Below are 60,948 nucleotides of genomic sequence, written 5' to 3' on the forward strand. Positions count from 1 at the left end.
ATGAAGCGTTATAGAGACAGTCTTTTCTGATTATAAGTGAATACAGAGGATCCAGATTGTATTCTTGTTGCGCTTTGTCATATGTCAACTGTTGATCATCAGTCATAAGCAGAAGTTTTTTTTGATAGCTGTATGTGATCTCTGAAGCAGCTAGGAGCCAATCCTGATCCTTATTTGCTGCAATTTCTGCCAAGAGCTCATCAAATACCTGAAAGAGAAGAAACACAAACATGGATAAAACTTGTAACATTTAATTTAGTGAAAAATCTTTAATATTCAGGGTGTAACGGTTCTGAAACTAAGACCGAATCTTCAACGTAAACGTCCATATTCCCATGTTGCGGTTCAATCCTTTCGTGTCGCAGACTTGAAATCCAGGACTAAGAACAGCAGTGAAGTGCTATGTCTTTGAACGTTCCATTCTGCTCTGAAGACATTTAGCTTTATTTTTGTGACTTCAAAGTGCCTTTTAGCATACTGTCTGACGTCAAGACGAAATTACATCGGCTGCCAGGTGAGTCTGGACGTGTGGAGCTCTAACTGGGCGTATAAAGAACATATACTATGTGTGTGTATATAAAGAACACGATACTATGTGTGTATAAAGGACACAATACTATGTGTGTGTATATAATGAATACGATACTATGTGTATAAAGAGCACTATACTATGTGTGTATAAAGAACACTAAACTATGTGTATAACGAACACTATACTATACTTAAGGGCGGTATATGTCTACACTTACGTCCTCCATTCCAAAGACACACACTGTAAAATCTGGACAATCTTTTAATCCATTGAGTATCCTTGGATGAATCTCCGAGAGGTCTCTGATTCTGAAGCACGGTGTAAATCTGGCAGTGTTCCCCCTAAAGAAAGATGTTCGTTACCATGGTGATGTTGTTGTAACACTGAACACACAAGGGTGGAAGAGGGGTTAAATGTAGTAGCAACATTAAGCTTAAATAGTAGCCATCTTCTGCAGCAGGCTGAAAAAATAATAATATATATTTGCAGATTTGATAAAATGTATGCACTCAAATGATTTTTGCATTTTCTGGGATATTCATTGTTAAATGCACTTGTACTTTAAGTCGCTTCAGACAAAAACTAAATAAATGTAATGTCATGTAAGATGGGAATATTAAGCTGGCAACATTAAGATAGGAGCCTTAAACTAGGAACACTAAACTGTGTAGATTAAACTAGGAACAATACAACCCAGTAGGCAAGGCAAGGCAACTTTACTTATATAGCACTTTTCATACACAAGGCAGACTCAAAGTGCTTCACATATAAACATTGTCATACAATAAAATAAAATAAAATAATAGAAAAGAAAACATGTGCAAAAAATGAGTAAAATAGATAAAAATAAAAGCAAAGTTAAAAAAGCATTTTAGAAAGTGCAATGTGTTTAAGATCAGATCAACAGTCTCTCTGGTACCCATGTCGGGACTCCAACCTGACCAAAAGGAACTTGGTCCTTTTTCTGGGACTCCAACCCGGATTCTAGGACTCTATCCGAGACAGAACTCGGGTCTCAAACCCTTCAAAGTTATCCACATCAGGACTCCAACCCGACCTAAAGGAACTTGGTAATTTCTCTGGGACTCCAACCCAACCTAAAGGAACTTGGTCCTTTCTCTGGGCCTTACTTTGGGACTCCAACCCAGATTCTGGGACTCCAACCTGGATTCTAGGACTCTAACCCAGACAGAACTCGGGTTTCAAACCCTTATCCTTTCTCTCTGGTATCAGATCATGTATCTCTCTGGTAAAAATAGAAAATAAAGGCAAAGGTAAAAAGGCAGGTATCACACGATTTCGTGCTCATGCGCATAAATGTTAATCTATTGAATCGTGTCCCAGAGCACGATTGTCCGACTTTTTTCGTGCTACACAGAACGAAATGTAAACCAAAGCATTCTGAATGGGAGAGTTTCTCCAATTTTTCCGTGCTACACAGAACGAAATGTAATCCCATGCATTTTGAATGGGAGTGTTTCTCAGACGAGAGAGGAAGAGAAAGAGAGAGAGAGAGAGAGAGAGAGAGAGAGAGAGAGAGAGCAGTACAGTGCACCCTCTAGTTATATATAGTTATAATCTGCCCTTTCCTGGTTCACATCCTACCTGACGAATCACACTTATCAGGTAACGTGGAATGGCTCCTTGTCCAACCCTTGCACACTTGAAACTGGTGTCCCTCAAGGCTCGGTACTGGGGCCTCTTCTGTTCTCCCTCTATACCAGATCCCTGGGCTCTTTAATTACATCACACGGCTTTTCCTATCACTGCTATGCTGACGACGCTCAGCTTTTTCTTTCTTTCCCCTCATCTGAAAAAGCCCTGATAGCAACACGCATATCTGAAGGGACCTCAGTGGTGGAACGAGCTCCCTGCCGATGTCAGGATCGCAGAGTCGCTCACCAGCTTCCTCAAAAGACTCAAAACTCACCAGTTCTGAGTTCACCTCGACTCTGCATAGCTACGCAGCCACTTCCGGCCACCATTGTATGTTGTACGTCCTGGCACTTAATGTGAGCACTTATTGTACGCACTTAATCTACATTGCACTTATTCATAGTACTTAATTGTGTAACATCTGCAGAAGCTGCTAGCATTGCTGTACACGGGGAATGGGTTAGCCTAGCGATAGTTAGTACTTACTCTTGGCTCTATGAACATCTTTACTGTACTGAAAGCGATATATTGTTTCACTTCTTATGACAAATGTACTTATTGTAAGTCGCTTTGGATAAAAGCGTCTCCTAAATGCCCTAAATGTAAATGTAAAAAATATCAATGTCAATGTCAATCATGTCAACATTTCAGATTTTTTAAGCAGACCTCCTCAAAAACTGAAACAAATGTGCTCCAAAGATTGAAATGTAAACCAATGCAATTTGAATGGGAGCGTTTCTCAGACAATTATCGTGCTCCACAAAACGAAACGAGAGAGAGAGAGAAAGAGAGAGAGAGAGAGAGACAGAGACAGAGAGCAGTACAGTGCACCATCTAGTTATAGATATGTCAATATTTCTAATTTTTTAAGCAGACCTCCTCAAAAACTGAAACAAACGTGCTCCACAGAACGAAATGTAAACCAATGCATTTTGAATGGGAGCGTTTATCAGGCAATTTTCGTACTCCACAGAACGAAACGAATGAGAGCGAGAGAAAGAGAGAGAGGGAGGGAGAGAGAGAGAGAGCGAGAGAGGCTTCAGAAGGGGTGTGCGCAGACAGCACAGTACTCCCTCTAGTTATATATATATATATATATATATATGTCAATATATCCGATTTTGCAGAGAACCTCCTCAAAAACTGAAACGATTTTTTCGTGCTCCACAGGACGAAACATAAACCAATGCATTTTGGATGCGAGCATTTCTCAGAATATACACAGGTGTATATATATATATATATAATATACGTAGAGGCCCTCTTAAGCCCATCAGTTACTTGGCTCCACAGTGCATCAGTGTCTGAGCGTTTCTCAGACAATTTCTGTGCTCCACATAACGAAACAAGAGCGAGAGAGAGAAAGAGACGGAGGGAGGTAGATAGCGAGAGAGAAGCTTCAGAAGGGGTTTGCACAGAGAGTACAGTGCATCCTCTAGTTATGTGTCAAAACAACATATGCATCAAAGTGTAAATGTAGTGTACTAGGGATACCCTGATTTCCCTGTTTTTTACAGCAGACCTGAAAAACATTTTGTGCGTTTCTCAGAATATTCACAGGTGTATGCATTTCAATATATATATATACAATGGACGGATACAGATCTTGTTATAACGATAGTTGAATAAAAGCTACATGTTGTACTTATAATATTAAAACGAAATAATTTTATATTTAGATATATATATTATATATGTTTTAATATTTAATTAATTCAATATTTAACCAATGCATTTCAAACTGGAGATTATTTTCGACTTCAGAAGGGAGGGCGGGCTGCGTAGTGCGCGCTCTAGTACAACTACGTTGGTCCACCGCGGAAAATGCATTACAATAATGGCTCTAATCATGTGACATGCCCTATTCCTTTCAATGGGCCTGCGTCCACGTCACGACTGTCATGGTTGCTATGGTGGTTGCCATTGGCCGCCCCCCATATCTTACTATTTTCCACAGTTCAGACTCTTAATTAATACGTTTTTTATAATAAGAAGAACTTTTGTAATCAACGTGATTTTTTTTTTTTTATGACTGTCTGGTGGCTAGCTAGTCACTCTGATAGATGCACACAGACACATTTAACTAGGCAGGGTTATTTTAAATAATTCAATAAGTTATCATGTGTGAGAGGTCATTTCTCCTCATGAGTGTGTACTGAGTGTGTATTGAATATTTATATTTCTGATTGAAATGCTCATTGCAAGCTTTCTATGTATGTCTAGTGTACCCCTAGTGTCCACAAGCATGGCCTGAAGCTCTTCCCAGACCTAGACCCTAGCCATCCAACATGCAGATTTGAGAAACAGGCCTCTCTTTAATAATGACAAAAAGTTATGAGAGAAATGCACGTTAACTTTTTATTATCTCGTGGTGCCGGCTCCTTTTGACCTTATGACCCCAGACTTCAAAAAATTGTCCACAGGCCAGCTTAACACCTTAAGACATAAATGTACACCTCCATCTCACAAAAAATGGGGACTAGAAATGAATCCCTGTCTTATGCACATTTACTCTACTGTTGGAGGGCACACCCATTTTCCAGCCTTTTCGTGATCACTAGAGATGCCAAAATATATATGCACGTTTCCCAGGTTTCCAAAAAGATATATCCGAGGAGTTCTTGGATATACAGAAAAAAAGTTTTCCCAAATAGACTGATTTTTTGACAAAGCCTCTCAGAAGTGTTGCCTGCAAGACCTAGTGGATCAGATTGTGATGGAAACACAGTTTTTGAGATAGAAAGGTCCTACCACCCTGAAACTTGAATACCTTATTCAGGGCCGCTGCTGGCCGTTTCGGTGCCCTACGCGAGCGGGGGGGAGCCTCTTTTTATATATTAGGTAAAAACATATAATTGCCGAAATTGAGTGAGGCCTGGGGTTAGGGTTAGGGTTAGGGTCGGCTTTTTTCCAGAGACCCACAATTTTCACAGAGTTATCCCAAGATGCACCCTGGTTGAAGGTCTAATGGACATGTTTCTATCACTTGTCAACTAATTTAGATTAATTTCTAGCAACGGCTTGTTGCCAATGCATTTCAATGGAGCATTTGATGATGATGTATGAGCCTTTCCTGTAGGGCTGGAGCACTCAAGTTGATAATCGTATGTATTCTTTGAGACCCCCTTTGATATAAAAGAGACCCCAGGTCTATAGCTTACTTGTTAATGTCCTCGACTCGTCACCTATTGCATCACTTCCTATAGGGCTTTAGCCTCCTAATTGATCAGTGTAGTATATTCGAATGCCCTCTTTCATATACATGACACCAACACCACTGGGACGTGGCAACAATTCTCCATATACATATGGGGAGGGGGGGTGCTTGTAGGCAGTAGGGGTACACTAGACATCAATTACATGAACACTCAGGAGGAGGAATGACCTCTCACACATGAAACTTAATTAATTGTTCAAATTAAGCCTGCCTCGTTATGTCAGGATTCTCGTATGGACTGTTGTTTTTGTCTCCCCCTACCTGTTGGAGTGTGATAATTCTGGACTTTGTCTATGTTTGTAGCCATGTGTTGGTCGTGTGCCCGGAGTAACACCCATGTCCTTATTTGGGCAACTTCCTGCCTTTGTTTGTTTCCCTCCATTTTCTCTGTTCACCTGTCTCTCATTGGGTATTGATTGATTTTGATTGATTTTTAAACACTGCCCTTTCTGTTCACTTTGTCAGATCGTCACGGAATGTACTGTTTGCTACCTGACTGCCACGTGAGTGAGACTAGCGTGAAGCTCTTTGAAGAGAAGCTATAGTTTACTGTTCTTCCCGGTTTTGTACCCTGCCTGTTTTGGACTAAGTCTTCTGCCTATCGGTTTTGGATCTCTTGCCCGTACCTGTCCGTCTGTATATGTCTGCCTGCCTGCCTGTTTACGAACCGTGCCTGTACCTGGAATCTGATTTGCCTGCTGGACTGTTTGGGAATAAATCCTTTTTGATCTGCAATTGATTCCCGCTCTGAGTCGTGACACGTTAAATCAATGAGCTTGGTGTTTTGCTCTCAAAAATAGGTTTATAGGCTGTGTCACTATAAAATCTGTCCATGCGCATCTCTTAGAGACGTAACAAGCCACCTAAAAAAAGTTCATTACAAAAGTAACTTAATAAGTCTAAACTGCGGAAAATAGAAACCTATTCCAAGGTGCCATTTTGAAGGAACATTGGAATATCTGTCAATTTCCTAGCCAGCGGACCCTAGTTTACGACAAAAGAAACACAATTGCCGGCAGCTCAGATGCCGCCCTCGTTAACGTGGTTTGGAGCAGAGGGGGCGGTCGATGGCAACCACCATAGCAACCATGACAGGTCACGTGACCTGGACGCAAGCCCATTGAAAAGAAAAAGCCAAAAGAAACGTAGGTATGTCACATGTTTAGAGCCGTTATTGTAAAACTACTTTGTAAGACTGGGTTTAAGGGACGTGAGTTAAAAAATCGGATTCATCAGATTGTTGTTTTGACAAATCCATAACTAAAGGGTGCACTGCGCAGCCCATCCCCAAACTTTTCGAAAAATAATCACTTGGTTTAATATTTAATTAATTTAATAAAAAATATATATTTTATATATATAAATTTAAAATTATTTAGTTTGAATATTATCAGTAGAACATAGCTTTTATTCCATTGTCGTTATAACAAGATCTGTATCTGACCATTGAAAATCCACTTCCACATTGGTCCACACTTAACTATTAAATATTAAAATATTTCTAACAGAAAAACTATACGTACAGCATATCATACATTTGACATGTACATAGAGTTAGACTTGATGTATGTATAAGGTTATAGCCCAAATTCGGTTAAAATTCAGCCTCTGCTGGCCCACAACATCGTCTCGTTGTCTCGTTACACGCTTTATAAGTTAATTATTTTTAAATTATAACCATGGAGCCTTTATTTTCTTGCCGTTATCATTACATCCTTTCTCGTTATATGTATATAAATACACAGTTGAAAGGAGAGAGAGGGAGCCATAGAGAGAGACACTGATGCACTGCAGAGCCAAGTAACTGATTGGCTTAAGAGGGCCTCTCCGTATACTATATATAAATATTAGTGCTGTCAAGCGATTAAAATATTTAAATGCGATTAATCGAATTAATGTCATAGTTAACTCGCGATTAATTGCGATTAATCACACTTTTTTGTCTATTCTAAATATCCCTTGATTTCGTGCTGCTAGCCTTTTAGCGAGATCAGAGTGTTGAGAAGATGGATATAAGAGAGAGCCGCAGTGAATTCAACCCGGTCCACTTGACATCGGGTAGGTGCATGACAGTGATAGACCTACCGTAAAACTTCAATAGCCCAGGCTTTTATTTGTTTCAATCACTGAACTTTCGAACAAAAGTCTTGCTCAGCAAAGATGGGAAATACTATAACATTTATTATTTAAACCAGAATGAATATTCCTACCGTACGTAGGCGTACACTATCGAATAACTCCTACACACACACACACACACACAAACACACACGGTGGCGGACTGATAATCGGGAGAGTCGGGAGAATTCCCGGTGGGCCGTTAACCTTTCGGGGCTGTCGGGCTGATTACTGCAGGATAACAATATTGCGTTTATAAAAGTTCCTTGCAGCGCCGTCCGGCAGCCTGAGCAGTGCGCTCGCAACCTCACTCACTGAACAGACTCAACACTCACAAATTGTCAACGTCGCAACCAAGTCGATTTTGTCTAGACGGGAGTAACTGAGTGGCCCCTCCCGAAATGGTACAGCCCAGGTGGGCCTTGAACTGCGATTGGTCAGAAAGACGTAACAGCTAATGACAACATTGAACTCTCGTGCAGGCTCGGACACACAAACAACCACACACTTTTAAGGAGTTTTTCACCCGCTCCGTATCCTTGCTTGCCCCAGCAAGTTCGTGCGGCGTGCTTGTTGTTTTGTTTCCGGTGTAGCTAGATCCGGTATGGTGGTAGTTTTTCTAACATGACTAGTTGTTGCTAGACAGCAGCTAAAAAAACTACAACGTTTGCCAAGCCAAAAGAGCATTAATCACGATAAAAAAATTAACGCTGTTAAAATTGGTTTGCGTTAAACGCCGCTTATAACACGCTAAGCTGACAGCACTAATATCTATAAAATTATTATATATATATGTATACCAGCTTATATTCTGAGAAACGCTCCTATCCAAACTGCATGGGTTTACATTTCGTTCTGTGCAGTACGAATAAAGTCGGACAATCGTGCTCTTGGACACGATTAAATAGACTTTTATGATTACTTTTCTTAAGCATGAGAACTAAATGTTTTTGAGGTGGTATGCTGTAAAAAAAAACGGGGAAATCAGAGTATCCCTAGTACACTACATTTACACTTTGATGCATTTGTTGTTTTGACACATACATAACTAGGGGGTGCGCCTATCTGCGCAAACCCCTTCTGAAGCCTCTCCCTCTCTCCCTCCCTCTCTCTCTTTCTCTCTCTCTCTCTCTCATTTTGTTCTGTGCAGCACGAAAAATTTGTTACAGTTTTTGAGGAGGTCTTCCCCAAAAATCTGAAATATTGACATATATATATAACTAGAGGGTGCACTGTACTATCTGTGCACACCCCTTCTGAAGCCTCTCTCTCTCTCTCTCCCTCTCTTTCTCTCTCGTTTCGTTCCGTGGAGCACGATAATTGTCTGAGAAACGCTCTCATTCAAAATGCATTGGTTTACATTTCGTTCTGTGGAGCATGTACGTTTCAGTTTTTGAGGGAAGTCTGACAATCGTGCTCTGGGACACGGTTCAATAGATATACGTTTGTGCGCATGAGCACGAAATCGCGTGATACCGGGTTGAACATTAAGGTTGGAACATGATGCTAGGAACATTTGGTTAGCAACATTAAGCGATAAACATGAAGCTAGGAAAATTGATCAGGGAACATTTTATAAGAAACATTAGCTAAGAACATTAAGCTAGGAAAACTAAAATAGGAAACATTAGCTATGAAATTTTAGATAGGAACATTAAACTAGTAAAATGTATCCAGGAACATTAAGTTAGGAACCTGAAGACAGGAACATTAAGCCAACATTTCATTATTATTGATTAAATCTAAGTGAGTATGCAGCTTAAACTCGAATGTAGAGCTTTTCAGAGGTTTAGGATAGTGGAAGTAAACAAGAAAATACACTTCCTGCAGAAAATGCGGGGAGTGCTGTAGTGCTAAATGAGGTTGAACATATGTTTTAGTAAAGCCAAATAGTTTAAGACGTAAAGAAATGTTAAATGGCTTAAATCAAGTGAAGGGATTTGAATGGTTTAAATCAACTGAAAACATATGCACATATAAATTGTTTTCAAATGGTTGTAAACAAAGGGCAGAATGGCCATTGGGAAGATCAGGAGGTTTCCCGTTGGGTCGGTCCACATGAAATGTAATTTGGGCCGCAGTAGTAATTTGGGCCGCGGGCATCCCCTAGTGATAGGAGCCCCACATTGTGCCCAGTGGCCACTTGCCGCTGTATTTAGGTCAGGCGAATGAACTATCGCAAAATAAATATTGATGTTGTTAGGCTCTGCAATATCTGAAATGCTTAGTTTTTGTGACAGCCACCTTGGGCTAGAGCGTGTGGAGTCATCCCGCTCCAAGCAGTGCTCAAAGTAAGTCAATGAGACCCACTGAAAATATACAAATATATTTGAAGATCTAATTATGTTGATTTATTTAATGACTTAACAAAGAATTTAAAATTTAGGAAAAAATTGACTCATTTGCGAAGTCTGAAGTAGTTGAATTCTCAGAGAAGACGTCCGACTATATTGAACGGACTTCCATATTAACATACCGTCTTCCATACGAACAGACCTCCATTATAAAGGTACGATAATGTTTTAAATTAGAAAAGGTATTTAAGTCGTTTTAGTATTTGAATTTTAGTAGTAGCAATCTTTTCAAAGCTAATATGAACATTTTTAAAGAGGAATGGAGTCTTTAGGTCAAACATTGTAGAAGTAGTAGGATCCCAAAGTTTTTAGAGAATAAGAAAGAAAGAAAGAATAAAGCCTAAGAACAAAAGTAGAACGCTGCATGCAGATATGATGATTACTAATTGTTGCAGAATATAGCAAATTGGCAGGCCTCCCCATTGTCTATTAGAGAGGGAGACAGGCCTACCTATAGTCTAGTAGAGAGGGAGACAGGCCTTCCTATAGTCTAGTAGAAAGGGAGACAGGCCTACCTTTAGTCTAGTAGAGAGGGAGACAGGTCTACCTATAGATAGGGAGACAGGCCTACCTATAGCCTAGTAGAGAGGGAGACAGGCTTCCCTTTAGTCTAGTAGAGAGTTTGACAGGTCAACCAATAAAGAGGGAGACAGGCCTACCTGTAGAGAGGGAGACATGCCTACCTATTGAGTGGGGGACAGGTCTACCTGTAGAGAGGGAGACAGGCCTACCTATAGTCTAGTAGAGAGGGAGACAGGTCTAGCTCTAGAGAGGGAGACAGGCCTACCTGTAGAGAGGGAGACAGGCCTACCTATAGAGTGGGAGACAGGTCTACTTGTAGAGAGGGAGAAAGACCTACCTATAGTCTAGTAGTGAGGGAGACAGGTGTAGCTCTAGAGAGGGAGACAGACCTCCCTGTAGAGAGGGAGACATGCCTACCTGTCGAGAGGTAGGACTCCTCGTCCGACCGGTATGATGGGCTCCACTCCGCCCCTGGTTGTAAACAAACGCACAATGGTCAACAATCATATTTCCCATCAATGAATAATTTTAGCGCCAGTAAAACATGAATTACCGTAACCGTTCAAGCTTGATATTGTGTTTCTAGGTTAAATAGAGAGGGAGACAGGCCTACCTGTAGAGAGGGAGACAGGCCTACCTATAGAGTGGGAGACAGGTCTACTTGTAGAGAGGGAGACAGGCCTACCTATAGTCTAGTAGAGAGGAAGACAGGTCTAACTATAGAGAGGGAGACAGGCCTACGTATAGTCTAGTAGAGAGGGAGACAGGCCTACCTATAGTCTAGTAGAGAGGGAGACAGTTCTACCTTTAGATAGGGAGACAGGTCTACCTATAGCCTAGTAGAGAGGGAGACAGGCTTAACTTTAGTCTAGTAGAGAGGGAGACAGGTCGACCTATAAAGAGGGAGACAGGCCTACCTGTCGAAAGGTAGGACTCCTCGTCCGACCGGTATGATGGGCTCCACTCCGCCCCTGGTTGTAAACAAATGCACAATGGTCAACAATCATATTTCCAATCAATGAATAATTATAGCGCCAGTAAAACATGAATTACCGTAACCGTTCAAACTTGATATTGTGTTTCTAGGTTAAATAGAGAGGGAGACAGGCCTACCTGTGGAGAGGGAGACAGGCCTACCTATAGAGTGGGAGACAGGTCTACTTGTAGAGAGGGAGACAGGCCTACCTATAGTCTAGTAGAGAGGGGGACAGGCCTACCTGTAGAGAGGGAGACAGGCCTACCAATAGTGTGGGAGACAGGTCTACTTGTAGAGAGGGTGATAGGCCTACCTATAGTCTAGTAGAGAGGGGGACAGGCCTACCTGTAGAGAGGAAGACAGGTCTAACTATAGAGACGGAGACAGGCCTACGTATAGTCTAGTAGAGAGGGAGACAGGCCTACCTATAGTCTATTAGAGAGAGAAACAGTTCTACCTTTAGATAGGGAGACAGGTCTACCTATAGCCTAGTAGAGAGGGAGACAGGCTTAACTTTAGTCTAGTAGAGAGGGAGACAGGTTGACCTATAAAGAGGGAGACAGGCCTACCTGTCGAGAGGTAGGACTCCTCGTCCGACTGGTATGATGGGCTCCACTCCGCCCCTGGTTGTAAACAAACGCACAATGGACAACAATCATATTTCCAATCAATGAATAATTTTAGCGCCAGTAAAACATGAATTACTGTATCTGTTTGAGCTTGATATTGTGTTTCTAGGTTCAATATTAATGATGTTAGGCTCCGCAATATCTGAAATGCTTAGTTTTTGTGACAGCCACCTTGGGCTAGAGCGTGTGGAGTCATCCCGCTCCAAGCAGTGCTCAAAGTAAGTCAATGAGACCCACTGAAAATATACAAATATATTTGAAGATCAAATTATGTTGATTTGTTTAATGATTTAACAAAGAATTTAAAATTGAGGAAAAAATTGACTCATTTGCGAAGTCTGAAGTAGTCGAATTCTTAGAGAAGACGTCTGACTATATTGAACAGACTTCCATATTAACATACCGTCTTCCATACGAACAGACCTCCATTATAAAGGTACGATAATGTTTTAAATTAGAAAAGGTATTTAAGTCGTTTTTTGTCATTTTATTATATGAATTTCAGTAGTAGCGATCGTTTCAAAGCTAATATGAACATTTTTAAAGTGGAATGGAATCTTTAGGTCAAACATTGTAGAAGTAGTAGGGTCCCAACGTTTGTAGAGAATAAGAAATAAAGAAAGAATAAAGCCTAAGAACAAAAGTAGAGCGCTGCATGCAGATACCTAATGATTACTAATTGTTGCAGAATATAGCAAACTGGCAGGCCTCCCCATTGTCTATTAGAGAGGGAGATAGGCCTAACTATAGTCTAGTAGAGAGGGAGACAGGCCTTCCTATAGTCTAGTAGAAAGGGAGACAGGCCTACCTTTAGTCTAGTAGAGAGGGAGACAGGTCTACCTATAGATAGGGAGACAGGCCTACCTATAGCCTAGCAGAGAGGGAGACAGGCTTCCCTTTAGTCTAGTAGAGAGGGAGACAGGTCAACCAATAAAGAGGGAGACAGGCCTACCTGTTGAGAGGGAGACAGGCCTACCTATAGAGTGGGAGACAGGTCTACTTGTAGAGAGGGAGACAGACCTACCTATAGTCTAGTAGTGAGGGAGACAGGTGTAGCTCTAGAGAGGGAGACAGGCCTCCCTGTAGAGAGGGAGACATGCCTACCTGTCAAGAGGTAGGACTCCTCGTCCGACCGGTATGATGGGCTCCACTCCGCCCCTGGTTGTAAACAAACGCACAATGGTCAACAATCATATTTCCAATCAATGAATAATTTTAGCGCCAGTAAAACATGAATTACCGTAACCGTTCAAGCTTGATATTGTGTTTCTAGGTTAAATAGAGAGGGAGACAGGCCTACCTGTAGAGAGGGAGGCAGGCCTACCTATAGAGTAGGAGACAGGTCTACTTGTAGAGAGGGAGACAGGCCTACCTATAGTCTAGTAGAGAGGGGGACAGGCCTACCTGTAGAGAGGAAGACAGGTCTAACTATAGAGAGGGAGACAGGCCTACGTAGTCTAGTAGAGAGGGAGACAGGCCTACCAACAGAGTGGGAGACAGGTCTACTTGTAGAGAGGGAGATAGGCCTACCTATAGTCTAGTAGAGAGGGGGACAGGCCTACCTGTAGAGAGGAAGACAGGTCTAACTATAGAGACGGAGACAGGCCTACGTATAGTCTAGTAGAGAGGGAGACAGGCCTATCTATAGTCTAGTAGAGAGGGAGACAGTTCTACCTTTAGATAGGGAGACAGGTCTACCTACAGCCTAGTAGAGAGGGAGACAGGCTTAACTTTAGTCTAGTAGAGAGGGAGACAGGCCTACCTGTCGAGAGGTAGGACTCCTCGTCCGACCGGTATGATGGGCTCCACTCCGCCCCTGGTTGTAAACAAACGCACAATGGACAACAATCATATTTCCAATCAATGAATAATTTTAGCGCTAGTAAAACATGAATTACTGTAACTGTTTAAGCTTGATATTGTGTTTCTAGGTTAAATATTAATGACGTTAGGCTCCGCAATATCTGAAATGCTTAGTTTTTGTGACAGCCACCTTGGGCTAGAGCGTGTGGAGTCATCCCGCTCCAAGCAGTGCTCAAATTAAGTCAATGAGACCCACTGAAAATATACAAATGTATTTGAAGATCAAATTATGTTGATTTGTTTAATGATTTAACAAAGAATTTAAAATTGAGGAAAAAATTGACTCATTTGCGAAGTCTGAAGTAGTCAAATTCTCAGAGAAGACGTCCGTCTATATTGAACGGACTTCCATATTAACATACCGTCTTCCATACGAAAAGACCTCCATTATAAAGGTACGATAATGTTTTAAATTAGAAAAGGTATTTAAGTCATTTTTTGTCGTTTTATTATATGAATTTCAGTAGTAGCGATCGTTTCAAAGCTAATATGAACATTTTTAAAGTGGAATGGAGTCTTTAGGTCAAACATTGTAGAAGTAGTAGGATCACAACGTTTGTAGAGAATAAGAAAGAAAGAAAGAAAGAACAAAGCCTAAGAACAAAAGTAGAGCGCTGCATGCAGATACCTAATGATTACTAATAGTTGCAGAATATAGCAAACTGGCAGGCCTCCCCATTGTCTAGTAGAGAGGGAGACAGGCCTTCCTATAGTCTAGTAGAAAGGGAGACAGGCCTACCTTTAGTCTAGTAGAGAGGGAGACAGGTCTACCTATAGATAAGGAGACAGGCCTACCTATAGCCTAGTAGAGAGGGAGACAGGCTTACCTTTAGTCTAGTAGATAGGGAGATAGGTCGACCAATAAAGAGGGAGACAGGCCTACCTGTAGAGAGGGAGACAGTCCTACCTATAGAGTGGGAGACAGGTCTACCTGTAGAGAGGGAGACAGGCCTACATATAGTCTAGTAGAGAGGGAGACAGGCCTACCTGTAGAGAGGGAGACAGGCCTACCTATAGTCTAGTGGAGAGGGCGACAGGTCTAGCTCTAGAGAGGGAGACAGGCCTACCTGTAGAGAGGGAGACAGGTCTACCTGTAGAGAGGGAGACAGGCGTACCTATAATCTAGTAGTGAGGGGGACAGGTCTAGCTCTAGAGAGGGAGACAGGCCAACCTGTAGAGAGGGAGACAGGCCTACCTGTAGGGAGGTCGGACTCCTTGTCCGACCAGTAGGAAGGGCTCCACTCCGCCCCTGGTTGTAAACAAACGCACGATGGACAACAATCATATTTCCAATCAATGAATAATTTTAGCACCAGTAAAACATGAATTACTGTAACTGTTTAAGCTTGATATTGTGTTTCTAGGTTAAATATTAATGATGTTAGGCTCTGCAACATCTGAAATGCTTAGTTTTTGTGACAGCCACCTTGGGCTAGAGCGTGTGGAGTCATCCCGCTCCAAGCGGTGCTCAAAGTAAGTCAATGAGACCCACTGAAAATATACAAATGTATTTGAAGATCAAATTATGTTGATTTGTTTAATGATTTAACAAAGAATTTAAAATTGAGGAAAAAATTGACTCATTTGCGAAGTCTGAAGTAGTTGAATTCTCAGAGAAGACGTCCGAGTATATTGAACGGACTTCCATATTAACGTACCGTCTTCCATACGAACAGACCTCCATTATAAAGGTTCGATAATGTTTTAAATTAGAAAAGGTATTTAAGTCATTTTTTGTCGTTTTATTATATGAATTTCAGTAGTAGCGATCGTTTCAAAGCTAATATGAACATTTTTAAAGTGGAATGGAGTCTTTAGGTCAAACATTGTAGAAGTAGTAGGATCACAACGTTTGTAGAGAATAAGAAAGAAAGAAAGAACAAAGCCTAAGAACAAAAGTAGAGCGCTGCATGCAGATACCTAATGATTACTAACTGTTGCAGAATATAGCAAACTGGCAGGCCTCCCCATTGTCTATTAGAGAGGGAGACAGGCCTACCTATAGTCTAGTAGAGAGGGAGACAGGCCTTCCTATAGTCTAGTAGAGAGGGGGACAGGCCTACCTGGAGAGAGGGAGACTGGCCTACCTATAGAGGAGACAGGCCTACCTATAGTCTAGTAGAGAGGGGGACAGGCCTACCTGTAGAGAGGGAGACGGGCCTACCTATAGAGAGGGAGACAGGCCTTCCTATAGTCTAGTAGAAAGGGAGACAGGCCTACCTTTAGTCTAGTAGAGAGGGAGACAGGTCTACCTATAGATAGGGAGACAGGCCTACCTATAGCCTAGTAGAGAGGGAGACAGGCTTCCCTTTAGTCTAGTAGAGAGGGAGACAGGTCAACCAATAAAGAGGGAGAGAGGCCTACCTGTAGAGAGGGAGACAGGCCTACCTATAGAGTGGGGGACAGGTCTACCTGTAGAGAGGGAGACAGGCCTACCGATAGTCTAGTAGAGAGGGGGACAGGCCTACCTGTAGAGAGGAAGACAGGTCTAACTATAGAGAGGGAGACAGGCCTACCTATAGTCTAGTAGATAGGGAGACAGGTCTAGCTCTAGAGAGGGAGACAGGCCTACCTGTAGAGAGGGAGACAGGCCTACCTATAGTCTAGTAGTGAGGGAGACAGGTGTAGCTCTAGAGAGGGAGACAGGCCTCCCTGTAGAGAGGGAGACAGGCCTACCTGTCGAGAGGTAGGACTCCTCGTTCGACTGGTATGATGGGCTCCACTCCGCCCCTGGTAGTAAACAAACGCACAATGGACAACAATCATATTTCCAATCAATGAATAATTTTAGCGCCAGTAAAACATGAATACTGTAACTGTTTAAGCTTGATATTGTGTTTCTAGGTTAAATATTAATGATGTTAGGCTCGGCAATATCTGAAATGCTTAGTTTTTGTGACAGCCACCTTGGGCTAGAGCGTGTGGAGTCATCCCGCTCCAAGCAGTGCTCAAAGTAAGTCAATGAGACCCACTGAAAATATACAAATATATTTGAAGATCAAATTATGTTGATTTGTTTAATGATATAACAAAGAATTTAAAATTGAGGGGAAAATTGACTCATTTGCGAAGTAGTTTTTTTTCGTTTTAGTATTTTAATTTTAGTAGTAGCCATCGTTTCAAAGCTAATTTGAAAATTATAAAAGTGGAGTGGAGTCTTTAAGTCAAACATTGTGGAAGTAGTAGGGTCCCAACGTTTGTAGAGAATAAGAAAGAAAGAACGAATAAAGCCTAAGAACAAAAGTAGAGCGCTGCATGCAGATACCTAATGATTACTAATTGTTGCAGAATATAGAAAACTGGCAGGCCTCCCCATTGTCTATTAGAGAGGGAGACAGGCCTACCTATAGCCTAGTAGAGAGGGAGACAGGCCTACCTGTAGAGAGGGAGACAGGTCTACCTATAGAGAGGCAGACAGGTCTAGCTATAGAGAGGGAGACAGGCCTACATATAGGCTATTAGAGAGGGAGACAGGCCTACCTATAGTCTAGTAGAGAGGGACACAGGCCTACTTGTAGAGAGGGAGACAGGCCTACCTATAGAGAGGGAGACAGGCCTACGTATAGTCTAGTAGAGAGGGAGACAGGCCTACCTGTAGAGAGGAAGACAGGTCTACCTATAGAGAGGGAGACAGGCCTATGTATAGTCTAGTAGAGAGGGAGACAGGCCTACCTGTAGAGAGGGAGACAGGCCTACCTATAGAGAGGGAGACAGGCCTACGTATATTCTAGTAGAGAGGGAGACAGGCCTACCTGTAGAGAGGGAGACACACCTACCTATAGAGAGGGAGACAGGTCTACCTATAGAGAGGGAGACAGGCCTACCTATAGTCTAGTAGAAAGGGAGACAGGCCTACCTTTAGTCTAGTAGAGAGGGAGACAGGTCTACTAGTAGAGAGGGAGACAGGTCTACCTATAGAGTGGGAGACAGGTCTACCTGTAGAGAGGTAGAAAGGCCTACCTATAGTTTAGTAGTGAGGGAGACAGGTCTACCTATAGTCTAGTAGAGAGGGAGACAGGTCTACCTATAGAGAGGGAGACCGGCCTATCTCTAGAGAGAGAGACAAGCCTACTTGTAGCGAGGAAGACAGGCCTACCTAGGGCTCTGGAAGGCTGGTAGCAGGCTGCGATGGGTCATGTGGTCTGGTAGTCCCCTCAGGTTAAGCAAAGCAGTGATGTCATGGCTCAGATCTTTCCACTCTTCTTCTGCAATCTCTGCAAAGTCTATAAACCATTAGTATTTCATTATGTGTTATCATACTATGGCTTTATATATTTATTTATATATATATATATCTGTTATTTTTATATATACTGTACATACATATATATACATATATATATAAATACATATATATATATATATATATATATATATATATATATATATATATATTTATATATATATGTATACTTTCTTACCACCCTGCTGAGTCAGACTGAGTAGGAGGAGGAGCGACAGAGTTCCCAGCGTCTGGCTCCGCCCACCCTGTTTATGGCTCCGCCCACCCATTCCACCTGGAATTAGTCGCCAAGGAAGAAAAAATAGGATCAGAATAAGAACTAGAAAATGCATTTCGTGCATAAAATGCGGTAAGTGCTGTAGTGCAAAGTGAGGTTGGAAATATTTTTTAGTAAAGCCACATAGTTTAAGACGTAAAGAAATGTTAAATGGCTAAAATCAAGTGAAGGGATTTGAACAGAGTAAACAATGTAAACATGCACACCATTTTAAATTTTTTAAATGGTTGGAAACAAATAAAGTGAGTTTGAGTGTGTGTGTGTGTGTGTGTGTGTGTGTGTGTGTGTGTGTGTGTGTGTGTGTGTGCAACCCGGTATCACCGATTTTGTGCTCATGCACACAAACGTTAATCTATTGAATCGTGTCCCAGAGCACGATTGTCCGACTTTTTTCGTGCTACACAGAACGAAACGTAAACCAATGCATTCTGATTGGGAGCGTTTCTTCGACTTCAGACAGTAAAGTGCACCCTAGTTATATATATGTCAATATTTCCGATTTTTGAAGCAGACCTCCTCAAAAACTGAAACAAACGTGTTCCACCGAATGAAATGTAAAACAATTAATCCAATCCCTCCCTTTTTTAATGGGAGCGTTTCTCAAGCATATTTCATTCTCCACAAAACGAAACGAGAGAGAGAAAGAGAGAGAGAGAGAGAGAGAGAGAGAGAGAGAGAGAGAGAGAGAGAGAGAGAGGCTTCAGAAGGGGTGTGCACTGATAGTACAGTGCTCCCTCTATGTAGCCCTTTTACCCCTATAATAAAGAGGGCAGGGCCCTAGGTTCTTCAATCAATCTTAAATTATTAGTTTTGATTTCCTATATTATGCTAACCATATAACACAAGCACCCTTATTAAATATTAACCAATAAACACACACAATATCCACACTTCACGTATTTAGTAAGCCAACCAACAAAAGGGTAAGTAGTTAAAACGTTTACTTATTTGAGAACAATATAAGTGCATGTCACAGATCTCATATCGGACATCTTATTACCATACAGGCTACAAGTAATTAACATTACTAACTAAGCCGGCACATAAAATAAACAAAATAAAACAATCCTTTACAAAAGAAAACCCCGTTGCAGGCCTGTTGATGAATAGTCCTCTTCGCTCCTACAAACCAAGAGAACTCGGTCGTCTACTCGTCTACACGTCCAGGTAAAACGCGATGGGCGTTCTTGAAGGTCCGTGGAAGTCCGTGAGAGTACTGGGAAAGTCCGTGGAAGTCCGTGAAAGTCCTGAGGAAGTCCGTGAAAGTCCGTAGAGAAACACAGCAGAAAGTCTCCACATTCACCCGCAAACACCTCATTGCGCTCCCTTCTGGTTTCATTTCACCTCATTCCGCCCGCTACAAAGTTTGCAACCATTACACAAACGTCAACAAAACATTATGAAAAATAATAAACTCTTATATAATATCGTTTGTTATTTTAAATAACCAGAACCCGAATTTCAACTGGGTTACATCTAGTTATATATATATAATAAATTTTGATAATTTACCGTTGCTAAGCATATAATGACCGCTGTCAATGAAAGTGTTTTTTTTGCCGTCTTTCGTAGCACTCCGCAAGTAGTCTGGTAACGTATCAACCCCATACGTACTCGGTTGCTGCCATCAATCATTTATTAGTGAGTTATATATAATAATAAAATGGAATAAAATGGAGCATCAAACACTCAATATTGGTAAACCCTGTAGGCAAAACATATCATGCAGTCACCATCAAAGCTAACCCAAAGCTAGAGTAGGCCTAAAAAGGTGACGTAAACAATGTGCTTTAATACAGAGGGTTTTAATACAGAGGGATACCCTACCATTTTAATTAAAATAAGACCAGTTGATACTAAATAGTGATAATTAATAACATTGATTAATTACAAATAATAGCAAAATAATTCCAATATTTTGCAATGTGCTTCGAATCGTACATGTTTGCAGACATTGATATAAGTATTATTTGATCATATCAAGATTATCAGAAAGATTATCGCAACAACTGTACCTTATCTTTACCTTGCTGAAAAATGTATTTTCTGGTCCAAAATGCTATGAAGTATCCAAAAAACGAATCCAAATAATAAGCTCATCAAATCAAATCACAAATAAAAGTCTTTAGTTTTAGATTCCAGTCAGAAACAGGTACGTCATAGTGAACTTCCAACTGAAAGCCACAGATCGAATAAGCAAATGGACTTTGCATAGATTCTGTTTTTCTTATAAAAAGTTTGGAGGTTAGGTACACAACAGGAATATCAGGTGACAACCGTTCAGAAATCACTGGAATAAACTAAGCTCAAGTTACCTCATAGGGTTAGGGTATTTTAAAGTTCTTTGTTTTTTCCTCCCGTTACCACTTCAGAATACATAGCCTACAAAAATGATACTAAGACACAAGGACTGAAAATATACTGATTGTTTAATAGACAGTAAATTAATAATTACAATAGTGAATTGACAATTTAAGAGGACATTGAAAAAATAAAAATATATTTATTTTCATTGGCTCATTTTCATGTTATTTCAGATGATTCTACTTAGGTAAAGCACACGCACGGACCATGTATTGCATTTCAAACATGTGGAACATATTAATGGACTATTAATATATTGGATTCATTGCACAACAAATTAATTTGTTTCATAGCATAGCGTACACTGCAAATCTCACAACATATACATCACAGACAACACACATAGTAAATGTGTCAGAATTGAATATTGAGACATATGTTAGCACTGATACAGAACCACTGGAAAATAAGCCACGTTCGACCCTATGTTATGGAATTATCCTGGCCCTTGTGCAATTGTGAGTGAAAACATCCATAGCCAAAACGTGTGTATGTGAGTGGGTGTGTGTGACTGTACTGTCAGTGGTAGCCAGAGTAAGGTCAATTTTTATTTACACCTAAAGGTGGGTGTAGCAGCAGCGTTTCTCTGAGCAAAATAAATTAAAAACATAAATAAAGTGATGGCCTCAGATGGTTCTTCATTCTGCTCGAATGCCGCACAACAGTTACTAAGGGACCAGACTCAGTGGGGACAACGGACAATGGCGTAAGGCAAGGGTGGTCAGATGAAGATGGGGCATTTCTAAAGGTGAAGACGACAAGAGATTGAATAAAGCAGGGACACAGCAACATGTCAGCAGATGTGCGAGCGAGAAGTATCAATTACAAGAGAGTAAATGTGCTCTTTTTCATTTGCAATTCTTTTCTTATTATTTATTGTGTAATAAATCCACCATCCCATTCTGGTCTGTTGTGTAAAGCTATCCGTGATGTTTGTTTTCCAAGCATAATGATCAGAAGACAGCCATAGAGGTGGTTTTGTGAACAGTTCAAATGCAGCGTCCCGGGCAATATAGTTACTTAAGGCTTTCACCAACACTAGAGATGGCTGTGGATGAGTAAAAGTCAGTGTTCATCATTTACGGCTAGGATAGCAAAATCAAGGTTCTCTGCCCCGCTTGGGAGAAACATCACTAACAAGGAAGGCAAAAATCAGTCCATCGAGTAAAGGAACTACAAAGAAGACCGAGGTCAATATAGATAGAGATAAACTCGAGGGATAATAGATTTGTGTGTTACAGTTTGTGTATAAGAAGGGGGAATTAACATCCACAAGGCAAGGATGTGAATGCTGGTGAGGAAGCATCCTTTCTGGTGAAAGACTGAAGAACATCCAGACCGTGATCACCGCCTTCAAACACGTCTCCAGCCATGCAGAAATAAGGCAACCGTAGGCTGTTTTGACAGCCCATCAGAGACGCCAGCAAATGAAACGGTGAAAGGAGTTATGGCTATGTTGCAAATGGAAAGTTCTGGTGATTAGATTCTGGTGATTTGATTAGAACGTAAAGGCAAACTAAAAGCCACTCTCATGACATGAACACTTGAGAAATCAAAGGTTTATGTTGCTGCACATCTTCACTGTATCTTCATCATTGTATTCATTGTGCTATGCATTAGGGATCTTTGCCCTAGCCATAACCGTTTTACTAGTAACCTCAGACAATGCTCACTCTTGAGGGCGGCAGTCAGTATATAGCTGAAAGGCAAAGGTCTGTATTACGGTCTGTATTTAAAACCATGTGGATCTTGTGAAACTATAGCATTAACGTCTAAGGGGTCTCTCAAATGGGGGTTCAGCCCCTGGCCGGTGACCAGGCTAACTTCACCCTAAACCGGCTAAAAGATCATCTCTCAGATATCGGACCTCTGTTGACTTCTTGTTTGCATAGAAGCTAGATATCCAAAAGAACGCAGTTTAGTATAGTTGTTGTAGGACAACTATACAACTATGAACATAAAGTTTATGAGAAGGGGACAGGGTAAGGTTTGGTTGCTTGCCATGACAGGGAGCTATGGTAGCTCAGGCCCATCCAAGGTGCCAGCAAGACACCTTGAAGAGCAACGTTTCAGATGTGGTTTAAAACATCTACAGTTGACCAATGGTGCTCAAATGTGTACACGTTGATTGTACCATGGCCATGTTGCGCCTATATCCCCACACATCATCAAGAGAACTGGTGGGAGGCTATTTTATCTAATGATGGCTTTGGAGGAAAGTGATCAGTTTCCAGGAACTAAATGAGTGTTCTGCACATTATGTTCCAATATATTTGAAAATGAGTTCTTAAACCTGCACTTTGTAAATTTGTCTTGTATAAATAAATAAATGTATATTCGAATATCTGAACTAGAAAGTTTCTCAAGAGTAAATCAGCCGCCCATCCACAAGTAAATCCATCAAGATCATCATCCTCTAAATTCTTTCATTCTGGTCGACCCTTTGCCCGCCCAGGCATGGCTCTCTCTCTCTCTCTCTCTCTCTCTCTCTCTCTCTCTCTCTCTCTCTCTCTCTAATAGCTCTGCTAGAACTGATCAAAAATAACTGAATCATTTGGTAACGTTATCCCTGAACACATAGCTCAATCTTAGGTAAAATAATGAATGTCCTGAAGCGATTTTTCTTTTAACAAGGTCCCATTCACCGAGTGAACAAAAGCACACGCATATTTATACACTTCCCGGAAATAATTGTGTCACCTGAAAAAGGAACAAGCAACCGAAAAAACTGCTTCATGACTACTGCAGAATACTCAGCTGTGGTAACAAATCTTCCTGTGGAGTCGTCTGTGTTTCTGTCTTTCCTCTTAGAGTACATGAGTATAATGTGATTGTGTCACTAGAACCTCTTTTTTGTCACAACTTGGCACACACGATGATGATAGCACAGAGTAGGGGCATGCGTCGTCACTTGTTTTCTATGAGCGCCTGGACTTTGTACACCAAGTCGCGAGCCAGCGACAGGACCTTGGGCACGCTGTGGTGCTCAGCCATCTCTGAGGAGGCGAAAGACGGAAAATAATTCAACATTATGTAAAATACATGAAAACGAGTTCATGCATTAATTCCCATTTTGCTCGGTTAGGGTGGATACATGGTTTCATCATAACCACATATTAGAATCTTGTTTGATTTGCTTTGTCCGTAGACAGCTTTAATCTTCCAACACGGTGGGTGTGATGGTCAGCCTTACCGTTGAAGAACTTGATGATGTCGGTGAAGTCCATGTTGTTCTCTAGGATGATGTCTCTGTACATCTCGACGAGCGCCAGGGCGATGAAGAGAACGAAGTGGTCAGAAGAGGTGTACTTTGCTGCCCAGATGGTTTCCCAAACCGAAAACACATCATCGTAAACCATTTCTGCAAAAGAAAACCACAATGCACTCCAATAAGAATATTTATATTTGACAAATAAAAAAATAAAAACGCTAGTAATTAGTAAAAATATATATTTTGTATTGAAGTATTTGTATGAATATAACCTCTTAAATCTGCACTATGTAACTTTTCAAGAATTTGTTTCTCAAGAATAATCCATGCCCATACACAAGTCAATCCTTCCAGGGAACTTAGCCTATAAATCGTTATTCCGGCTTACCTTTCCTTATAAAACAGCACTTCAACAAAATTATTAAAATGTCTTATTTTGCCGTTGCCAGCACCCGGTCTTTGTGCTTGGTGGGCGATGCTATGCATGATACTGTGTGTTCACCTCTCTTGAAGTCCAGTAGGAACCACCGGTAACAGAAGTAGAAGTGGGTGTAGTCTCCATTCTGCTGCATCAGTTCAAACAGCTCAGAATCCAGGATCTAAACCACAACAGAGGTCATAGAGAGGTCATCAAGGTGTGTGTGTGTGTGTGCGTGTGTGTGTGTGGGTGTGTGTTTGTGAGTAAGAGCTGCGTGATTATGACGAAAAGGTGAATCAAAAAATGTTACCCCATTTTGTGATTGTGATTATTCATTGCGTTTGACAGATTATTAATTCAATTCGCAAATCTTGCCATCCCGTCACATTATTTGTGTCATATGTTTAGCGGTGGTCATTACTCAGACCCCGCTTGGCAACCAAGATTTTAGCAGCCTTCACCACAATACCTGGGAATCATTTGCTTATATCTGAGTTGTAACAGTTTGTCATTTTATTTGAATGTAACATGCAAACAAAATCAGATTGTTCTGATTTTGTTTTGTTTTTCTGATTTTTTTGTTCTGATTTACACCTAAAGGTGTGTGTAGCAGCAGTGTTTCTCTGAGCAAAATAAATTAAAAACATAAATAAAGAGATGGCCTCAGATGGTTCTTCATTCTGCTCGAATGCCACACAACAGTTACTAAGGGACCAGACTCAGTGGGGACAACGGACAATGGCGTAAGGCAAGGGTGGTCAGATGAAGATGGGGCATTTCTAAAGGTGAAGACGACTCCAAGACAAGAGATTGAATAAAGCAGGGACACAGCAACATGTCAGTAGATGTGCGAGCAAGAAGTATCAATTACAAGAGAGTAAATGTGCTCTTTTTCATTTGCAATTTTTTTCTTCTTATTGATTGATTATTGATTGTGTAATAGGTGTAAATCTATGAAAACATTGTTTTCATACATCTATGAAAACATTGTTTTCATAGATTTTATCTAATGACTATTTTCATTCAACCTTTCACGATAAGCTAATTGCAAAGGCCAAAATGAAATGGATTAATATGCATTTAATTGCACAGCCCTAGATTGAGTATGTGTGTGTGTTTGAGTGTGAGTGTGTGTGTGTGTGTGTGTGTGTGTGTGTGTGTGTGAGTGTGTTGGTTCAACTTTAAACCATCTGTCAGACCTGGATGAGGGAGCGCATGTTGGCAAAGTGAGAGTCCATCGCTCCCCCGTGAGGGAAGTTCTGGTTCATCCTTTTCATGAGCTCCGTGAAGCAGCTGAACGTCAGCACCTCTGTGGAACGGCACAACACACACGTTAAGCTGTGTGAGTGAGTGAGTGAGTGAGTGAGTGAGTGAGTGAGAGAGAGAGTGTGTCTGTCTACTGTGAACACAAGGCTCCTATAGATGAATTTCTTTACTGACCGTCATCCAGTATGACCAGCAGCGGAGCGAGAAGGTCACACATCCCCTGGACATAACCAATGTCCAGATGCTTCCAAACATAACTGTTGACACAAAGTCATATTGATATTCCTATGCTTTCACTGACTTTGTATATACATCCAAATTGTGACATGGGGTCTTTTTTTAATGTATATCCCTTTTTACCCCCATTAAAAGCCTGGGTATTAACAACACTTAAAGGGCTCTTATCTTACCACCAGGTGAGTTGTTGATTAGCCCTTACACGCCATTTCAAAATGTACCTCTAGCGACATCACAAGTGGGAGTGTTCCCCCAGATGTACGACGGATAAATCTACAAACAAGTAGGCAAGTAGGCTCAACTAGTAGGCTCATTTACCCAGCATGCTTCGAAATAGAAAAGGTGCTAGGGCTAGAGAAGGAGCTAAGAGGCTAAGGTGCAAGCTGCTGGCCGCTGATAAATAAGTTCTTCAGCACTCAAGTCCAAATTGTATTCTATAACGTTGATATTTCACCTGCACATGATGTTGCGTAGCTTCTCCAGGTTGGCGGGGGTGAAGTACCAATTCGTCCGATCGCACCGCCTCACGTCCTTATCGATGCGATGCAAGTTCAGCAGGTACATGTCTAGCTGCTCTTGCTGCAAAAGAGTGTAACCCAACTCATTCGACTGACGGACGGACAGTATGTGTGGCGTTGTGGTTGATGCTGTTCTTGTTGTTGTCACAGCTTACCGTGTAGGCACTTTCCCCAGACGACGAGAGCGGCCCATCGCCGGAGCCTTCCGGACAGACGACAGACGCCTCCTCTACCGCCGCTTGTCTCGTGGGCAGGCTCTCCATCTGCGGCTCTTCCTCCTCCTCCTCCTCGTCCTCAGAGAGGCCCGCCTCCGTTCCCTCGGGGCTGGTGTTCGCGCCGGCGTCCGGTAAGCCGACCGGGACCCTCTCGCTTGCCGGCCCGTCCAGCAGTCTCATCCGGATGCGGGACAGGGGCGGTGCGGCCAGGCTGATCAGGGTCCCGGGCCGGCCGTCCTCGGAGCTCACGCAGGTGATGCCCGTGGGGATGTCCTCCATCTCCAGGGCCGAGGGGGAGTCGTCCGAGTCGGCCGTGTCCGAGGACTGCTTGCAGTGGGACGAAAGCGACAGGCTCCCCCTGGAGGCCGTCTGCAGCGCGTTCAGCAGCACCTGCCGGACCGGCGAGTCGGAGCCCGGTCGGTCGTACAGGAGCTCCCCGGGTTTGTCCTTCTTGGGCTCCGACAGCTCGGAGATGTCGGCGTCGGTGTCCTCTCCCTCCGGCTCGTTGGCGGGGGTCGGGAGAGGGGATTTGTCGGGGTCCGCCGCGACTACGCCCGGGGTTGTTTCCCCCGTTCTGCGGAGACACAGCGCCAGGTCTTTGCCCGCTTGTGCTTTGAGGGCCAAGGACTGTCCCAGCAGGGGGGCCTGGAAGTACTCGTTGTGCACTTCCTTCTCCAGTGTTAATACATTCATGTTCTCCGGTTCCGCTCTCGTCGGGGTCTTGGCCGCGGGGATCACCTTGACCGGCGTTTTCGGTGACGTGACTTGCTTCGTGCCCAACTCGGGTTTGTTCAAGGGTTCGCCCTCAGTGCGCTTCACCTCAGCGGCGGTGTTGAATTCGGAGACACCCTCAACCTTTTCATTTCCCGAGACTTTGGTGATGTCACTGATGACGTCCTTCGGTGCTGGGGTCTTGAGAACGTTCTCACTGTGTGATCGGTGGACAGCAGGTTGCGTGTCTGTGATCTCTGATCCAGACTTTGTTTCCTCGCTGACACTTTTGCCGGGAGGCTCTGCTGAGCTTGGCAACAGCTGGGAGACGGTGGATCCAACAGATGCACCGGATACAAAAATATTAACATCTAAATCCTGAAGTTTTTCGGACAGAGCTGGAGAAGAGGGGTCGCAAGGGGGAGGTATTTTAGGGTCAGCAGTGTCCACTTTGACGTCTTTGACTTCGCCTTCGTCAGATCTGGGCTCTGACTCCATTTGATCCATGTCTTCAACCGATCCGTATACCTGGAAAACCAACAGAAAGCATAGAGTTTTTCCATGACAATTTGGTAGGGTTTTAGGTCACCCACATTAGTATAACATAAGATCAACATCTGAAGTAGTAATGAGTCTACCTGTGTGCTACTGCTGGAGTCACTCTGTGAGCGGGCGTTCTGTTGTGCTGAGCTGCTACCCTGAGAGTACTGGAGACAAATAAGACCGCAAACAGAATAAATGACCGACAGGGTCATTTTACCTCTCCCGCCTAAAAAGTCATAGGTTTCTCTTCTGTTTTACACATACACTACTACACTACAGATTTTCTTCTCACTGCAGTCATTACATTTCTTCGCAATGATTTGTAAAAACGAATATATATGCAGAGAGTTAATAAAAAACCTGGGTTGAACTTATAGTACAAACAACAAATAACTTTTAACTCATAATGGAGGTTGCAGTTATGTAAGTTTCACAGCAAGTTTGCTGACTCATAACTCAGAGAGGTCAAGCATGATCCTCTGCCCATTTTGAAGTAGCACTCACATCTGTGCTGATGGTGGACTCTCTCTTCAGGGGCCCCTTCTCCACGCTGGTCCCTGAGGAGCACCTGGCCAGGGCCTCGGCGTGCTTCTCCCTCTCCCGCTGGCGCACGATGGCCTCACAGCCCTGCCACTCCTTCATGGTCACGCCGTAAGCCGTCTGCATGTTTTCATCCACCTAGACAGCAAGGCATTTTAAAGCTTGGTTATGGTTGTACGTCGATGCAACGCAAGGGGGTTTACGGGCCAATTACGTCTTTGTGGAACATCCTTGCGTCCACCGCAAAGGAGGAGGCGACGCAGCAGCAAAGGCTGTGATTGGTCCGCTAACTAAAACCCGACACAGAACCAAAACAGGTTCACGAATGCGTTGAAGTGACTGGGTGATCAATGTGTTGCGTCGACGTGCAACCATAACTAAGCCTTTACTCTCTCAGTCTCAAGGCAGGTCCACAGTACAAGTAAAAACCTTTTATTTTGCACCAGTTTGTTATTTTTTTTACTTTTGAGAAACATGTGCAGTTACTTTGCTCTGCATTATTTTCCAGCGAGGTCATCAGAATCGTTCTAAAAAAAAATCTTGGTGCTTGGTGTAACAGTAAAACAACACGGAGATCGTAACGTCATGTCTGGATTCTGCCTTTCAAGTGTCCCTAAAATCTTTGAATCTTTGAATTGAGTTTTCAAGGAAATGTCGGCTCAAAAATCTGCAACAGAGGGCAACGTCCCTCGCAGAATCGTCATCAGCTTCCTGATTGGTTTAGATGGACACATCCCTGTCCAGTCTCTAAAAATGGCTCAGACAGAGGAAACTTCAGACTGAATTATGAAGCGAAATAGGAATCCAGGTTGATTATCAGACAAGGACGGTCTGCCAAAACGGATGTACACTAATGTATCCACATTAGCGGGGACGTGACCTGGCTCAGACGGTGAGGTTTTTTCCTTCACATTTTGAGCTGAACAGCAGTGGAGTGTCGCTCACCTCCATCCGGCCCTTCTCCGTCATGGTGAAGTGGTAGTGGCCCAGCAGGAAGGGCCACACCTCTTTGCGCAATGTCGGATCCACGCCGCCGAAATACACAAGCCTGTAAATGTCCTGCTCCTGGTAGTTCTGCAACACAACAAATGAACCCAAATGAACACAGTCGTCATCGTCATCATCATCACCATCCTCATCATCAACCATACCAGAGGTTGCCAAACTTCTTCCATCCAAAAAACTGTATTTTTCACAACCCAACTATCAAAAGAATGTGGCCAAATTATTAGGAATAACTGTGGGGGGGGGGGGGGGGGTTCTTACAGAACAATCCTTGAGGAAGCTGGTCCAGATCTCCACGGAGAGACCTCCCCGGGCGTCGCTGGGGGCGTTCCGGTCCACGATGGAGTGGTTGACCAGCGCCGAGAGATGGATCCGAACGGTGGACAGATGACGACAGTACGCCAGCCCTGGAGATGCAGAGAGGCATCGCGCGCTCATTATGACGTCGGCGATGTCATAATGAAGAACACCACTAATTCCCATGCAATCCTTTTTTTTTTACACTCACATCCATAGAAGGCACGGGAGATGATTTGGTACTTCATGGTGTCACAGAGGAGCTTCAGTGGAGCCCTGCCAGGGTGGAAAATGGGAACAAATATATACAGAAGGAATTCAAAGTAAAAGACGAGTTTGGATCCGTTACGACTTAGATACACGTGGGACTATATAGCAATAGTTACCGTTACATTTACATTTATGGTATTCAGCAGACGCTTTTATCCAAAGCAATTTACAATAAGTACATTTTTTCAGAAGGAAGAAAAACAACAATATATCGCTGTCGGTACAGATTTCGCTAGACAGGACAGGAGGTACGTCCTGACTGGTTCTGTCCGCAGTAGGACAGACGAACCTGTCTTGGTTGCACCCGTTTGGCAGAGAGCCGTCTGACGATCCACTCTGGGAACAGGAAGAGCAGGAAGACTTCCTCGGGACGGGATGCCACAAGTTGACCGACGGGTCCACCATCTCTGTAGCTACTGCACACAGGAACATCTGATTAGATTGCCTAAACCATTAACAACAGCGCCGTCGCTACAATCAACATCCATCCCTCGTCGTCCCCCATAAGACTCAACTGAGACAACCGACGGCAAAGAAAATACAGGGTGAGCAGGCGAGACTTTACAGAGGTTACAAAAAAATACATTCATAAAAAGAAGGAAGAAAGAAAAAGCATGGAGACAACAAACCAAGGTTGGGGTGGAGGTGTGGTAGGTGGGTTATGTCCATATAAGGCCTTCCTTACTCTCTTCACAGACGGGGACTAGATAACAAAGGCTGACAGGTCAACATCGAGGAAACAAATACGGATGTGCATGTCTTATTTACAACAACGAATCGTAAAGACCCCTCCCTCTGAGGTGTGAGTTTCATCCATGACAATATCTCTTTTTTTACTGTTTAAATGACCAATGCAACTTGGATCAAAGTGGAAAGAGGGTAGGATGGTATTTTAAGAATACATACTGAAGTTATGATCATATTTCCATATTCTAAGAAGCTGTACGCTTAAAACTATGATGATTTAATTAGAAATTCAATCAGTCAAATGTGTGTTGGAAAGTCATGTGGGCGGGTTTGGGCGAATCTGGGAGGGCTAGAATAGCCCACCCACCCAAATATAAATTTTGGAATTTTAATTTTGTGGAAAACTCACCAAATTCCATTTGTGTCCCGGGTAGGAGGATGCGGAACACGTAGTCGGTGGCCTCCTCCTCCTCCTTGTCCGACACCGAGTCGCAGGACCCCGGGGGGCTCCGCTTCCGCAGCTTGGGGAACACCTTTCCCTGCCGACGCAAACGTCATCGTTTCAGTGTTTCATTCTTTCATTCTTTATATGGTCGGAGATATCACCACAGAGCAGGCCAGCTGCACACCAGGCACATGCCTGTTTTGGGTAATATTACATTTTGACGGCAACATTTTGTAGAAGTCAATGATTTTTTTTTTGATATTTCAAACGAGAAGTCATAGAAAGAGAGCCATACAGAAATATAAAAATTCTGTTTTCTGATAACCGCTCCATTATGAACACACCTAACCCATTAAAAAGTCAAACAGCATATCATTCTACTCATTCTAATTGGGCAGTTAGTACTGTACATAACAATAAAAACAACAATACAAAAAGTAGTAAGCATGGCTGACCTTGCCCCTCTGAGACCAGAGTGGGGGGTCAAGCTGTCCGTGGGGCAGCAAGCCGGTCTCCAGACAGGTGAGGAACTGCAGCAGATGCCCCCCTTTAGGGAAGTGGAACGGCGGTCTCTGGATCCCGTCTTGGCTCACCAGCACCACAGTCCCACCACTGTCCACTAGGGGGCAGCACAAACAATTCCTCTTTCAAGTTACATTTTTTATAACGTTCAAATTTATAATATAAGTTTAGAAATAAGGACCTTGTTGATGACAGTGGAGATAGACGATCTCTTCAAGACGAATTGTCATCGCAAAGTCCCAATATACACTGCAGGAACGCAAAATGCATATTGGATCAGTTTCATTGGACTGTGACACAATTCCAAATATTAATAAATGGGAGGATGCGGTTAGAGTCTGACCTTTTCTCGGAGTCCAATTCTCCCACATTGCCGTTCATCAGCTGATTCGGGGTCCACTTCAGAGTCATGAGGTCAGCCGTCTGGTGCAGGGAAAGGTAGCCGGGGATGGCCTCCATGTCATCTCTCTGTGAACACCAGGGGGCGGAGTTCCCATCGTTTTTAATGGGAATTTGATAACGTTAAAGTATCGGAAAGCACGTTTTATCTATACCACAAACTTTTCAAACTTGAACTCTCAGATATAAGGGATTTATCCCAAACCAGCACGGACAATAATCTGTTTCACAGACTTAATTTCCTGCTGGGGAATTGTGGTAAAATTATAAGGTTGTGAATCACAAGATAAGGAGGTGGAAAATGGATTTGAAAAAAATATCCTCTGACATACAGTAGTTATTTTTTCCTTGAGCTCCATTTTCTTCATGAAAAAATGTAATGTAATTATGGATAATGTCCTCATTTGTAGGACTGCAGGAGAATAAATTCTCCGGGTGACTACTGGGAGAGGACAGGAAAATCTGGGTAATCTGGGAGGTTTGCAAGTCAAGTGTGATAAAGCACCCTTCAAGCATTCATTCAGAGTGCCTTACACAGGCATGGATCACATAGAATTGAATTTAGAGGGTAAATGTTTAAAAGAAAAGTAAAAGAAGGTCAAAGAAAATCAATATGACCTAAATTGCGTTTACAGTAGACTGGTCACCCTGGATAAAAGCGCTCACGAAAGGACTAAATGTAGTCCTGAAAAAAAAAGTGTTGTAATATATTGAGGTAATTGTTGAAGAAATATATATCAAACATATATATAAATATATATATACATACTGTATACATAGAAATTATTGATCTGTCAAGAAGACATGGTCAAACCAAGTCAGTTGAACCTGTTTGAAGATTGAAGATTGAAAATCAAAAAAAATGTAAGAAGACAACGCCAAGATGGCCGACATACGGGCTGCACCAGGACATTGTTCTTGCCGAAGAGCAGCGTGGCTCTGGAGTTCTGATGAAGAGACTCCACGTAATCCCTGGCCCACATGAGGGGCCGGTCGTCCATGCTGCCACTCGACTGTCTCTTCTGGATCTGAGGAGGACAACAGACAGGAGGACGCCGCTGAACCCATCGGGACAACACTGGAGAACACCGGGGAACGTCTTGGAAGGTCACCTGACCTCTGCCTCCAACACTGTAAAACCACTGTTGTCAGTCATATAGACCAGTGGTTCCTAACCACTGTATCAGGCCAACATAGGTTGCTAATATAATTTGTACTATTTATGAATTGCTTTAATATTGATACATTTTTACACACACATTTCCCAAATGATGATTTGTTTGAACTTAGGTCCATGTGATACCCTATTGACCATGTGCGGTGTGTGAATATTGATTGGGAAAATTGCTAATAACCCAGTTTCTTTAATGTTACCTTGAAATAATATGGGATTTCTTACAATCTTGGTGTGCCTTTAAATTCTGGTTTGGGATCGGGCCTAGCCCCAAAAAGGTCGGGAAACCCAGACCTAGACAGTGAAACCCTTGTGTTTATAAAACACACTGTTTCTGACACTAGCGGCACTAGCACTGCAGACCAGAATACTCATAACAACGTATCCCCAACCTGCATGGGATCCTCACTGAACCATAACATGCTGCAGCCTCTTTTTAACTCATACTAGCACTTTATATTCTGTGAATATTTGAATATTAGCTATATCACAGCCAGGGGGGGCGTGTCTCACCAGGGCGGGCCGTCTGGACGGGGACTCCTGGCGACAGTGGCCGCTGTGGATGCGGTGGCGCTGCACCAGCTCATCGGCTGACGGGTCGGTCCAGAAGTGGTCCGCGGTCTTCACCTTGGTGTACTCCAGGGCACAGGGTCCCACTGGGAGACGACAAGGGAGGGCACGTCGACAGCGCCGCCATTTTAGGAAGGGCATTTCTTAGGCGTGCACAGGCTGGTTTTGGTAACGTTTGGTATTGCTTCCTTATGCCAGTGGTCCTCTATTGTTTCGATCTTAATCTGAAAACATCTCGTGGCCATCCTGCCTTTCGTGAAGGTTAAGTAATAAATCCTCTCACTTTCAATGACTAGCAATTAAGAAATCATTTGAATGATGAGATTTCAGTCGAGCAGAAGCCCACATCAGCTCACCACCACGAGTCTAACTCCTCACACCCCCTCCCTTACCAGCACACTGTCACCTTCAAAGTAAGAGCTTTGGGGGGCACAAGGATGGCCATTAAAAAGTGAGGGGTGAGATGTTAGAGTTATTATTTCTCTAGAAGCGCTTGCAGAGGTGGATGAGTCATGCTCAGAGGAGCATGAACTTCCCTGAGTCAGTATGGCGTCATGATTTTAACAATAGATATAGGAGACTGAATAAGGTGTCAATGCTAATACGTGTTTATAGCTGCACTATGTACGTTTTCTCCATCAGCACCCTCTAGGGGCATGAGCTGTAGCTAGAACTGAGAAAGGTTGCAGCTGAATGACGTACATTCTCCGCTATCTGTCTCATACAGCCCTCAAGTCATACCGACAGCACACTTAACCCTGCACATGAATTGAGATGACTATAATATAGCTATTATAAAAAACAAGTTTTATCCGTCAATGATGTTGATGCATCGGACTAAAACCTTATTGGCATCACTTAGCCGATAATGGTGAAGCACGTTTTCATCAACGCCAGACATTATGTCGTGGTGTGTAGACGAGGATAAGTGGGTACCTAGAAGAGAGGCGAGGACGGGGCCGTCCACAGGGTCCAGCAGCATGGCTTCCCTCTCATACAATGAGCTGTGGAGCAGGGAGGCAAAACATGGGATGGTTCAACAGAAGCTCAGTTTGAGAGTTTTGATAACGGCCTCGTAATAATGGGAATAACATAGAAGCATAGCTTCTGGAGAGAAATTGTGTGGGCTTTAGGTATATATTTAGCTACTCTCTAATTGGTTCTGAGCTTGAGTCGTTTGAATTGAGCCAGGATGTGAATGATCTGCAGCAGTGTAGGAGGAACATGCAGACTTACAAGGATGCTAGCAAAAATTATTTTTAGTGGAGAAATTATTGTTGGATCGAACATTTGAATGTGACACTGTTGCTCGCCTGAGTAACTAACAGGTTGTCCTAAATATTTTGCCTGTTAAGCCCTTTAAGACTGTTTTTGTGGGATGTGTTTGAATCAAATGTTTCTTAACTATGACAACATTCTGATCACATAAAGTGTTGTGCATCTCGCTTTTAATTGAGACTAACCCTTGTGTCATATCAAAAGACAAATAGAACATTGTTTTACAATGTGTCTTTTTTACGTGGTATACTATAATATCCAAGACAAAATATTGTGGTCCTAAACCAGAATATTTAGTAGTAGTAGTTTAATTATTAGTATAACGATTTGGGGGAATACTGTCCCCCTAAAATGTAGTTCTCACCTGTAATATAACACCTCTATTATAAATTAAATTAAAAGAATGCATATATTAGGGTTAGCTTTTGTGATTATTCAAACAAAGACACCACCATCCTAAAGAATAAATTGATTCTTAGTAACAGCGAACAAAGAGAGAACAGCAGCACTAAGTAGAAACCAAACGTGGCCTACTGTGCCTCACGGGCCCCATCCAACAGTACCTGAGGACCTCAGCTGTCCCAGTCCTCAGTGTCTCACCTGCTGTGCTCCACCAGGTACACCACGATCTTGTCCAGCAGCTTTTCCATGAGTGCTGTGCGGATCCAGAGGTGTCTCAGGGCCTGCGGCGGGACGTGGGCCGGCTTGGACTGCCTGCCGCGGTCGTTGCTGAGAGGGGCGCTGTTGTGCTTGCTGAAGAAAAAACGAGACATTTAGGGAAAAGATTTATCAGAAAGATTGGAAAAAATAAAGTGTATCTGTGAGTTTGAAGATACTAAAGCTACGAGATCAACCTAAAACTGCCCAAAATCTGGAAGGAACATATCAGAAAAAGCAAAACACTTTCATTGCAATTGGTGTCGTGCACGAAAGTGCCCCGGATAAGGTGTTTGGATCCAAGGCTAAAGGTTTCGGGTTTCAATCCAAACAAGTTCAGCCTAACTGCAAGGCATTGTTTCACAAAAAGCCTAGCCCCTTACCTATAGTCCTCACCGTATTGTCTAGTGCTGAACGATTTGGGGAAATAAGATATTTGCGATTATTTCAACCAATATTTTGATTGCGGTTTAGTATGCAATATTTCTTTTCAAAGTTCCTTATGTTCTGTATAATTCACCAAACAAGCTAATTAATCATTCCAAAGTATGACCAACACAACATTGGAAGCAGTCAACATATAAACTGCTCTTTCCTTACAAATCCTTACAAATCTTTAAAAATCAAATGGGTTAGAAAAAAAAGCTTTTTTATCGCAGCCTTCACGATTTGCAAATCGTGCTCTATATCATCGCAATGTCGGTTTCAATTTGATTAATCGTTCAGCCCTCGTAACGTCTACCTAATCAAAAAGTCCCTTGAAGACTCTCTGGATGAAAAACACCTGCTTAAACGACTCAAACAACAACACAGTGTATTCAGCGTCCGTCTTGGTTCTCTTGGTGTGCAGCAGGCGGTGCCTCACTTGTTCTCCGCCAGCTGCTCCAGCTCCTGCACCTTGTGACACAACTCCTCAGCGGCGGGGAAGCTCTTTCCCACCTTCATGAAGAGCGCCGCCACCTTGTTAGTGCACAGCAGGCCCGCCGCCCGCCGCCTCAGCCCGTGCAGCAGACACGCCTCCACCGCAGCTGCGCACACACACACACACACACACACACACACACACACACACACACACACACACACACACACACACACACACACACACAGACATGAGGGGACATATGAGGGAGAGACACCATGACATGTCTACACACACACACACCCTTGCTGGCACACACATGTCCACGCATGGCACACACAGACGCATGATGTGCACACCATGTATTGGCGTGTATACTCGGGTGCATGGGCAAACACACGCGTGTGCTTGCGCATTCGTGCACACACCACGCGGTCTCACACACACGTACACACACACACACACACACACGTACACACATACACACACAATCACTAAGCTCATAAAGAAGATATACAGAGATTCAACTCCAGCTTCCACGTTGAACTGCTTAGGCCAATAACATGAATTAAATTTAATTTAAATCTTTCAAATTTAAGTAAAGTCACTACAATTTCTAAAGACCAGATTCCTTCCCTCATATTGATCCCACAGAGACGATGCAGCGGCAATCGGTCTAAAAATAGACCACAAACAAACGGCAAACACGTTTGCTAGCAGTTGCTAGGATATCAACGATGTGATTCATAAAGTCGTCACTTCCGATTAGTATTTGCGCGTTGAGAAAGCTGTAGGTTTTGGCAGGGATTCCATCTATCCATCTGCCCCGCGCTTCTAGAGACGGCTCGGGCGGCGAAAGAAGATAAACAAGATTGCAGTTTCAAACACGCCCCAGTTTCTCTTCGCTCGCACCAGACAACGTTATAAGAGTGGGAGTGGTGCGCTTGACATTTCAACGTGCAAAGCCAAATGTCAGTATGAACCCAAGGTTTATTTTCCGCCGATGTCTAATTAAGAATGACATAACAACAGAGCGTTGCAGCAGGCAGTATGCTGAACCTGAACACTTTATGTTACTAGATTATTAAACTGGGAATTGAGCTGAAATGTACATAAATGAACAAACAATACACATGTTGATGTATATTACATGTATGTCATTCTAATTCCTGGCAGTATCACTATAAGTGGAGTTGGTTATTTGTGGTTGTTAATAATCTCCCCATTCTGTTCATTAAAGCGACCAAATGACAGATGAACAGATTCAACACTTACTGCAGAACGATATGATGTGGCTGCTGTCTGCGTGGACAAACTTCCTCGTGACCGCTTCCTCCATGATCTGCTTCACCTGAAAGAGAAGTACGACCGGCATTCAGCCTTAATTGCTATAAAAAAAAAGAAAAGTGGTTTACGCAGCTATTAATAATTCCTGATGCATCTATCATATACTTCATCTCAGACTTTTTAAAACAAAGATATGCACACTAGTGCTGGTTTTTCCAATTTCATTATTCCTTTCATTGTCCATGACTTCAATGAAAGATAAGACAGTAGGCTACTTTATCCTGTCCATCCCAAGACAGGAAATTCGGGAAGCATTGTAGCATGTTATAATACTTAAACGGCCCACCAAGGTGAATCACCGTCCTGTTCCATTTTGGCTCATCATCTCCTCCGGCCTCAACGTGTTTTCATGCACCATGACACAAAAGTGGAACCTAATGCAAACCCAACACTGACATTTGTGTTGATTATGAATCGTGCTCTACAAAATAGTAAAATTCGATGTAGAGACAGGTGAACTGAAACTGATGTTCCACGGCAGCCATGCGATGAGTCCATCTGAAATGCAGTAATTTAGAGGGTAGAATATAATGTTCAGATAAACACCAGGCCAAAGCAAAGAGACATGAAAATGGCTTCTGTCTTGATGACTTTTTTGGACTGATACAAGATAAACAGGCTTGTAAGCCTGCAGAATATACATAAAGATTTAGAATAGCACTTCTGCCTGCCACAACAAGTTTATGTTCTTGCTGTACAAATCAACTATTTAAGTTTTGTACATTTATGTGCAGAAAGTTCCCGCTTTTTCCAAATAACTGATGGATTGGAGTATTTACAGCAATAAACAGCAGTAACAATTGTCAATGTATTCCCTGAACAACGCTTTGGAAGGGAGGCTTAAAATGTGCTGCTCACTATCAATAGTACAAGCCTATGGTAGCACGGGATTCACTTAAACCACCCAGTAGTCAGTGAGTGATGTCAATGCTGCCCATGTCTACCCATATCATACCTGACAAGGTTGTTCCCTGCATTAGTCTGTTCAAAGTATTTGTAATGTCATACCACCAAACTATTACATGTTAATAATGTCTTGTGGAGCTTTTTTGAAGGAGACTCAAAATAAACTAGCAAGGCCTATGGATTGGTCGCTTACATCCATAGAAAGCATTTCACCAGTATTAAGTCGATTAGCAGCTTTAATGACACCATCGACACTGTGCTCATGGACACAGGTAGACAGCAAACATGAGGTGATTGAACACCTTTCGTCTAGCCACTATGCTGCCCCGGCCACTAAATCATACACCAACACGAAATGTAGCATTTCTCTGTGGCAGTCAGCCAGAGGAAAGAGTCTCCTGTCTCAGCTAGTTGTTATTTTTATCCCTCTGCCTATGAATCAATATGGCTTGTGCACGGGTGGTACTGGTGGTGGGGGTGGTGGTGCAGCATGAATAATACTACAGCGTATAGCTCGATGCATTAGTGTGGTTGTATGGTGTGTATATCATCTGTTATCCTTAACAACTCTCTTGTTCTGCTTTCTTTTTTCTGTTTAAATTTGTTTTGCAACTAGGCTAGTTAAATTTTTAAAAAAGGAATACGAAAACAGTAATTTCCCTCAACTTAGCACGTCCACGCAGCAGTGGAGCCCTGTTGGGCCTAGCAATATGTCAGTGTATGTGTCGGTGTGTGTGCCGAATGTTTCCTAAGCATGAGTCACAGGCAACACACAGAGCAGGAGGAAGACATCAGGTGAGGCGAGTCCCCACAAACATCACCGCGCCGATGCGAATTGATCGTTTTTACGTTCTGGTGCTAACAGTGATCGTTATTATTAAGCTGTCATCACAGATGGAGCAATTGAGTTGGGCAATTTCAAGGCGAGACTGTTCGCCCATCGTTATTGTTTTGATGTGTACTTAATGTTGAAGCGGGGAGGTGGCAAACGACTCAAGACAACGTCAGAGAGAGGATGGACCGAAATGAGAAAAACATGCCTGAAAACAGAGCCAGGACGCCTTTATCACAGGCTGACATTTCTCACTAACATTGAATTGATGTTTTTCTAACATCCTCATCATCGCCATCTTTCTCCTCCTCCTCCTCCTCCTCCTCCTCCTCCTCCTCCTCCTCATCCTCATCCTCATCACCATCGCCCTTCACTATCACTGATATTTTTTTCAAAACCTACCGACCAGCACAAAAACACCCTGATTCGATTCTATTTTTTGGGTTGTTTTGAAATGTTGTTGATTTCAATTCTGTAAATGTATGATCATATCCATCGTTTTTTTTTATATCATCAACTGATACAAATTAGTAACCGAGGTACAAAAAGGCTTTAAAAACATGAAATTGTTAAAGCAGTCGTGAAGTATATTGAAACGCACCTCCTTCTTCACATTGCGCAGCAATTTCTGGCGGGTCTCGGCCTCTGAAAGACGAGAGAAAACATGATTATTATCACACTCCACACATTGAAACACACTGCCTACTAGACGATGCAGAAACACTTGATCATGTAAAAATAAATGCTTTTCCGTGCCTCCCATGGCGTCCGTTAGGTCGCTGTAGATTAATCCGAAGGAAGCTTCTTTTTCTTGACAAATGTCCCCAGTCAGTTTGTGTATGAAACACCACTGGTATAGGAATCAGGGAGCCCGATGATCACTGTCTCTATTCCTGGCGACTTAACCTAAACCTATCTACTACCTCTTTCTGGACCAACACACCCCTTAAAGCAACAGCAGCCTGTGAAGACCCTATCAATATTAGATGCTCAAACTCTCCTTATTTATTGATCTGTTAAACGTCGTTATTATTTACAATTTCTAATCAAATAGTTTTACCGTTGAACATAACAATAATGCAATCATTGTCATCCGTAGCAGCACATATGAGAGAATGAACAGAATAGTCTTAATTCCCATAGCTATTCTAATTTTAAGGCAGGAGACTTGAAATTAAACACTATAGGCCTATATGTTCTTATGGTATTTATCATGTTGAATTTACTGATGCATCTTCTTTTGGCCTGTATAAATCACAAATGTTATTTAGAAACCTCAGACATGTCTCACTGAATCACATACAATAAGTGGTAGTGAATGTTGTTTAGGAAACTATAAAACTTCAACTTTGTTCTTAACAGAGTCAAACGTTCAATGGCTCAAAACTAAACTGTTGAACGATAATCAATGCAATCAACAATTAAATAAAACATTAAACATATTCCTTATTAATATCACTGGAAGAGTGGTCAAAGAGCAGCAATCACAATAATCAAATAGTTTTTAAAATTCCTAAAATCTTAACATACTTCAGTGAGTATCTCCTTGGCAGACAGTCTTGTGTAATATACTACTATCATTGGGTCTCAAATAATCTTCTGCTGAATCCTTCTTTTCACTCATGTATGAGTGATCATGAGCACGTATCATTAAGATACTAGAAAAAAATACGAAATGAGATGTGTATGGACGTTTATTTGTCTGAATAGATCTAATAATTGATCCCCAGATTTGTTATAAATTCTTCCATTCATTAACACGTTTATTACATTTGTGATCGGCCACTGTGTGTAGCTCGCTATTGCGTGTCATGTGTGTGTCTTTTTTGTTTATCTCTGTGTTCTGTTTATGCCCTGTACTGTTTGTTATTGTGCTTTCCCTGGCGACCGGCCAAGGGACTTTCGATGCGAATTAGCTCAAGCTAAAATCTGGTATGGTGCATCGAATGGTGACATTTATGTTTTGAACTGTACGTGGTCCCAGTAAATGATAAAACATATGTATATGTGTGGGGTATTTATGTGTCCATGAAAGACTGAGACTCTTTGCTATGCAAAGTATATATTCTTTTTACATCTTACCACTGGCAAAGTCTGTGACACTTCTGCAATTCAATACCCATGACTGTTCCGGTGCCGTAACCACAGTGCAACACTTTAGAGTAGATAACCTAGCGGCCTAGAGAGAAGTGAACACTTGAGAACACAAATACACTCACGTAATGAACACACACACACACACACACACACACACACACACACACACACACACACACACACACACACACACACACACACACACACACACGTTCTCTCTCTCTCTCTCTCTCTCTCTCTCTCTCTCTCTCTCTCTCTCTCTCTACATGCCAAATCTTGATGTATAGTGCACATGGTCACTTAAGAACGAAGCTTTTCAAATTATGTGGTTAGGGTTAATTGTAGGAGCTCATCCAGCATTGGTCAATTGGTAAGGTGGTTATATTTCCAACAAATCGCCTGACATTAAGAATGTGACTGATGATGACAGGTTAGGAGGGCAACTTCCTATATTCACAGAGCAATATCACTAGTAGGCCTACTAGGCTTAATAGTATATGCCTAGTAGGCCTACTCGGCTTACTAGTATATGCCTACTATCATATGTATACTAATGCAATTACTAACAATATTTGAATAAAGCCTACATAATAATAACAATGATGAACAATATTATATATATCATTCTATTTTTATACATGCATCTGGTGGGCTGTTTTTTTAAATTGTCAAGTTCCTGCAGTATTAAAAGAATGAGAGGAAGACGCGAACAAGTAACGAGGAAGGAAGGAAGGAGGGCGAGTTGGAGGGTGGGAGGGAGGGAAGGAAGCCTCAGTGAGCATTCGAATGGGACCCTGCTTTGTTGCACAGCGGAGGGGAGGAGACAAACTGTGAATCTTAACGTCGGAGAATGACCCGCCCCGTCATTGTCTAGTTGTAAAAAACATAGTATCTGTAAAATATCGATTTGAACCGGAAAGTGCTGAGGATTTGACCACATTTGAAGGGATGTCCAAGCGAGTGCGAAGCAGAGAGGTCTGCGCTGATTGCAGTGCGCTAGGTAGGATGTCAAAATAACTAGCGTTAGCCTTCTAGCATGTCTGTTATCGTAACCTTAAAGCTATGCCTAGCTCAACTAGTGTCTAACCAACCACGTAGACAAACACCCACATCGCTATGCTCTTAAATCGATACAAATGTTGCAAGGCCGATGCATCTATGTGTTAAACAACGCTAAACAGCTTCGCCGACAGGGGAAAATCCTCCCTGTTTAAGTTGCATTAGGACTTGAACGCCTCCATTCCGTTCGATTATTAATTGGCACGTCGTTCACGTTTTCAGGGTAGACTAATACAACATAATGACCGAATGTTGCTTTTAAAGTGTATTTAGAGTCGACTCGATAGTAAATGTCTGTCATTTTAAATCTGTTGACCGTAGTAGATGCGCCAAATGAGATGTAAACAACAACAACAACCACAAACAAGTATTTCCAATGGTTATTTCATTATTTACGAATCTGCATATCGTAAACAACACGTCCTACCAGTGTTGAATGATGTTTTACAGAGCCACGGTGGGCCTCCGTGAACAGGGGGGTGTTGATATGCGACGAGTGCTGCAGCATCCACCGAGGTCTCGGGCGACACAGCTCTCAAGTCCGGCATCTCACGCATACTCCCTGGCCCCCTTCTCAGTTACAGGTGATGTACGGTGCATGAGGCATGAAACTCACTTGCACACTTTCACGACTCATATATTATTCACGCAATTACATAGTGACCATGCTAAAAGACATAATACAGAGTGTTTCAAGTTGTGGTTATCATTATAGTTTATGACTTGTATTAGTACTGCTAACTCTTTTGCTTTTTGTTTGTAGATGGTTCAGACGCTGTACGGCAATGGCGCTAATTCTATTTGGGAGCATAGCCTTCTGGATCCGTCCTCTGCAGGCAGTGGGAAACGCAAGGCCAACCCTCAGGACCGAGTGCAGTGAGTTTGTCTGTCTGGCATCGTGTGGTCTGTTGTATGGCCTCTGTGGGGGGGATGGAATTATAAAGAATACCGCTTCCTGTTCGGCCTTGGCCGTCTTGATTAATTCATGGCCGTCTCTGTCATTTCCAGCCCTAACAAGACGGAGTTCATCAAGGCTAAATATCAGATGTTGGCTTTCGTTCACCGGATGCCCTGCCGCGAAGACGACAACGTTGCCACCAAAGACCTCAGTAAGGTGAGACATCGATGCGGGGGGAAGAGAATCTTCTGAAAAGCCTTGGTGCTAAACCAGCCTGGAGGGCCAGCAGCTGCTCTTAGTCAAACGGACGATAATAACATGTAGGGGGGTAATGAGAGGGTAGAGAAGATAACACTGCTTCATTCCTCGGGAACAACACGGCTCCAGAACCATACCGTGAACCGGCTGTTGTTGGTGGACCGCAATACAGCATCGTGCTTGTCCTCAATGCAATGTGAAAGGGCCTTGTGACCAACCCCTCCCCCTGTTTTTTTAAATCACCCACACAATCACCCACGTAAGCGCTAGGTCATTTGAGTTTTGTGCACATGAATGAAATGTTTTGTATTTTTTTCACATGATTATTCAGCAACTGCATTCAAGTGTCCGGACTGGGAATCTAGAGACCTGCCTCAGGCTGCTGTCGCTGGGAGCGCAAGCTAACTTCTTCCATCCGGTGAGTTCTCTAATCGGGATCTCATGAGAACCCAAACAGTCGGCTACGCTAATGCTAACCCCCATTTCACATGAAGGGGACCAGTGTTAGCGTACCGTCTGTTTGCTAGCGTCTGTTAGCGTGATGCTAAGATGTTGGCACGAGTGCTCAATTTTACTCTCGTCGTCTTCTAGGAGAAGGGGAACACACCGCTGCACATAGCAGCAAAAGCGGGACAGGTATTCCAGGTGGAGCTACTGGCCGTGTACGGAGCCGACCCCGGGGCCCTCGACACCAGCGGGAAGACTCCCATTGATTATGCAAGGTGACACCGGTTGTAACAGTGGTAGTGGAGTGTAATGGGTGTGGATTGCAACAACGCTGCCATCACCTATTAAGGCAACGCTTGGTGGTAGGGCGGCTACGGCTAGGCGGTTCATCGATTAGTCGATCGACTGGGTTGAATTTTGATAAGCGATTTAATCGTTTTCAGTCAAGGTATTTTTGTTAAGTTAAAATACCAAACATTTGCTGCCTAATGCTTCTGACATTCAAATATGTAAGGGATAATGTATAGAACGCCGGTCATTATCTGGAAAATAAGCCCCGATAGGGCGAACCGGACACCAGCCTCTAGCGGAGGAGTCTTGCTTCGCCCTGAAGGGGCTTATTTTCGATAATGACCAGCGACGTTCTATACATTATCCCGCTTATTACACGGCTACTTGCCAAAACGAAAAAATGACTTTTTACAATTTATTTTTTGCCAGCATTCGTAGCAGCAGAGAAATAGTCTGCCAAAGACGTTAACGTCACTTAGCAACCGAGTACGCTGGGGTTGATAAGTTACCGGACTACTTGCGGAGTGATATGAAAGATGGCAAAAATAATTGACAGCAATCAATTATACTCCGCAACAGAGTAGCAGAGAGCCGGAAGGTATGAAGGGCCCATGCAAGTAAACCGAGCGTTCTACGGCATTGAGAAGAGCCGTGTAATAAATATTATTAACATTAATATTTTAGTCTTCCTCAAATTATTGTCAAATAGAGCCAGCAAACATCACTTTGGACTCTAGCAACTTGTAAAGGAAATTTGCTAATATTTCAGACATTTTATAGACTACATGATTCATCTCCAAGATATAATCTCAATGAAATGAGTTGATAGTTGTTGTCGCCCAAATGCTCTTAAGTGGGATAATAGCGTAAGAATTTTTCACTTCCAAAATATAATTGCGATACATAAACCTGTTTTTCTATGAATGCATCACAGCCTGTTGAATATACTCTGTATGTATTCCCAGACAAGCAGGTCATCAGGAACTAGTGGACCGCTTGGTTGAGATCCAGTATGAACTCACTGACCGGCTGACCTTCTATCTGTGTGGGAGGAGGCCAGGTAAGCGGAGCTCAGAGCCAGATTTACAAAAACTGAAGGGCTGGTGGGTTGATATGTTCTTAATCTAATCTGGGTTATATTTATTTTTTCTAGATCATAGAACTGGGCAACACTTCATTATCCCACAACTCGCAGACAGGTAAAAAAGAATAATCTCCTCAGTTAGGTATTTTGAGTATTAGTTTTCTTCCTCTTTGTGTAGAATTTCAAAGAAGGTGGTTTACATATCCTCTGTAGCAATACATTTATTTAAATTTCGATTTAATACATGTACATTTTGATTTGTTCCTATTTGTGCAAAATCTTGATGAATAAGATTTAAGTAAGTATGTCTTGTTTGCGCTACTTACTACATTCCCGACAGTAAATGCTGAAACCAATGTGTGTTTTAAGAGAAGCATTCAAATTATAATTTCTTTCTTACAGCAGTTTAGATTTATCCGAATTTGCCAAGGCTGCAAAGAAGAAGCTCCAGTCTGTAAGCATGTTCTTAATCTCATCATGCATATTGTTCAACCCGACCCATGTCTCTTGTTACCATGGTAATAACCTCTGGACTCCACCTGGCCTCGCTCTCTTCCAGCTCAGCAACCATCAGTTTGAAGAGCTGGCCATGGATGTGTACGATGAGGTGGACAGGAGGGAAACAGACGCCGGTGAGTCTTTTTATCCACCTACCCCTCTTTATGACATTGACATTTTGGGCATCTAGCAGACTTTTATCCAAGCGTATATTTTTTCATAAGAAAGTGAAAAATATATATTGCTGCCGGTAGAGTAAGGATGTTCATAGTACCCAGTGCAAAGCATTAACAATCGCAAGGTTAACTCATTCCCAGTATACAACAAAGGCAGCTAGGATAACTAGGACATAACAAATAATAGCTACATAACTATTACTAAGTACTATAACTAAGTATGACGTGCAATAAGTGCGTACATTAAGTGCCAGGACGTACAACATACAACAAGTAGGAGGGGTGGGACGGGCTGGCCTATGCAGAGTCTAGGTGAACTCTAAACAGGTGAGTCTTGAGTCTATTGCGGAAGCTGGTGAGCGACTCTGCGTTGACATGACATCCTTCACTGTATATTCTATTGAACCTCGCTCATCACCCCCGGCGATCCTTCCCTCAGTGTGGCTGGTCACCCAGAACCACAGCACGCTGGTCTCCGACGCCACTGTGGTGCCCTTCCTCCCCGTCAACCCGGAGTACTCCTCCACCCGCAACCAGGCAAGCACCGTCGCCGCTGTTATAAACTGCAGAGCAAGGGGGCCCCAGGCCAGTTGTGTAACGTAACATCGGTTACACAACTGGTAGCGACACATCTGTTGTAATGCACAAGGCGTCACTATTCACTGGAAATCCTCTTTCATTTGAAAGAATATGAAGCGATAATACTGTATTTAACAAACAACATTGTGACTTTATATATATATATATATATATATATATACATACAGTGGGGCAAAAAAGTATTTAGTCAGCCACCAATTGTGCAAGTTCTCCCACTTAAAAAGATGAGAGAGGCCTGTAATTTTCATCATAGGTATACCTCAGCTATGAGAGACAAAATGAAAAAAAATAAATCTAGAAAATCACATTGTCTGATTTTTAAAGAATTTATTTGCAAATTATGGTGGAAAATAATTATTTGGTCAATAACAAAAGGTCATCTCAATACTTTGTTACATGCCCTTTGTTGGTAATGACAGAGGTCAAACGTTTTCTGTAAGTCTTTACAAGGTTTTCACACACTGCTGCTGGTATTTTGGCCCATTCCTCCATGCAGATCTCCTCTAGAGCAGTGATGTTTTTGGGCCTTCGCTGGGCAACACAGACTTTCAATTCCCTCCAAAGATTTTCTATGGGGTTGAGATCTGGAGACTGGCTAGGCCACTCCAGGAGCTTGAAATGCTTCTTACGAAGCCACTCCTTCGTTGCCCGGGCGGTGTGTTTGGGGTCATTGTCATGCTGAAAGACCCAGCCACGTTTCATCTTCAGTGCCCTTGCTGATGGAAGGTGGTTTTCACTCAAAATCTCACGATACATGGCCCCATTCATTCTTTCCGTCACACGGATCAGACGTCCTGGTCCCTTGGCAGAAAAACAGCCCCAAAGCATGATGTTTCCACCCCCATGCTTCACTGTAGGTATGGTGTTCTTTGGGTGCAACTCAGCATTCTTTCTCCTCCAAACACGACGAGTTGAGTTTTTACCAAAAAGTTATATTTTGGTTTCATCTGACCATATGACATTCTCCAAATCCTGTTCTGGATCATCCAAATGCTCTCTAGCAAACTTCAAACGGGCCCGGACATGCACTGGCTTAGCAGGGGGACACGTCTGGCACTGCAGGATTTGAATCTCTGGCGGCGTAGTGTGTTAGTGATGGTAGCCTTTGTTACTTTGGTCCCAGCTCTCTGGAGGTCATTCACTAGGTCCCCCCGTGTGGTTCTGGGATTTTTGTTCACCGTTCTTGTGATCATTTTGACCCCACAGGGTGAGATCTTGCGTGGAGCCCCAGATCGAGGGAGATTATCAGTGGTCTTGTATGTATTCCATTTCCTAATAATTGCTCCCACAGTTGATTTCTTCACACCAAGCTGCTTACCTATTGCAGATTCAGACTTTCCAGCCTGGTGCAGGTCTACAATTGTGTTTCTGGTGTCCTTTGACAGCTCTTTGGTCTTGGCCATAGTGAAGTTTGGAGTGTGACTGTTTGAGGTTGTGGACAGGTGTCTTTTATACTGATTAGGAGTTCAAACAAGTGCCATTAATACAGGTAACGAGTGGAGGACAGAGGAGCCTCTTAAAGAAGAAGTTACAGGTCTGTGACAGCCAGAAATCTTGCTGGTTTTTAGGTGACCAAATACTTATTTTCCACCATAATTTGCAAATAAATTCTTAGAAAATCAGACAATGTGATTTTCTGGATTTTTTTTTTCATTTTGTCTCTCATAGCTGAGGTTAACCTATGATGAAAATTACAGGCCTCTCTCATCTTTTTAAGTGGGAGAACTTGCACAATTGGTGGCTGACTAAATACTTTTTTGCCCCACTGTGTGTATGTATATATATATATATATATATATATATATATTTTTGTTCTAATATGTCATCGTGTCTTTATTTAGCATATCCATGTTATCATAACCTTAAAACTATAACTACCTCAACTAGTGACTAACCAACCGGTTATACAGCAGCATTGCTACGCTTTTAAATAAAAAACATTGATATATTGTGACAGCGACAGCAGCCTGAGGCAGGTCTCTAGATTCCCAGCCCGGACCCTTGAATGCAATAATCCCTGAAATGGGTGGTCCATGGCCCACCGGTTGGGGGGGAGATCGCTGAAGGGGCGCTGACATATGCCTGGTCTTCTTTCAACAGGGTCGTCAGAAGCTGGCCAGGTTCAATGCCCATGAATTTGCCACTCTGGTCGTCGATATTCTGACGGACGCCAAGCGGAGGCAATGGGGCAACTCCTGTGAAAGTATGAGAGGTAAGAAAGGGTTTTATGTTCAACAAACTTTAGAAATGGGTTCATATGCTAACATATATTTTGTGCTACCTAACCCCCATCATCGCTTTAACTTGATGATGCTTCATATTTGATTCAGTTGACATTGCCAGTTCATCGATCAAACTTCCTGTTGAAATGCACACAACAAGGCCTTGCCACTTCCGAACTCGGATCGCAGACTACGTGTCTTCCAGGGTAAGCGCAGTGGTGTCCTCGATGCTGTGCTCATCCTCTGTTTGGTTTGTCGGTCATCAGAGGACGTGGAGCTGATCCTCAAAGGAATAGACGGTTGCCATGGCAGCGACAGCCAAGACAACGACCAGCCGGATTACGACAGCGTGGCGTCGGACGAAGACCCCGACAGGGAGGTCGCGTCCAGGGACAACGGCAACGACCGACGGACCAAGGTTTGTACGTTTTGTGATGGATGCTTTCCGAATAGTTCACTCTTGAAAGAAGCTTTATCTAGATTCATTTTGTATGTCCCTGCGGCGCAGAGCTCTGAGTCATCGGACCTCTCCGACGGACCAATCACGGTGCAAGAATTCATGGAGGTGAAGAGTGCCCTGAATGCCTCGGAGGCCAAGATACAGCAGCTCCTCAAGCTCAACTGTCACCTGAGTGAGGAGCTCCGCATGATGCAGGGCAAGGTGGGTGGAGAAGGGGAAACATCTGGCCGGCACTTCCCCATGTAGCGCATGGAGGATTTACATATTGAAGTCTGCACTGCCATATATAGGCCTGCGTGCATTTGTGATTGCTGTGAATAGGCCTCTGTGGTGAGAGCAACAGGATGTCCAAAGCAGCAGGAAGTGATTGACAAAGAGAGCATAACAGAGTCAACATTTTTTTGTCAAACGTGCGCGTCCGATGCCGGCCTTTAAACCGGTGGGGATCCGATGTCAGGCTTTTACTTTGAAACTCTCATCAGGGTTCGATGTTCCGCTCTGTGCTCAGCTGAGCTCCCTGCAGACGGAGAACTCCTCGCTGCGATGGCAGAGCCCCGGCGGAGCGCAGCAGCCCCCGGAGCCCCCCGGCCGGCCGCCGGCCCGCGGGGGTCGCCCCATGTCCATGTACGAGACGGGCTCGGGTTCCAGGCCCTACCCCTCCCACAGAGGCGAGGCCCTCCGGCACGGCGGGCTCGTGTTGCAGCCCCTCCCCCCCAACGTGAGTCCATTGCACCCTGCCGCGGGATCGCCCCGACAACCACGTAACCCTACCGACACAGCGAGCATTTCGCACCCCAGGTTCGAGCGGAAGCCACGCCGTGCGTCGGTTCTCCACCTGAAGGGTGTTTATTTTAAACCTGAAACCTAACCACGCCCCTTTTTAGATTGAGAGGGGTCCTTTGGGGACGGCCGCCTCCTCCCTCCCTACCTTCCCCTCCTCCCTGTCCTGGTCGTTGGACGAGAGATCTCGAAGGGTTAAGTACTGAGTCCATCCATCCTCCTCCTCCTCCTCCTCCTCTTCTTCCTCTTCCTGGGCCCAGAGGAAGAAACAGAGGCTTCCTCCCTCTTTGTGCTGTCTCTCCTTTTAACTGCTGCTGCTGCTGCATGGCCGCTCCTCAGCGTCCACACGCCAGCCTGCCTGCATGCATGCGGTGCGCCCGCTGTCACACGGCACGCTGTGGAGGGGTAGGGAGGGGTGTCTGTGGTCCCGCGACCGTGTGACTCTCGAAGCCACCGCGAGCTAACACCCCAACAGCCAGAGCGAGCCTCATCTCAACTGGGTTGTAGCCCAGTTCAAGTTTCACAAAGCTGTTTCACAGATAGTCAGTCAGCTGAAGGCGACGACATTGTGCATCCAAGGGGAGAAATGGGTTTGTCAGTGTGGACCGCAGTAAACGATATGACTTTGGGTTTTCCCTCAGAGCTACTAATTGCACACACTGCTGTTTGTATTGCGCTGGTTTCTAATTTCCTATTTTCTCCCCCCTACGCACTTTGAATGGATATGTTGTTGCTGGAGTGTGGACGGCCTGTTTGTACCCACTTTGATTACGCGTCCGTGTGCATGACCGACGAGCAGCATATTGACACAGGCTTTGGTTTGAATGCTGCAGCCACCAGAGGGCGATAAAGTATCTGCTTCCACTTGAGTTTCTGACATTTTCTTCCCAGCGCTTTGAAAAAAGATATTTTATCTCTGCTCAGCCACATTTACGGACAAGCCCGGAATAAGTCTTCTCTTTGTATACGCCTATATATGAATGTATGGAAACAGAAGGTGCACAGCACAATTCTCTGAATGAAAGTCATCTTGCTTACACATACCATATACGCATATGCTACTTACGCATATTTAAAGTTAAATATATTCAGGCCCCGAAATGCATGAGTGCGATCAACTTCACTGTGCTCAGCTTACCTTTGGCACTGACCCCCTTGTGTCAGTGACGCACTGGCGTGTATGTGTGATGCATGTATTTTAATCGGAAGTCTGTGCTACTGTGTCCTGGTTACAGGGCTGCAGTCTGGAGGGACACAGCAGGGTGATGGAGAACGACTACGACAACACTCCTGATCACCGCTCTGAACCGGAAGAGACGCGGTGAGCGCACTCCCCTCCCAAACTCTGACCACGCCCACGTGCCCCTCATGACTAAAAATAGGGGATTCCTTGACAGCCCTAATAATCCCATTTCCCATGACCTAAAAACAGAAATCCTGGCCTACTTGTCCCACACACACTTTGCTTCTTGTCCATAATGAAACACATTTGTGTTATCCATAAACTTTTAATTAAATTAAATTTTCCTTTGCTTTTCACTTGAAATCCGTGTCCTCTTTTTAGCAATACATTTGACCTTCGGCCTTATCAATTTGCATGGCTGACAGAGACGGTGTGAAGATATCTGCCATCACCACATCATTTTATGTATTGATTGCCTGTGTTGTGTGTGTGTGTGTGTGTGTGTGTGTGGATGCGGTGGTCCACCAGTCCGTCGGCGAGCTCCGAGTCGTTCGAGGAGCTGCCCGAGGAGCGGGCCGAGGCGAACTCCACGCTGCCCGGCACCGAGGACGTCATCTGTAAGACGGAGCAGATCACCAAGAACATCCAGGAGCTGCTGAAGGCCGCCCAGGAGAACAAATACGAAAGGTGTGTGTGTGTGTGTGTGTGTGTGTGTGTGTGTGTGTGTGTGTGTGTGTGTGTGTGTGTGTGTGTGTGTGTGTGTGTGTGTGTGTGTGTGTGTGTGTGTGTGCGTGCGCTTATGCTTTTGGTTTAGGGTTGGGCCTGGTGTAAATTTTTCCAAACCGGTTTAAGATAAGTCAGCGATAAACTGAGAATCGCTACAGCTTCATCTGCCTTTACCGACAGATGGCAAAATAACATGGAGGACGGCAGCCAATCCTGATCTCGTTATGCTCGCTTTTGCACTGCTTTTTCGGAACATGTCAAATAAATACCAAAGAACCATGGAATTTGACTGTAGATGTAGCAGCATGCAATGGACTACTCCATTTTGTAAATCCGTCCGCCGTGGCTTCTGATCTAGTCTACAGTGAGCGGGGCTCCCAATCGGCGATCATCATTCCCACGTGATAATCCATACACTGCGTACTTGGCTGTGTAGTGAAGACGAATGTACTAATTCCTGTAACGGTCCCCATGGTTACACCCTTATCCTCATGTCATCCTCCTCCCAGTATCTCCCTAAATTTAAATTGGTAAACGCTCCCACACCACACTGGTTATTCCGGAAACCACCCAACCCCAGTGTAATTTGTTCTTTATTTTTTATTTTTATTGTTTGTTTGGTATTATGGCCACCCTTGTTACACACACGCACGCACACACACACACACACCGTGGGCGACGGTTCATGGACGGTGTCATTGGTCTCAACAAGGGATTCTATAGAGAGATGTTGTTCTGTGTTCCACTGTACTCTACTGAGACGAGGGCTGTTTGTTAAACTCCCCCACCCACCTCCCTCTCTCGATTTGTCTCCCTCCTCGACCACCCACCCTCCATACTTGGTCCCATATACATCCAGGCACCCTGCCTCTCTCGCACACTGGACTCCTCTGTCTGAGTTGAGCTAGGAAAGCAGCATTGATCACATGGTCTCATTGCGTTCCCCTTTCTGTACGACGCCGGTTAGGCTTGCATGGAGAATGAGCCTACTCAACACTTCTTGTCGGTTTCATATATGTTATAAATGAGTTAGCTCATTTAAAAGGAGAAGTTGTATCCGAATGGCTTTTTTTTTTGTCGCGGTCAACACCTCCTATTTTAGTTTTGGGGTTTGATATTTACACATGAATGAGCGGAGCTCTGTTTGATCAGACAGAACAAACGGCTTTGTGCGTGACTGCTTTGGTCACACCCAAAGCAGTGGGAGGGTCATGTAGCTACACTTGAGCTTGAATCCCTTTTTTTATGATTGTTTTGAGAACATGATGATGATGATGATGATGATGATGGCTGCTGTGTGTCCTCAGTTTCCTGCCGTGCTCAGAGAAGATCCACGGTGCTGTGAGGGAGATGGCCACTCTGTTTCCCAAGGTGAGCTTACTCCCCCCACCGGGCTCCCCGCCCTGCGTCCCTCAGCGGGTTCCTGTTTGTTGGGTAAACAGCCAGAGGCTCCCCCTTCCCTCAGCTCCAGCGGGCTCGGGAGCCGTGGAGCTGCTGTGTTTATTTATACATACAAGAACTCCAACCCAAGCATCAGAAACTATATTACAGGATTATGTTGGGTAACCACAGGGTTCTTGGCAGGGATATCACCAGGATAACACTTCAGCACGGTTCAAATGTTCATGTTTTTAGGGAGCATCAGGGCTGGTGCTATGTTGTCATTTTTCACTGTCACTGCTCAATTTCTGTATGTGACATCGCCACAGCAGTCACAATTAATATTGGGATCTGAATTAGGTTTGCTGTCGCATCATCAACCATTTCTTTCTGAACCAATTGTCATACGCCTGACCATAATGATAGAACTCTAAAGAATCACTGCATATCGACTCTTCGTAGTATTCTCACTGAGAAGAATTAGGAATTCAGCCACAGGACACAGTGATTCTAGTGATGCTATCTGCCTCATTCATCCAGAGTTCTACACAGCCGCTCTCATGAAAGAGAGGGTGGGGTGGCGAAAGGTATTCTTGTTAACGTAGGAGAACGACACAATCAAGAGGATCGGGAACAAGCCCGACGGACACGAAAGTGACGTGTTGCAAAAAAGTAAATGACCCCTGGCCCAATCTAGAGTAAACATGATGTATTGATGTCAAGGTTTTAGCCTGTGTTCGTATACACAGAGGTAGTGTTGTGTAGTACCGAAAGATAACAGGTTAGATTCCCGATGTTCACATGCTATCTGTAGTTATCCTTGAGAAGGATGAGCCCTGTTCCCCCTACCTGCTCCTTAGAGCTAGGGAAGGCAATTTGGAGAAACCAGCCAGAGTAAGCTAGATTTTGACAGTATCCTGTCAAACATACCACCCACTCCCTTCAGGCCTAGCTAGCGCTAGCTTTAGCAAAAGCTCTGTCCAGCCTTGTGAAAGATTCCGATCATGGGCACTAAGTGCAAAGGCAGAGGCGGTAGGTAGGTATGTAGTCAGACAAGTAGGCCATCTAATCATTTCATTAAATCACTTCATTCGGCAACAGGCTTATTACAGGACTGTGACAGACACATTTTTCTTCCCCCTTTTTTCCCCAAGCATTTTATACAGAGACTGCAGTCAGTATGTTAGGTGCACTTCACAAATAGGATAATAATCGCCTTGAATAATCCACTCGCAGCCTACCTTTTTAATGGATCTGACTCCACCGTCTGCGTGTTTGACCCTGCGTTGTGTACCCCCCACGCCCCTCCCCCCCGGGCAGACGCCACGGTCGGAGACGGTGCGCGGGGCGCTCTGCCTGCTGACCACCAGCGCCGGCCGGCTCCACGGACAGTGCCAGAAGGCCACGCTCCACAGCCCCGCCCAGGCTGACCTGCAGCTGGTCACGCAGCAGGTCATCCAGTGCGCCTACGACATCGCCAAGGCGGCCAAGCAACTTGTCACCGTGACGACCAAAGAGAACAGCAACTAGATCATGTGCGACGCCAGAGTTAAATTTTTTTATTTTTTTCCCTTTCTTGAAATGCTTCTGCGTCGTATTCTGTGTCGTGGGAGTTGTTTCGAACGATTTTGATCAGTATTATGCTATTGTTTTTGTTTTTTATTGGCTTGTTGGTTTTATTCAGTTTTGGTCAATGTAACCACACATGTAGACTATCCTACAGATGTATTGGGTGAAGCTTTATTTATTGACCTTGTTGTGTGTTACACTTGAAGTGACTCCAGATTTTCCATATAGACACGTTCTCTGCGTTCAATATCTCATTGAAGATGTTGGATTTTTTTCACAACAATGCATTTAGCCTCACACAGCTGTTTGTTTATTATTTACTCTGCCTCTTCCATCCACTTTTATCTATTTCTCTAGGATAGACCGTCTTTCTTTTAATCTGGTCTTTGTGCTGCCGTAGTGTGCATCTGTTTAATTCGCCTGTGTTGCTTTGCCAGTTTTAATACGAGATGCGAACTTTGTGAAGCTTTGCCATGGAATCGTTTGTTACAGCACACTGATATTGTAGGAGATGTATGTGTGCAAACTTACTTCCCATCATTCTTTGTTGTTGTAATGCAGGTTCAATGTCAGTAGCCTTAACTCAAAGATAAGCTTTATGGTCGCAATAGGTATTTTTTCTTCAAGAATTCCCAATGTTTCCAATGTAAAAACAAAATATATGTATCAATGTAATTCTTTATTAAGATTATGCAAATGTTATATTTATAAATTGTCCGCCATACCTCTAACAAAAAAAAAACATTTATTTTCTTACAACAATTTTTTGTTATATGCTTGTTATATAGTCCAGCTATCATCATGTATCTCAACTAGTTAGTTAAGGGTTGGGGTTACTGTCCTATTACTAATGAAGTTGATGCAGAGTTAACACCTGTGTATTTTTGTGCTGCTATTGTCAGTTCTGTCCAAGTTATAGTTTTCCGTTTATTTTGCAAATCGGGGTACTTGTTTTAAGTTCCTCGGGCCATGAAATGTGTTTGTATTTGATATCATGAGCCATATACAATCTTGTATTTTTTATTTTATACTTTCCCATTGTGTTTAATGTGGCATTTTTAGACAATAAAGCCCCACTAACTAAAAAGGGCTTGTTTCAAGTCTGTGTTTACTTAATATAATTACATAATATCATTACATAGGTCTTTGGGCCTGGTTCGGATAACCTTTGTACAGCCTACCTGTTGAATATGCTGATAGTGAAACGGATAGGGGCGGGGCCCCAACGCCCTTCCTCACTGACTTTCGGGGAGTAGCAAGTTCCGGGTTCCTTTGACTGAAAGCTGTTCGCTGTTCGGTTATTACGAGGTTTGCCCGCGTTGATAATGGCTTTATTACTGGATAACCAATTCAAAGAGTTACCTGCTGACAAAACGCTCGACACGAAGTTATTCCTGGAGTCGGTGTCCCACCTCCCCCCTTTCTTCGGTGAGTACACCTGAACCGCTACCTGGGGGATGTCGTGCGACCCCCAGGGCTGCAGATACAGCCTAAATGTAAACAAACCATGGATCGATCGGGTTTCTAGTACAATCGCACGGTTGGATTGCCCTAGTATTAAACTCGAAGGCGGGCGCTGCAGAAATAATGGAATGTTACAATTGACAATGTGTTTTGTGTTGCTTAGTAGTAAGGTCCAGACCCCACATTACCCTCATTGTAACTTAAGCCCGTGAGGGGACCCGCTATCTAATGTCCCCACAGTATACATTCAGCTGAATCCCCCCCCGTTAGCTAACTCCAATGTCTAGTAGGCTCATCCGACGGAAACCCTGTTGCCTACTACGCTATAATAATCACTGTAATACACTGTATTGGCGTGTATCACACACGCTGCCTTGTAGTTGTAATTACAAATGTTCATGTTGCCTTTCAGATTGTTTGGGATCTAAAGTATTTTCACCTATCAAATCGGATATTAGTGGAAACATAACGGTACGTTGGATTTATCTATCTTTCTCTGTGTAATAAAGCAATCCATCAGTCAGAAGCTGGACCCGCATACAAACAACACTGCTGTGTTTCTATATCTAGAAAATCAGGGGAGTTTATGAAAAGGACCCGGTGAAATATGCCACGCTCCAGAAGATTCTAGAAGCAGAGAAAGAAGAATATGGGAAGGAATGGCCCAAAGTTGGAGCAACTTTAGCACTCATGTGGCTAAAGAGGTGCGTGTTTTTTTCAAAAGTCGAACTCCTAACTGTGAACACACACAATGAGTGCACCCCAACCCTGAGAAGCAGTGGCACATTCTATTGTGTTAGTGTGAAAACGGGCACACGGCACATTCTATTCAGTTTCTTTCTTCCTCTACTCGTATTTCTCACACAGGGGTCTCCGTTTCATCCAGATCCTGTTGCAGAGTTTGGCAGACGGGGAGAAAGACGAGACCAACCCCAACCTCATCCGCGTCAACATCACTAGGGCCTACGAAGAGACACTCAAGAGGTACCACGGCTGGATTGTCCAGCAGATATTCAAGGTAAGCTAAACAGCGTTTCAGACTCCTGTTTAGGGGGGAGGCTAGTTTAGTACTTGTTGTGGCTAAGGGTGTTTCACTCCCAGCTGAAAGGTACTGGGTGTGATCCACAATGTCCAAAGGCTTACAGTAGGCGTTGAGCTTGAGCAAGACGCCTAATCTCTACCTGCTCCATAGGGACATACTGAATGTCCTGAAGGATAGGATGTATTGTCTAATATTGATTAAATAGAAGTCTAGCTTTTGTAAATTTTCATGTCCGGGTCAGATGGTATGGTGTAGAAAAACCTGCGCTGTGTATCTTATTTCACTGAAGCCTTCACTTAGCAAAGACACAATAGCAAGAAGACTTGATCAAGATAAAAGTAATGAAAACTGTTTTATTTCTGTGCTGGGATCCTTTGCATAATATTAACAGACACTGATAATAACAATCTGAGCCGGACAGGGGCAAAAACAAGCCCTTTTAAAGAACGCATATTGACCTTATGGGCGCTGTTGCCCCCAAGTGTAATATTCAGTGCTCTCGCTCATAACTGATTACATGAATTGATGTTATCCTTTAAAGGTGACATGTTATACCACCAGGTGTGAGTGTGATAAGCCATTACAAGCTGTTTTGAAAATCTGTCTCTTCTGACATCACAAGTGGGCGTGTCCACCTAGATGTATGACGGATAGATGGGCAACGTTTGCTGGTACGCTTGGTGATCTATACAGCACACATCTAGGTGGACACGGGCACTTGTGATGTCAGTAGAGGCCGATATTTAAAACGGCTTGTAACGATTAATCACTCTAACACCTGGTGGTATTATATGTCAACTTTAACGTAAGAGTTAAAGAAGCTTGTATTTCTCAATCCACTCCCACATACCTTCCGGTATGTGGGAGTGTCTGGTGAACCTGCCTCCCACATACCTTCCGGTATGTGGGAGGCTCAACCTTCCGGGGGGTGTTGCTTCGTTCCAGACGGCGTTGATTGCTGCGCCCTACAAGTCGGACTTCCTCAAGGCTGTGTCGAAGGGTGAGGTGATCCAGGAGGAGGAGTGTCTGGTGAACCTGCGACAGTTCCTGGTCAACTACACCGCCACGGTAGACGCCATTTACGACATGTACACAGCGCTGAACGCCGAGCTGGACTACAGTGTTTGATGCCATTACAAGACACTGCCTCAGGACTCTACCTCCTGGTCCTGTCTGTGACCACTCTGATTGGTTACTGAATCCGCCCTGGTTTTGCAGCGTGCTGTAAAGCGTTCGATAAGCCCTCTAAAAGGTGTCAGAACATTCTGTTTTTTTTATCTTCTTTTTATTTAACAATCAAAGAAGGAGTATTTATTGTTTGAAGTCTTTGCTCTAATAATGAATATATGCTTCTTAAAAGAAACGTGTGCCTTTGACCATTGAAGTCCGAAATTACAGAAACTTTTACAACGGAAACAACAATGCTACAACATTCCTGTTGCTAGATGTCAATTTGTGCTGATTCAATTTGGTGACAAGAGCATTGTAGGCTTATATTGAGATCTAAGAGTTCAAAAATTAACATAACAAAACATACATATTCAGTGTATTTTGCTTCAAAGCAGAAACCCTTGCCGCACTATAGATGACAATGTTTACTTCATATTTATAGTACAGATTGAGTCATTAGGGCAATACAATTCACTATTTATGCAGAACTGTCTACACTATTTAGTAAAGACATCCTCTTCTATTTCTGTTTAATTTAATGTCACCTAGAACCTGTCAGTCTATATCAGTAGGATCTTTATCTGCTATCTGCATTTTTGCAGACAAAGCACAAAGGGCTAGAATTTCCACTGCTGCTTGGGCATGCATATTTCTGAACGGTTTGTGATGTGTCTCAGGCAAAAAGGCGTGTTTTCGATTAGTCAGGGTTTCCTGCATCCCTTTCTGACATTATGTTTCACTGACGTGTGTTTCGCACACCGAGGAGAAAAAGCACAGAAGGATAGGAAATCGAATTTATATTGTTTTTAGAAGATGGTTTTGAGTGCATAAAATAAATGACGAAAAGTAAGCTGATCAAATAATGGTATTTAAAAATGTCTCAGTAGGCATACACTAAATTTAAATAATGTTTTTGTTTTACATTGCTCATCCAATACAAACTAACGGGATCTACAGGGTGTAGGCCCATTCTGTCCACTAGGCGGAGACACTTGCTTACTTTGGTATGTAAGTAAATATCTCTGTTGTTCCTAGAAAGTCGGCAGGGATCATGCTCTCATGTCTTTTTGTGAAGTGTTTGTGATTCTTGAGTGGTTTTTAATAAATATATTTTCAAAGCTATGTTTAAATAGCCAATCCAAATCAATTGTGTCAACATGTTTACGTGTAAACTACTAAGATCTCAAAAACATCGTCAACAATTAAAAAGCCAACTAGTGAAGTTGCTAATGCATTAAATGTGTTCATGGTTTTAAACGGCAGTAAGAGCTGAATGATAAATGGCTGCATCTCAACGTACCAGTTTATCAGAGTGACTGCTTGCCCAGAGAACAAATGTTAGAGAAGATGGGGAAAAACAGCAGATGGCAACCATGCTATGTTTTGAGTATTTAACTCGAGCGACAGAAATACGATCCTGTCGCTAATCTGCTGCACCTCTTTACCCAATAGCTATCTGGTTTAGCCTATCTCCCTGTGCACCCAATCCCACCCTCTTATCTCCCTGTGCATGTGTTTATGCAGAGAAACTGGGCCGCTGTGGGCCAGGGGGGCTCCAGTTCGCCTTCTCCCAGAGGAAACTAGTCAGCCTAGCCGCTAATCTCCACCGCTAAAAGTGTGCGCCAGAACAGCCGGGATGGTATTATCTTTAGGGTTTTATTCGTTCAGGTGCCTGGGGGGCCCCAGTGTGCAGATCTGGGATAAAACATGAAAAGGAAGCAGGCAAACCCTGGGGGAGGGAGTTGCCCTAACGACTTCAACTCAATTATAGTCTCACAAATCAGATTTTAGATTAAAATTCTGAATTTAGATTAACATCTAAAGTCTGATAGCTGAACCTTCAATCAGGCTGAAAGGGGCGTTTCAATTAATTTTGCTTCGAA

General features: G+C 43.3%; 3 protein-coding genes across 6 annotated transcripts; 2 read left to right on the forward strand and 1 right to left on the reverse strand.

The window, feature by feature from the left end:
* Positions 1–20,877: 20,877 nt before the first annotated feature.
* sgsm1b (small G protein signaling modulator 1b) lies at positions 20,878–40,298 on the reverse strand. Of its 3 annotated transcripts, XM_079735081.1 has the most exons (24): positions 40,263–40,298; positions 37,852–37,927; positions 36,580–36,742; positions 35,658–35,810; positions 34,716–34,783; positions 33,723–33,865; positions 32,932–33,063; positions 31,980–32,104; positions 31,818–31,885; positions 31,570–31,733; positions 31,079–31,208; positions 30,272–30,398; positions 29,924–29,988; positions 29,677–29,822; positions 29,356–29,484; positions 28,375–28,548; positions 27,966–28,034; positions 26,557–27,855; positions 26,338–26,462; positions 25,821–25,903; positions 25,580–25,689; positions 24,465–24,561; positions 23,945–24,112; positions 20,878–23,747 (listed from the first exon to the last, which is right to left on the reverse strand). In XM_079735081.1, the coding sequence occupies exons 2-24, from the start codon at positions 37,913–37,915 to the stop codon at positions 23,659–23,661; spliced, it is 3,891 nt and encodes a 1,296-aa protein (XP_079591207.1). In that variant the 5' UTR covers positions 37,916–37,927; positions 40,263–40,298; the 3' UTR covers positions 20,878–23,658. The 3 variants fall into 3 exon arrangements, with proteins under 3 accessions (XP_079591207.1, XP_079591206.1, XP_079591205.1); XM_079735080.1 differs by lacking the exon at positions 40,263–40,298 and having other exon boundaries at positions 30,272–30,395; positions 37,852–37,972; XM_079735079.1 differs by lacking the exon at positions 40,263–40,298 and having other exon boundaries at positions 37,852–37,972.
* A 2,302-nt stretch (positions 40,299–42,600) lies between these two features.
* On the forward strand, positions 42,601–56,457 carry git2b (G protein-coupled receptor kinase interacting ArfGAP 2b). Of its 2 annotated transcripts, XM_079735168.1 has the most exons (20): positions 42,601–42,758; positions 43,268–43,401; positions 43,581–43,693; positions 43,826–43,931; positions 44,305–44,391; positions 44,565–44,695; positions 45,677–45,771; positions 45,865–45,910; positions 46,198–46,249; positions 46,355–46,427; positions 46,909–47,006; positions 49,170–49,281; positions 49,558–49,709; positions 49,800–49,952; positions 50,260–50,469; positions 50,636–50,725; positions 51,767–51,852; positions 52,243–52,401; positions 53,748–53,811; positions 55,141–56,457. In XM_079735168.1, exons 1-20 carry the CDS (start codon positions 42,707–42,709, stop codon positions 55,348–55,350), a joined length of 2,223 nt encoding a protein of 740 aa, XP_079591294.1. In that variant the 5' UTR covers positions 42,601–42,706; the 3' UTR covers positions 55,351–56,457. The 2 variants fall into 2 exon arrangements, with proteins under 2 accessions (XP_079591294.1, XP_079591295.1); XM_079735169.1 differs by lacking the exon at positions 50,636–50,725.
* Positions 56,458–56,643: 186 nt separating this feature from the next.
* Positions 56,644–60,187, forward strand: LOC307074875 (glycolipid transfer protein-like). Its single transcript, XM_079735275.1, has 5 exons — positions 56,644–56,817; positions 57,266–57,324; positions 57,424–57,557; positions 57,721–57,871; positions 58,841–60,187. The coding sequence occupies exons 1-5, from the start codon at positions 56,715–56,717 to the stop codon at positions 59,021–59,023; spliced, it is 630 nt and encodes a 209-aa protein (XP_079591401.1). The 5' UTR covers positions 56,644–56,714; the 3' UTR covers positions 59,024–60,187.
* The last annotated feature ends 761 nt before the right edge of the window (positions 60,188–60,948 follow it).

This window comes from Pollachius pollachius (assembly GCF_949987615.1).
Source record: "Pollachius pollachius genome assembly, chromosome: 4".
NCBI lineage: Eukaryota > Metazoa > Chordata > Actinopteri > Gadiformes > Gadidae > Pollachius > Pollachius pollachius.

Bases quoted from the DNA above. Each gene is read 5' to 3' on its own strand.
- sgsm1b (XM_079735079.1), bottom strand. From the start codon at position 37,951: ATGCCGGTCGTACTTCTCTTTCAGGTGAAGCAGATCATGGAGGAAGCG. The intron at 32,105-32,931 runs GTATGTCGGCCA...TGGTGTTCACAG, and splicing joins ACAATGTCCTGGTGCAGCCC to AGAGATGACATGGAGGCCAT. The intron at 27,856-27,965 runs GTAGACTCATTA...TTGGTTTTCCAG, and splicing joins ACTCCAGCAGTAGCACACAG to GTATACGGATCGGTTGAAGA.
- git2b (XM_079735168.1), top strand. From the start codon at position 42,707: ATGTCCAAGCGAGTGCGAAGCAGAGAGGTCTGCGCTGATTGCAGTGCG. The intron at 50,470-50,635 runs GTGAGTCCATTG...GCCCCTTTTTAG, and splicing joins TGCAGCCCCTCCCCCCCAAC to ATTGAGAGGGGTCCTTTGGG. The intron at 50,726-51,766 runs GTTAAGTACTGA...TCCTGGTTACAG, and splicing joins TGGACGAGAGATCTCGAAGG to GGCTGCAGTCTGGAGGGACA.
- LOC307074875 (XM_079735275.1), top strand. From the start codon at position 56,715: ATGGCTTTATTACTGGATAACCAATTCAAAGAGTTACCTGCTGACAAA. The intron at 56,818-57,265 runs GTGAGTACACCT...GTTGCCTTTCAG, and splicing joins CCACCTCCCCCCTTTCTTCG to ATTGTTTGGGATCTAAAGTA. The intron at 57,872-58,840 runs GTAAGCTAAACA...GCTTCGTTCCAG, and splicing joins TTGTCCAGCAGATATTCAAG to ACGGCGTTGATTGCTGCGCC.